We start from the raw sequence: 72089 nt of genomic DNA, 5'->3' as shown, positions 1-72089 counted from the left end.
TTGCAGGTGGGGATGAGCTGAGCACTGGGTGTTCTCTCTGGGGAACAAGCCAGCAGGGCAGGCTCTGTGGGCTGTTCCCCAGGCCACTTCCAGCACCCAACAATTCCAACTGATGGTGGCTCAGAGCCGGGCAAGGACCACCAACCAGGGTTCAAATTCTTGCTGTACCAACTCCGCTGCATCACTGGGACAAGTCCTTTCCAGTTTCTTCCTCTGTGAAACAAGGACTCCCATAGACCCACGTCCAGGGGTGTGGAGAGGACTAGACCAGAGAGGACACGTCAGTTACAGATGATACTGGGTGAGCAGGTGTCCACAGGGTGGGTCATTTCCCAGGGCTCTTCCTAGGCTGCGAGGTGGGACGGTAGGCTATCATCTTGGTGTGGACCCCCACGGAAGCATCGTGCCCCTCCATCCCCGGAGCAGAACCCCAGAATCCACTTTCACTGTTTGCTCCCTCTCCTAGGGTGTTGCCCTAATGACACTCTGTCATCATAAAGATAATGAATGTGCGTAAGACTCTCAATGAATCACTTCCACAGAAATGACCTTCTGCCATCGACATACCCTGTGACATCTATGTGATTGTAACCTTCGCTTTTCCAATTAGAAAACTGAGTCTTCTCAGTGACTTGCCAAGATCTCTTGGCAGATAATTGAAGGACACCAGTGATCATCATGTTTTTGGAGGCTGGGGGATTAAGAGGGGAGATGATGCTGGGGGTTGGGGGGAGAGAGCAGCTGTGTTTGCAGGTTCCTGCACATGCGGATCGGGGATCCAGGGCCAACAACCTACTGCTCTGCCTGGGTCCCCAGCCCAATCCTAAGTAAGTGCAAACTCTACAACCTCCCCCGGGGTCTGTGGGCTCCTGCTGGGGCACACCCACTGCTGGAAACAGGCTGTTGACACAAGAATGTTGGCGAGAGCCAGGACCTTGCTTGGCCAGTGTACCAGAGGGCACAGCATGTTTTCACGAGATAGCTTGGGGAACCCTTTGGGTCAGGAGATGCAGGATGGCCAACATCATCTTGGCATCTGTCTCCCCTGATGTCCTTGCTTTACAGCTCTAGAGTGCTCAGAGGCTGTAGGAGTTGTCCTCAAGCCTCATGATGGATATTACCCAGGGATCAGCCAGTTCTGCTCCTACTGGGATGTAGAGAAACTTGGGCCCCAGGTCAAGGAAAGGTTTTGCCTGAAGTCATGCAGAAGGTGAAGGGCAAAGCTGGGGGGTGGGCCCAGCCCTCCCAACTCTCATCCTGGATCCAATACTTCCCCACCCCACACCCCCAACATCCAGCCCCCAACCAACTGGCAAAGAAGAGTGGCAGTGATTTTAGGAGAGGCAGGCAGATGAGAAGCTCCTCCTTTGGGATCCAGAGTCCCTGCCCAGGATGCTTGCCTTCTTCATCATTATCTTTAACATAGATACAGTCATTCTGAGTCACAGATTCCACAGAACTAGGTGCCTCCCATCCAGGGGTTGAGGGAGCTGTGTGCATTCATGGGTAAAAGAGAAGGAGGTGAAAGATGATAAATTCCAGCCACGGAGCTGTGTTTTCCCTGTTTACCCTCCATGCCCCATTGACCGTAATCAGCAAACACACAAGGATTCACCTTGCTCTCTCTCCTCCATTGGGAACAAAATCAAGCAGAATTCAGAGCTGCCAGTAGCTCATGGTCCCAAGATATTTTTTTTTTTCGCCTTTCAACCATAGATTGAGACCTTTCCTGATTTGAAATCAGAGGTGACCCCCAAATCTTGAAAAGTCTGGATATCACAGCTTAGGGCAGGCCAGACCCCAGAGCACCAGCTCGACGTAGGGGCCAATCCCACATAAGCCAGCCTGGGAAGGTTCTATGGCTGCTGCATTCCTGCCTCTATGGCAGAGCTTCTTAACCTGCATCCTTGGTGACACTTTCAGGGGTTAATGTGCATTTGAGTGTGTGTGTGCATATTTCACGTCCTGAAACCTGAAAAGGGGCTAAGGGTCACTTTTCTGAAAGCAGCTTGTCCCCCAAAGACCATCACAAACAGGGAAATACCAACTACATTCTGGTAGCTGAGAGTGCTGGTGTTTGTGGTTTTGTGAGAACATGTCAAGGGCCACTTTTACTGGTGATACCCATAACAAGTTTCTCTGTGTCCAACTCAGTCACTCAGTCATGTCCGATTCTTTGTGACCCCATGGACGGCAGCACTCCAGGCTTCCATGTCCATCACCAACTGCTGGAGCTTGCTCAGACTCATGCCCATCAAGTCGGTGATGCCATCCAACCATCTCATCCTCTGCTGTCCCCTTCTCCTCCTGCCCTCAGTCTTTCCCAGCATCAAGGGCTTTTCCAATGTATCAGTTCTTCACATCAGGTGGCCAAAGTATTGGAGTTTTAGCTTCAGCATCAGTCCTTCCAATGAATATTCAGGACTGATCTCCTTTAGGATGGACTGGTTGGATCTCCTTGCAGTCCAAGGGCCTCTCAAGAGTTTTCTCCAGCACCACAGCTCAAAAGCCTCAGTTCTTCAGTGCTCATCTTTCTTTATCATCCAACTCTCACATCCATACACTACTACTCCACTGGGGTGGAAAAGAGCCAAGAGGGGACCCCTTCATCAAAGCCCTATTCTGCATCCCACACGGCTTCCTTTCCATTATGAACATTCTAATCACATCTTTAAATAAATTCCTGGAGAGCTGGCTTGGTACTCAGAAAGCAGCTGACCAATGGGAAAAGCAGTTGGTAGCAACAAAGACGTGATGGGACTGGCTGAACCTCAACACTCAGCTTGTGGGCAGCACACTCAAGCTAGAAAAGGGAGATATCTGTACTAAAAATACCCAATCATTCTGGAACAAATATGGGCTTAGATGACCAGTGGCCCAGGGAAGCGGAGACCTTCCATGGGGATTCTTTCCAGGTAGGGCAGGTAGGGGTCTGCAGGCTTGGGCAAGACACTGCTTTCATGGATCTCACTAGAGATGACAAGTAGCAAGGAGGTGCTGAATACATTTCTTTCCTTTAAGGAAGACCAAAACAGAATAATTGTTATTTAAATCCTATTTCTTTTTGTTATAATTGAAGTATAGTTTATTTACAATATGATGTTAGTTTTAGATGTACAACATAGTGATTCAGTATTTTTATGAGACTTCCAAGGTGGCACTAGTGCTAAAGAATCTGCCTGCCAATGCAGGGGACACAACAGATGTGGGTGATTACCAAAAAATGGCTGAATTTCCCTGTCCTGTTGCTTATTTCTTTCATACATAGTAGTCTGTGTCTCTTAATCCTATACCACTATCTTGCCACTCCCCTCTTCCCTCTCCCCACTGGTAAACACTACTCTTTTCTCTATATCTCTGAATCTGCTCATGTTTTGCCATACACATTTCTTTGTTCTACTTTTTAGATTCCACATGAAAGTGTTAACATAGAGTATTTGTCTTTCTCTATCTGACTTATTTCACTAAGCATAATACTAGGTCCATCCACATTTTTGCAAATGGCAGAATTTCATTCTTTTTTCTGGCTGAGTAATATTCCATTGTGTATATTTCTCACATCTTTTGTTTAATCCATTCATCTGCTGATGGATACTTAGATTGCTTCCATATCCTGGTTATTGTAAATAGTGCTTCTATGAACTTTGGGGTACATGTACTTTTTTGAATTACTGTTTTCATTTTCTTTGGATATATAGCCCACAGTGAAATTGTTAGATTGAGTGGTAGTTCTATTTTTAGTTTTTTAAGAAATAAACCCTATTTCCTATACATGTGAATAGATATGCAAATGAAAATTTGAGAATGAGAACATATAGAGGTTTGGTGACACGTGGTGGTAGGGATCTAGGGCTCTCCTGTGTTGCCAGGGTGAGTGTAGATCAATATAACCCTACAGAGGGCAGCTTGGTGATAGTGAACAGAAGTGTAAATTCACATACCCTTTTACCCAGCTTCATGTTTTCTGAGAATTTGTGCTGCAGAGACACTTCAGAGATGACATGTATCCAAGATGAATCACTGCTGCTTCATGGGTGATGGCAAACAACCAGAAACAAATCCAAAAGTCCATCAAGAAAGACTTAGCTAAATAAAGCATGGAACCTCAGAACAACAAACTATGCAACTACAAAAAGGAACAAGGAAGCTCTCTGTGAACTGATAGGGGCAAAGTTCCAGGACATTTCATTAAGTGACTAAAAAACAAGTTAGAGAATGTTGTGTATAGAGCAGTATCTTTTGTGTGATAAAGGGTAGGGATAAAATACCGGCTTGTCTAGGGATATGCACTTTCTAGAAGGATACTTAAAAATCTACAAAAAGGGGCAGGGAGACAAGAGCTCCTGGGGCCCAAGACACAGAGAAGGAAAGTATTTCAGACTTTTATAAAAATTTTTTTTATCAACAATTTCCCTGGTGGCTCAGTGGTAAAGAACCCACCTGCAATGCAGGAGACTTGAGTTTGACCTCCAGGTCAGCAGGATCCCTTGGAGGAGGACACGGCAACCCACTCCAGTATTCTTGCCTGGAAAATCCCACGGACAGAGGAATCTGGCAGGCTACCATCCATGGGGTCGAAAAGAGTTGGACACGACTGAGTGACTAAGCACCACACATCTGTCCTATATGAAAATATCCAAAATGGACAAAGACATAGAAATAGAAAGCAGGTTAGTGGTTTCCAGGGGCTAGGGGAGGGAAAAATGAATATGACTATTTACTGAGTACCAGGTCTCCTTTTGGGGTGGTGATGCTGTTCCAGAATAGAGGTGATCATTACACAATGTTGTGAATATTTCAATACATATTGTCATAGTAAATTTCGTGTTATGTCTATTTCATCACAATTTTAAAAAACCTATCTATCATTATAGCTACCTTTCCAGTTTCTAGTTTCACAGGCCTTCATTTGGTGATCTTTTCTTTGTGTAAAATGGAAGGCTTATTTTATTATTTTCTCCCAAACTTTTAACTTTTTATTTTGTATTGGAGTATAGCCTAGAAACAATGCTGTGGTAGTTCCAGATGAACAGCGTATGTATATATATCAATGTATATGACTCAGTGATACATATATATGTATGGGGGATCATTTTTAATTCAAGAAATATTTCCAAAGTCCCACTCATTCTCGAAAGCTAGAGTGCAAATGTTTGTTTCCGTTCTGGGCAGAGAGGTTTTTTTCATGAGTTCTTGAGAGACACAAGCTCATAAGAACCCTTGTTTCACTAATTCATCAAGAGCATCCAGTTAGTGAAGCTCAGCAGTGGGTGAGAGGGAGGTCCAGGGAATGGGGGGTAGGGGGTGGGGAAGGTTAATTAGCAGGTTCCTAAGGGCAAAGGAATGAAGGATGGATATAAAGGTCTACGTGCCACCCAGGGCCCTAAATCACCAGTCACAGGGGCTGCTGGGTGAAGCAAAGGAAAATGTGACTTACCCAGAGTGGAACAGTGCCTGGGCAACCAAACACACAGGCCCACAGACAAGACATCTTTATTTTTAGAGATGCCGCCATCCACGCCATCCATCTGTCAGAGCGCTGAGTGAGTCCAAGTCTGTGTCAGCATCGCTGACTCTCCAAAAAGCTCCGTGTGCAACCCATGGTTAATTGAAACTCCATCTCAGGTCACCTGGACAGATAGATGATGATGTAGATAGTGGACTGACAAGTTAGGGATGGAATCAGCCCATTTGACTTGGGATAAGGGAGTTGGATCAGGGGATCCTGAATGCATCCACGTCCATGACCAACCCCGGGAAACCTACTTTCTGGATGTGGTTGGCAAGTGAAAAGGGAGGTGGGGAGGCAGTTTATAGAGCAGAGTTTTTTCCATGTATTTTCTCATTTTTTTCCCTTGCAAACAATCTGTGAGGAAGGGATTCTTAATTGAAGTGTTATTGAATGGAAGATCCATACTCTAAGAGTTTGAAATGTGGCTACCCCTGGGGCTTCCCTGATGGCGTGGTGGTGAAGACTCCAGCTATCTTTTTATTTTTTAGTCTGGCTATTGATTGTGAAATCTGACTAACATCTTTCACCATTGTGATTAAGTAACTGTTACTTAATACCACTGCATCATGATTGGTCAACAGAAAAATAATAGAATTCTATATTCAGCAAAACTAAAAAAAAGACTTCATCTTCCAATACAAGGGCTGTAGGTTTGATATCGGATTGGTGTGGCCAATAAATAAATAAAGTGTCTTCCCCAAGGTCCTCCACCTGTTAGAACTCGATTACCAGATCTCAGCTTGATTTAAATCCTCACCACATTCCCAGATGGGAGACCTTCTTTCAGCAGGATTTGAGTGTCAAGGGGCAGGGGTGTGTGTGATAGAAACTTCACACATTGCCGCAGGATGTTGATGATTTTGTGTACTGTCTCTGTGACTTAGTTTGCTCACTTGTAAGCTAGAGAAAATAAAAATGCTTGCTGCATAAGATAATTGTGAGTATGAGGCCAAATAATGAATTTAAAGCAGCAATACAATGCTTCTGTGTGTGTGTGTGTGTGTGTGTGTGTGTGTGTCCGTGCATGCATGTGTGCTAAGCTGTGTCTGACTCTTTGCAGCCCCATGGAGCCTGTACTAAATTAATGCTAGCCAGTGTTATTTTGCAAGATATCAGTGGTTGTAACTGAAGCAAATAAATTTGGTTGATAACAAAATTTTTCTAATTAATAAAAGTTATAGTTATATGATAACTAGATTTATCATATAGACCACAAATGGATGATTATTCTTCAAAAATTAAAGCACAGGCTATTCTCTGGTGGTCCAGTGGTCAGGACTCTGTGCTTCCACTACAGGGGATGTGGGTTCAATCCCTGGTCAGGGAACTAAGATCCTACATGGCACGCAGCATGGCCAAAAAAAAAAAAAATGAAAGAACAATAATACATCCTGAAGCAACCAGATGTTTTCTCAGACATTTCTCAGATGTTTCTTCAGCAGGTCTTTGGGAATCTAGTGGCCTTGTTATGAATGTCAATTTTATTTTCACGCAGATGTGCAGGTATATCGAGTGATCCAGGGAAGAGAAATGGATCACAGAGAACTTCTAGTTACAATTTGAAAATGCAAACGATTGAAGAAGCCTGTTCCATGTCAGTGCTGCTTCATGCTCGGAAGAAAAGACAGGCCTTGATGAGGCATGAACTCATGACTCAACCTTTTGTGTCCACTTGCTGTTTGCTGGACTCTTCCAAGTTCAGAATCAGCCCAAGGCTCTTTAAAAACAAAAACGCAGCTCAGCCCAGGGAGACTGCTCGAGGGATATGTGAGGCTACAGTTGTTTCCCAACACCTGAGTGATGCCAAATTGCTTGAGGCCTGTACTGTGGTGGAGTTGGAAAATATTTCTTCTTGTCCTCCTGGACAGAAAATTTCAGAGTCCGTCCCTGAGCCATGGACCTAAGGCCAACCATCCACTGCCCTCTATCGTCAAGGCCAGAACCTGTAAGGTCCTCAAAGGAGTGGAGAAGTTCAGTCTAGAAATTTCCCAGCACAAGCTGTCTCCCCTAATCTGGCCAGCCTCCAGTTATGGTTGCTGTTTCTAGAACTCACCAGGCCCAATTCTGGGCTCCCCTGGTGGCTCAGATGGTAAAGAGTCTGCCTGCAACGCAGGAGACTCAAGTTCGATCTCTGAGTCAGGAAGATCCCCTGGAGAAGGGAATGGCCACCCATTCCAGTATTGTTACCTGGAAAATTCCACGGACAGAGAAGCCTGGCAGGCTACAGTCCATGGGGTCACAAAGAGTTGAACACAGCTGAGCAACTAACACTTTTCACTTTCAGGCCCAATCTGGCATCTGACTAATAATCTTCTCTTCCCACAGACATGTCCAACCTCACTTCGGCAACCCAAAGTGTTCCAAACTCACACTGCCTTTGACGTCTGTATCTTTCAAAGATTTAATCATATTCTTCCTTACATCTCAATGTAAAAATTTTGCCAATGCCATGTTCCCATCAGCTAATTGAAGGAAAGACCTTTATCCAATGTCTTTTCTGATTCACATGGTGCCTAATATGGGAATGGGTACTCAAGAATGAATATACGAGGACTTCCCTGGTGGTCCAGTGTTTAAGACTCTGGCTTCTAATGCAAGGGGCCCAGATTCCTGGTCAGGGAATGAAGATCCCATATGCAGAACAGTTCAGCCAAAAAAAAAGAATGTACAAATGAATAAAAGAAATTGTTATACAAATCAGTTTACCACAATTTTTCTACAGATAATAAAAAATATTGAATTGACCCCCTAAAGTTTACCTAACCATAGAATAGTGCTTCTCCAACTTTTTATTGTTCAGCCAGTAAGTTGTGTCCAACTCTGCGACCCCATGGACTGCAGCAAGCCAGGCATACCTGTCCTTCACTATTTCTTGGGGTGTGTTCAAACTCATGTCCATTGAGCCGGTGAGGCCATCCAACCATCTCATCCTCTGTCGCCCCCTTCTCCTCCTGCCTTCAATCTTTCCCAGCATTGGGGTCTTTTCCAATGATTCAGTTAGTCGCATCAAGTGGCCAAAATATTGGAGCTTCAGCTTCAACATTGGTCCTTCCAATGACTATTCAGGACTGGTTTCCTTTAGGATTGACTAGTTGGATCTCCTTGCAGTCCAAGGGACTCTCAAGAGTCTTCTCCAGCACCACAGTTCAAAAGCATCAGAATTACTTAGAGGGCTTATCAAAATATAGACCCCAGATCTTCTAATGCAGTAGGTCCAGAGTGGGACCCAAGAGCATGCATTCCCGGCAAGTTCCCAGTGATGCAGATGCTGCTGGCCTGAGGACCACCCTTGAGGAGCACCTTCTTGGTTCTTGGTCCTCAGCTATGAATCAAGAGGTTTGGATATTAGTTCCAGCTCTGCCCTAGGTGGCTGAAGGTATGTGGCAAGTAATTTAAACTATCTGGGATTCCTCACCTGAAATTTTCCCCTTTCAATTGTAATGTTACTTTCAGCTTTAATGTTATCTGAGTACAAAAGATATAAATTACCCTCCAACAATGCTATAATTTTCACAAAATTTTAGTCAATAAAGGCATTAGTCAGAAGAATGTTTATCAGATCTTGGACCCACAAGAGTTCAACCCCAAGTGATGTTAGTTCCACTGAGAATCCTTAAAGAAGGGGAAACTATGGCCAGCATCACAGAGACTTATGAATCTGACAGGGACATGAGCAAGCCCCACAATAGACAGAAAACCTTACCTGAGTTGGGTTGCTCTCCACAAGCTCCAGCATTGGCTTTCGGTAAATTGGTCTAAGGATGCTGGCTTTCCAAGTGGTAGGTTCCATGGAGCCCAACGTTAACTCAGGTGCCAGTGTCCAGAGAGAGGATGACCAGTTGTCACAGCCACCTGGCTCTTTCCTGCCTTTAGGATGGGTCAGAACTTTCCTAGATAGGTGGGATCTATTTCATTTTTTGTCATTAACAACTAGGAACTCTCTCTCAAAAATGGGACTTTCACCCATGACTATATGAAGAGGTATCAGTCCTTGGGTTTCCTCAAGGGGAGAGAATTACTGAAATTGGTTTCATATCCTCAAAGGGAAGGGCAAGTATAGAATATGGACCTGCAGAGATGTAGGTCAATTGATGAAAAGTCATGTCCCCTGTGGTTATCTTCAGGAGGTAATGATGTAAAAATTAGAACAATTTTGTGATTGACCCTGATATTCAATGCATTTCTTGCAAGATGCATTTTTCACTCTAGTGTTGAGTTAGCATCTCCAGAGTTTCAGTCACTGGCTGCCCTCCCATCCCCCTGTCTCAGACAGTGAAACTCAGCCATTCTGGGGACATTGGCCACTGAGGAGCTGGCCACTCTTGCTTCATAAGTAAAGTCAACTTCCGTCAGGCCTGGAACTCCTGCCACACTTTTGGAAAAGCGTATCTTTGAAAAGACCATCCCCGGGAGGTGAACATGGTATCATTCTCAACCAGCAAGTTAAAAGAAGAATGTTTGATCTTTGGCCTTCAACATCTTCTCTTAGACACTGTTCATCTTGTCTCTGGCTCTTTAAAAATTTTCTTAATTACAGTAATTAAGAAAGTTAGCAGTGGGACTTCCCTGGTAGTTGAGTGGTTAGGACTCTCTAGTCCAATGCAGGGGACTCAGGGTTGATCCCTGTTTGGGGAATCAAGAGTACATGCCACAGAGTACCACCAAAAAGTTAAAGAAAAAATTAAAGTTAGTAGTTATGCATGCATGCTAAGTGGCTTCAGCCGTGTCCGACTCTTTGCAACCCTATGAACCACAGCCCACCCGACTCCTCTGTCCATGGGATTCTCCAGACAAGGATACTGGTATGGGTTGCCATTTCCTTCTCTAGAGGATCTTTCCAGTCCAGGGATCAAACGTGTGTCTCTTGTGTCTCCTGCACTGGCAGGCAGATTCTTTACCACTCATGCCACCTGGGAAGCCCCAATGCAAAATAGGAACATCTAAAAGAAAAAGACAGAAATAGGGTCAATACTTTGCAAGGCCCTTCACCTGCCTCTTTGACCACAGGAAGTAATCAGACTGGATGAGGAAGCACTGGGTTTGTTATGGCTTCACAAGTACCCTGGACCCAGAGGGGACCGTACTCACGGATGCCAGATCAAGGGGTCTCTTGGAGGAGGTTCTTCAGGGACAATGGGCTCCTAGAACAGAGCTGGACAGTTCACATTCAACATGTTTTGGAGTGATATAGCTCTCCCACCAGGCTCAAATGGTAAAGAATCTGCCTACAGTGCAGGAGACCTGGGTTCAATCCCTGGGTTGAGAGGAGAAGCGCATGGCAACCCACTCCAGTATTCTTGCCTGAAGGACCCCATGGACGGAAGAGTCTGGCAGGCTACAGTCCGTGGGGTCCCAAAGAGTCAGACATGACTGAGGGACTAACACTAACATTGCCAAAATAATTTAATTTCGATTTCTTCTTGCAATCTCAAAAGGATGTGTGTGATCCCTATTGGCCTTAAAGAGAAAAAGTGGCTTGTTCAAGGCCTCCCGATCAGTGGGGTGACTTGACTCCCATTCCAGCTCCCTGCTGGTGAGGTCACTCTGCCTTGTGAGGCCTTGTCCATTAAAAGGTAAAAAAGCACGTTAATCTTTGCCTTTACCCAACTTTTCATATTTTTGTGACGTTTCCTATACTTTCTCATAACAGTTCCAAGAACTGGTTAGGAAATCTTTTCCAGATGAGCAAACTGTGATTCAGCAAAATTAAAATGACTTGCCCAGGGCCAGATCACCTTAGATAGCCTTTGCCCAGTTACTGTAAGACCAGTTAAAGAAGGCAGAGGGGCCAGCGTAGAAATTATAGACTGAGGATGTGCTGATCGGGAAATGAAAAAGGTATGAGACTTGTCTTCAGGGAACATCTACTGGGACTTCCCTGGTGGTCCAGTGGCTAAGACTCCAAGTTGCCGGTGCAGAGGGCCTGGGGTTCAATCCCTGTTCAGAAAACTAGATCCCACATGCTGCAACTAAAAGTTTGCATGCACAACTAGAAAAAAAAGATGCTGCTTGCCACAATTAAAGGATTCCATGTGCCACAACTGAAGATTTCACATGCAGAAACTAAAGATAGAAGATCCCGTGTGCCAAAACTAAGACTCAGTGCAGACAAATAAATAAATATATAAATAATTTTTTAAAAAAGAAACATCTACCATTGGTTGATGGTCTCAATACCTATTCTGGACACACTTATACTCCTCACCCAAGTAAACTGAGTCCCTTCTGAAAGCATTTTAGAAAGGGAGAATGCTATGCTCCTGCAATCTCAAAATTAAACTTCTTGCTCCTTGAAAGAAAAGCCCTGACAAAATTAGACAGCTTATTAAAAAGTAGAGACATCACTTTACTGACAAATGTTTGTATAGTCAAAGCTATGGCTTTTCCAGTAGTCCCATATGGATGTGAGAGCTGGACCATAAAGAAGGCTGAGCATTGAAGAATTTGATGCTTTCAAATTGTGGTGTTGGAGTAGACTTCTTGAGAGTCCCTTGGGCAGCAAGGAAATCAAACCAGTTCATCCTAAAGGAAATCAAGCCTGAATATTCATTTGAAGGACTGATGCTGAAGCTGTAGCTCCAATACTTTGGCCACCTGATGTGAAAAGCTGACTCATTGGAAAGATTTCCCTGAAGGTGGGAAAGATTGAGGGCAGGAAGAGAAAAGGGTGACAGAGGATGAGATGGTTGGATGGCATCACCAGCTTGATGGACATGAGTTTGAGCAAGCTCCAGGAGATGGTGAAGGACAGGGAAGTTGGTTTGCTGCAGTCCTTGAAGTACCAAAGACTTGAACACGACTGAGTGATTAAACAACACAGCAATGTCCCTGTATAATCTTTTGATTATTTTGAAAATTCAGTGAGATCGTTAAATATTTGGGCCTACTGACTGTCATAATTAGTGTTCAATCTAACCCAAAGCTTCCTGCATTGACTTCTGCAGCAACTTTATGATCCTGCCAGAGGAGACCAGCATTGACCATGACAGCAGAGTTCACCTCTGCAGAGCTAAAGCAGTCATTGAGACGAGGCTCTCCTGCAAGCGCCCTGTTGATCGCTATGTTTACTAAATCTCTACTGGCTTCTGTTTTGCATTTGTCTTTTCTGCACAACAAAGAATATATTGTTCTTTCCTAAGATCCCTTGATTAAGAACCCAAGTGTTGAGTAATCTTGCTGCTCCCATCCATTCTAAACCCTTTTCCTGGTCCTTGACTCTCATCTACTCCAACTACCCTTCCCATGCCACTTATGAAGATGGGAATCTGAAATCCTCATCTTTGTGATCTTGCGGTGCACGCATGGATCTATACCAATGTGTGCACGTGTGCTAAATCACTCCAGTGGTGTCTGACTCTTTGTGACCCCATGGATGGTAGCCTGCCAGGCCCCTCTGTCCATGGAATTCTCCAGGTGAGAGTACTGGAGTGGATTGCCATTTTCTCCTCCAGGGGTTCTTCCCAACCCAGGGATCGAACTTGGGTCTCTTACGTCTCCTGCATTGGCAGGCAGGTTCTTTACCACTAGTGCCACCTGGCAAGCCCAAAGCCCTCTACATCAGTGTTGTTAAGTTAGTGATCCCTGCAGGGTAGCACTTCAAATTTTACCTGTAAGTGTCATCACATTTCAAAAAATGTTCTCATTAAAAATGGAAATGGATCTTAAAACTTATCAGAAATACCAAGTAGGACCTCTCGAATAGGAAAGTTGTATCCCTGAAATTTGGGGTGACTTTGATAGGTGATCTAACCCATCTTCACTGCCAGACAGGGCCACCTAAGACACCTTTGAGAGATGAGACGTCTCCTTTGTCAAGATCACCTGGTTGAGCTCTCACACCCCCTCCATTGCCATCATTGCCATTTCTAGAGATTGTTATTCTTGGAAGTGCTTGACACAGTGGAGGCAAATCTCTGCTGTGTTCATGGAGAGTATTTCTGGAGTCTGATCCTGAGGACACAGTGGGAAGATGCTTCTCTTGAAAGACCACATTCTCAGGGAAGCCCAGAGCCCTCAAATGATGTGCTTATTAGTAAAGATAGAAATCATTTTGTCTATGCAGGCACATTGTGGTTGAAACTGTATATTCATCTCTTACCAGGGAAACTGCTTTTATCTCATTTGACACAACTGAAAACAGAATCAACATGCCTTGATGGTTTGTATTGAATCTTTCTCCAAAGGAGAAAAAAAGAAAATCATTCTGTTCCTAGAACACAAAAATACAAGAATGAATAGTTTAAAAAGCTTTTAAATTTGTTATTTTTTTAAAATTGTGATACTGTGTTATTTGACACCTCTCATGAGGAGGTGATCCCCCAGGGCGAACAAACAAACTAACCCAAACTTGGAAACTGTCACCTTCCAGCTCTTCCCACAGTGAGATAATCATGATTCAGTGGCTTCTTATGAATGTAGGAGACCCAAGTTTGATCCCTGGGTTGGGAAGACCCTCGGTAGAAGGCCATAACATCCCACTCCAGTGCTCTTGCCTGGAGAATCCAATGGACAGAGGAGACTGGTGGGCTACAGTCCATGGGGTCGAAAAGAGTCAGACACAACTGAGGGACTAACACTTTCATTTTTCTTTGTTATAAAAGTCGGAGAGTCGTATCATAGCTACAGAGGCCAAATGAAGATTGCATGCTGTAGAGAATCTGAGCATGTTACTGCTAAAAGCAGATGACAGAGGTGAGGTTCCTTTCTAGACCTGAGGACCAGGGTTCAGGCCCCATGAGCTCTGGTCCGTGACCTCCCAGTGGGCAAGGAGAACTCTAATTCTGTGTACACACAAGCCCAGAGTTACACTTTTACCTCACTGCCCAACTCAGCATTCCTATCTTGTCAGAGGTTTCACTTTCCTGGGACTTCAAGTCCGTGGGCCCATGACCTCCAAATATCTTACAAACCATGTGAGAGAAAGCAAACCATTTCCCCACATCTCTTGTGCCTGGAAAGTTAGCCTGTCTTGGAGAATCCCTGAGACACACAGACAATAACACCTGCATCAAGACGCAAAACCATCCAGCAGTCATTTGTGTCCAGCAAATGACACAGAATGAAACTCCAAGAGAGCAGAGAAGAATTGGCATCTTCTGTTCTGCTTTTCCAAACTCTGTTCAACTTCTCTCAGACCCTTCGCTTCTTTCTAAAGATAGCTTTTCCTACCACAGGAGAAACGGGGGGCCTTTTTCTCCCCCTTCCTTATTTTTCATCTTTACCACTGGCTTTTGGACTGACTTCAGGGTGGGGTGGGGAGGGAAGCTCTCTGCCTTGTACGTGCAACGCTTGGTCACCTGTACACCATGGAGCAAAACCATAACAAAGCCCTGCATTGACCAGCAGCAGAGGACTCTTTTCCTTCTGCTCCACCCCGTCTCCCCACCCTTTGGCGAGAGACTCAGTAAATAGGCACATTTGCTGCCAGGACTGAAAGTCAACAAACTCCTGCTTTGTCAGAGGAACCTGGGAATCAAGTCAGGGCACTTCACGGAAATGCCAAACCTCCTTGTTCCCTGGGTGCCGAAGACTAACAATCAGAAGTGAAAGTGTCTCAGGGCAGCCTGCCAAGAATACAGGCAGCAGACGCTTGGTGCTATGGGGTGACACCCACACCGAGCGTCTCTGCCGACCTCAACCCGTGGGTTTTACATGGTGAGGCAGACTTCCTATGGAATGGCCATTACAGATGGCCCCAAACTCATCTGGGACTGGAGAGTCCAAAGATGGCTCTGAGGATCCCCAGACCTTGGTGTTCCTGCCCAGTGTAACCCCCCTGGTCTCCAGGGCTGGACAGGACCTGTGATATGATGGACTATCACCCCTGCGGTTGGATTACATTAAGGCAATGACAAAGGGATTTTGTGTGTTTCATTGGAGCTTCTGGTCATTTTAACTAGGGACATATCCTCTGTGGGCCTGACCTCATCAGTTGATGTAATCCCAAAGGAGAGTATTCTGGGTGGGCCTGACCTAATCAGATGAGCCTTTTAAAAGAGGGACTGGAGGCCATGGATGGAAGACATCAGAGAGACGAGAAGCCACAGAGACATTCTTCTGTTGGCTGTGACGCAAGGTGGCACCTTAAAGAGAGGGCATTGTGACTGAAGGACTCACTCTTGTGACTGAAAGGAACCAAATTCTGCCAACGGCCAGTAGCTTAGACATGAACCCTGAGCCTCAGAGAAGAATCATAGCCCCAGCTGACACCTGGATTCCAACCTGTGAGACCCTGAGCCAAGAATTCAGCTATGCCTTGCCTGGATCCTTGATCCTTGGAACCAATGAGATGATAAATGTGTGCCGCGTTAAACCACTTGTGTGTGTGTGTTCTTAGTTGCTCAGTCATGTCTGATTCTTTACAACCCTTTTGGCTGTAGCCCACCAGACTCCTCTGTCCTTAGCATTTTTCAAGCAAGAATGCTGGAATGGGTTGCCATTTTCCTTCTCTAGGGGATCTTCCCAGTCCCAGGATTGAACCCACATCTCCTGTGTCTCCTGCCTTGCAGGCAAATTCTCTACATGCTGAGCCATCAGTTAAGCCCCTAAGACTGTGCTAAATTGTTAGCTTGCAAAAAGACTGATACAGCAGGCCCTCCACATGGTGGGTTCAATCCATGGTTGGTTGAATCTACTGATATGAAACCTTCAGATGTGGAGGGACAACTCTACAATGCCTTTTTATATAAGGAAATTGAACATCTGAGATTTCCATACCTGTGGGGGTTCTGGAACCCATCCCCTGCCCCACCTGTAGATACCAAAAGATAGGTATACATCATCCTAGGAATTGCAGAGAGAACATGTGCTCATGTTTTCACCATCATTTCTCTGTTTCCATGTTTCCTGTTCCTACTTTTCCCCTGTCAGGGTGAGTGTTCAAAGTCAGGACTTGTTTTACATGCGAGCGAAGAAGAGTGATACATGTTGGGGGCTGGGTGGGGAGCTGGAGAGTACTCCTTCAGGCTCTACACCTGGCTGTCTGGGTTATTGAAGGTCTGCTGGACCATGTATAAGGCATTCTGAGAAAAGGAAGCTTATCAGATTCCTTGTAGGGATTAATCTTTCCCTCATATTATAGGAGTATATGATTGCTAATAAAAAAAAAGTGAAGTCACTCAGTTGTGTCCAACTCTTTGTGACCGTATGGGCTGTTACCACCAGGTTCCTCTCTCCATGGGGATTCTCCAGGCAAGAATATTGGAGTGGGTTTCCATTTCCTTCTCCATGGGATCTTCCCGACCCAAGGATTGAACCCGGGTCTCCCACATTGCAGGCAGACTCTTTACCCTCTGAGCCACCAGGGAACCCTGATTGCTAATAGATACTTGCAATTGCTGTGTTCAGTCACTCAGTCCTGTCCAACTCTTTGTGACCCCATGAACTGTAGCCCACCAGGCTCCTCTGTCCATGGGATTTTCCAGGCAACAATACTGGAGCAGGTTACCATTTCCTCCTCTTGGGGATCTTCCTGATCCAGGAATCGAACCCGCATCTCCTGCACTGCAGGCAGATTCTTTACCAGCTGAGCTATTTGGGAAGCCAAATGCAATTGCTAAATATTGCTAATTCAGCCAGACCACACAGGTATCTTAGATTTGGGGAATGGCTCCACCAGAAAGCAACTGTTCACCAAAAATCCCTATAAAGCAAGAAGCTAAATGGATCTGAACTTGAAACCCAGATTTGAAGCAAGGGTTGTAGGGAGCATGGCACTGATCTGAGCTAGGGGCAGTTCCCAAGCATTATGACTGGTACTTAACCACCTTCCTGACTCAGGCCTTACAGGTCAATAGTTGGAAAAGACCTGGAAGATTATGTCATCCAATCCCTGCCTTTGACTGATGAGGAAATGGAAGTGCGGGGAGGTTAAATGCCTTTCTCAAGGCATTCTGGATGGTCCTGCATCCAGAAGCAGCAGGAGCAGGACCAAAACTCAGGACTTCCAACAACTTCCCATCTTGTCACCTCTGCTGTAGATCGAAATGACCATGATATTGCCTGTTGGTTAAATCACCATCTCTCTCAAAATAGACCCACTCTGTCTGCACAAAGGTCCATCTAGTCAAAGCTGTGGTTTTCCCAGTAGTCATGTATGGATGTGAGAGTTGGACCGTAAAGAAAGCTGAGCGCTGAAGAAGTGATGCTTTTAAACTGCGGTGTTGGAGAAGACTCTTGAGAGTCCCTCGGACTTCAAGGATATCAAACCAGCCCATCCTAAAGGAAATCAGTCCTGAATATTTATTGGAAGGACTGATGCTGAAGCTGAAGCTCCAATACTTTGGCCACCTGATGTGAAGAGCTGACTCATTGGAAAAGACCCTGGGAAAACATTGAAGGCAGGAGGAGAAGGGGACAACAGATGATGAGATGGTTGTGTGGCATCACGGACTATGGACATGAGTTTGAGCAAGCTCTGGGAGTTGGCAATGGACAGAGAAGCCTGGCGTGCTGCAATCCATGGGGTCACAAAGGGTTGGTCATGACTGAGCGACTGAACTGCACTGCGCTGTCTGCACCTGGCTCTCTTCCTCAGCTGGGAGGGTGACATCAGCTCTCCTGAGTAGCCCAGCTGCCTCTCTGCTTAGCCGTGCCATCAGCTCTAGAGTTGCTAGGCCATGACAACATGGCTCAGCCATTCTGAGATCCAAAACTCACCAGGTGGATAGTTTTCCTGTCGCTGCAGTCAGAGTACTGCCAAGTGGGTGACCTAGAAGAGCAGATGGAAATTTACTCTTACTGCTCTGGAGGCTGAAAATCTGAGATCAAGGTGTGGGCAGAGCCATGCTCCCTCTGAAAGTTTTACGGGGAGACCCCTCCTTGCCTCTTCTGGCTTCTGGGGGTTTCCAATCTTTCCAATCTGGCATCTTGTAAACCCTCTACAGCATCTTCCTCCATCTTCACATGGCCTCTTCCCTCTGTGTATGTCTCTGCATCTTCTTCTCCTCTTAAAATAACATTAGCCACTTTGGATGCAGGGCCATTCCTAGTCCAGTATGACCTCATCATAATGTAGTTACATCCACAAATAATCTATTTCCAGGTAAGTTCAAGTGAGATTGGTCCTGAGTGGACCAGTTTGGAGAGGTCGCCATTCAACCACTGGGTGAAGAGTACACCAGACTTCCCTTGTGGCTCAGCTGGTAAAGAATCCACCTGCAATGCAGGAGACCTGGGCTTGATCCCTGGGCTGGGAAGATTCCCCTGGAGAAGGGAAAGGCTACCCACAACTTAGCCATGTCTAAGCTACTGGCTGATGGCACTTATAAAGATCAAGTCTACTTAGTTGATTCTAATATGCCATCAAGGTCTAAAGCCACCAATCAAGCCCACCGCTTAGTTTTCAGATTGAGGCAGACAAACCTTAGCCACTCCCCACCACTTCCCATTCCCATCCATTCATTGCTACCGCCCAGCTGCTGATTCTCTGACTGGAACGTCTCACTTTATCTAGATGGCACAAGGCCCCCAGAGTTGACAGAACAACGTCCCCAAGGTGGTCACATGCCCCACTCATAAGAGTGCTTGTGTGCATGCTAAGTCTCTTCAGTCATGTCAGACTCTTTGTGACCCTATGGACTATAGTCCACCAGACTCCTCTGTCCATGGAATTCTCCAGGCAAGAATATTGGAGTGGGTTGCCATACCCTCCTCCAAGGGATCTTCCGGACCCAGGAATCGAACTCAGGTCTCTTATGTCTCCTGCGTTGGCAGGTGGGTTCTTTACCACTAGCACCACCTGGAGGAGAAGCCAGTAAAGGCCCTCAAGGACCATGAGGCAAGATGGAAGCCATCTCGCTGGGTCACCATATCCTCCTCAATTTCTGATGCACACCCATGACCTATGGAGCCACAAATTGCCCAAGCTTTGTAAAGCACTACCCAAATGCATCAGGTCATTCTATTACATCATTCGTGGTGGCATCGCCTCAGGAACCTGGTAAAAGTGTGCACTTGGCCCATTCACCCATTTGGTTCCTATTACACGTGTTCTTAGGCTGTTCTATTTTGTCATTATTACTGCACTGTTTATAAAAGCAAGACACATTTTTTCTTACTTCTTTTTAATTTTTGTGTATTCTGGTATCACACCCAATACAACAAATTCTTTTTTCCCTAGTTTTAGTCGGAAAAAAAAGCCAAAATATGCACCAAAATGGCTTGCTCAACATCTGAACCACCACCAAATAACCCTAAGATTTTCTTTCAAACAGCACTCTCTTCTGGGACCAGTGAGCTGCAAACAAATAAAAGTTGAACAATCATGATGGAGGCAAGACAGTTCCTGCTGCTCTGTCTCACCTAGAAGTCTATTTCTATTTCTATCCATTTCTCCTGCCTCTTGGCTCCAATCTTGAGGGAGCCCAAGATCAGTAGGAAAAGGAACCCCACAAACAGGCCTCTACACCTCTGCCTTGTCAAAGGTTTAAAAAACAAGAAGCAAATAACCTTGGTAGAATAACCTGTGTGATTCTTTTGCTTCTTTTAAGTGTAGTTCACACTGTAGGGAAATTACGGGCAAGTGTTTCAGAGACTCCTATGTACTTTTCAAATATTTTGGCATATGGCATGACCAGAAACAGGACTTCCCAGTGGTAAAGAACCTGCCTGCCAACGCAGGAGACATAAGAGACACAGGTTTGATCCCAGGGTTGGGAAGATTCCCTGGAGGAGAGCATGGCAACCCATTCCAGTATCCTTGCTTGGAGAATTCCATGGACAGAGGAGCCTGGCAAGCTGCAGTCTTCCAGTCGCACAGAGTTGGACACAACTGAATCGACTTAGCAGACATGCACACGACCAGAAACAGCTGGATCGGACAACACTGCCCAGGGCTCAGTGGCAGTTCTGAACTCTGGGCCTCTCCCCAAGGTCACAAACCTCAACCCTGGGCATTTTGTGTGTGTGAAATTCACTCAGTCATGTCCGACTCTTTGTGACCCCATGGATTGTAGCCTGCCAGGCTCCTCTGTCCATAGAATTATCCAGGCCAGAATATTAGAGTGGGTAGTCATTTCCCTCTCCAGGGGATCTTTCCAACCCAGGGATCGAACCCAGGTTTCCTGCACTGCAGGCAGATTCTTTACTGTCTGAACTACCGGGGAAGCACTAGCTGCAGCTAAACTCAGTTTTTGTGTCAGTTTCGTGGGCTCCCAGAAAGAATTCAGAACAATAAGGTGAACAAACATCCTCTAACTGATCCACCTTAAGTAGCCAGAGTTTTGTGAATTACATGTTCTTAGGACGATGCACACCTCGGTTCTCGTAACTGTAAAAGAAATATTGGGGTTTTTTTTCTCCCAAAGCCTAATAGTGAACCACTGGAGGTGGGGAAGGAGACATGGGTGGAATGTTGCCAAGAGTATGTTTCTGGTCAGTGATTGAAGGAGAAGAGGAAGAAGCCTGGACCTCACCTTACAGGTTATGTGTGTGTGTGTGTGTGCGCGCGCGCGCACGCACGTGCATACACATATGTGGGTACATGAGTGGGTGTGTGTGACTGTATTGCATGAGAATGCTTGTGTGTCTCTATAGGGATGTGTGTGAATGTGTTTGTGTTGGAGGAAGGAGGATCCCTTCCAGGGCCCGAGAGTGGGTTCTCGTTTGCATTTCTGAGTCTAACACTCAGAAATGAATTGTCCAAAGAGAACAAATGTGCTGACTAAGCATTTTACTGGGAAGGGATGCTCCAGTGGAGAGCAGCTGGCTAAGGGGACCCAGGAAAACTGTTCTGCCATGTGGCTCGCAGTCTTGGATTTTATGGTGATGGGATAAGTTTCTGGGTTGTCTTTGGCCAATCATTCTGACTCAGAGTCCTTCCTGGTGGCCCACACATTGCTCTGCCAAGATGGATGCCAGTGAAAAGGATTCTGGGAGGTGGTCAGACATGTGGCATCTCCTTTTGATCTTGCCTGAATTCTTGATGGTGGCTTGTTAGTTCTGTGTTCCTCACCAGGACCTCCTATGATAAAATATCTCAAGCAGATGGTTACTGTGGTACCTGGCCAAGGTGGGCGGTTTCAGTCAGTGTTTCTCCTAACATTTGAACGTGTGTGAAAGAGTTCTGTGACCATGTTGTCAGTGTGTGTGTGTGAATGTATGTGAGTGTGTATGTACATGAGTGTGCACATATGTAGTATGTGCGCTTGTGTCTGTCTGTTGGGGCTTGGGCATGCACTAACCTGTTGAGACCTCTGGTCTCAGAAGGTTCATTCCTGGGCTAAATCCTATCGTTGCATCCCTGTTTGCTGGACCATGCTCAAAAAGTACACCTTTGTGGCACTCATATTCTTTTTCAGCCTACACTTGGAGATTCTGTGTTCAGAAATAAAGCTAATTTTTTCTGAATCATACAGCCTCTTGGGCAACTAAAAGCAAGAACAGAATCTCCTTAGCCCAAGAACCTTCCCAGGATCGGCCTCAAAGGAGGGCTGCTCTAATGATTTATATTTGCACCCCTGGGGACTCAGGTGGTAGAGTCTGCCTACAATTCAGGAGACCTGTGTTTGACCCCTGGGTGGGGAAGATCTCCTGGAGAAGGGAATTGCAACCCACTCCAGTATTCTTTTCTTTTTCTTTTAATTCTTGAGAGTCCTACCTAGAGAATTCCATGTACAGAGGAGCCTGGCAGCCTATAGTCCATGGGGTCACAGAGTTGGACATGACTGAGCAACTCACACACACATATGGTATGTTTGGAAGAACAAATGCATTTTGTTTCAAAAAACCATGCCTGGAGAAGACTTTAAGGCAGGTGAACAACCCTGGAATATTTCTCACCTGCCTGTACATGAACAGCTTTTGAAGGGCCTGTGAAGGGGGTGTGGGGGTGGGGTCCCTGAGAGGGGAGAGTGCCAGGAGCCAGATTTCCTACAACTACACTTAAAAATGGAGCCATCTGCAAGGCCTAGATTTCAGCCACTGGGAAAGGACAGGTCATTTGTGTTTTTTCAGATCTCTTTAAGTCTCTGTTAAAATGTCTTTGTGGTTCACAATTCTAATAAGATAATTTCTAATTTAACTACTGATAACCAGTTAGTCCTAAAGGAAGTCAACCCTGAACATTCATTGGAAGGATTGATACTGAAGCCCCAGTATTTTGGCTACCTGATTTGAAGAGCTGACTCATTGGGAAAGACCCTGATGCTGGGAAAGACTGAAGGCAGGAGAAGGAGGGGATGACAGAGGATGAGATGGTTGGATGGCATCATCAACTCAATGGACATGAACTTGAGCAAGCTCTGGGAGTTGGTGGACAGGGGAGCCTGGTGTGCTGCAGTCAGTGGGGTCATAGATTCAGACATGACTTAGTAACTGAACAAGAGCAACAATACTTTCTAGTTCAAAATTGCTCTTGCAATTTTACTATTATTTCTTTGACTGTACTGCATGAGAGATGCCAGTTCCCCAACCAGGGATGGAATCTGCACACCCTGCAGTGAAAGCACAGAGTGTTAACCACTGGACCACCAGGGAAGTCACACTCTCATCCTTTTAAAGGAAACCCATTTCCATTCACTTTCTCAGTGGGAGTCCCTCTTCTAAAGTTCTTTAAGTATTAACTCCTATTCCATCTGATTATTATTACTTTGGCTGTGCTGTCTTTGTTGAGGTGCATGGGCTTCTCCCGTTGTGGCACTCAGGCTCAGCAGTCGTGGTGCATGGGTCTAGTTGCCTGGCAACTTGTGGGATCTTAGCTTCCCAACCAGGGATCTAACCCGTGTCCCCTCTGTTGGAAGGCAGATTTTTAACCACTGGACCACCAGGGAAATCCCATCATACCTTTTTATTTTAAAGAGACGTGTAATGTAGGGTCATCCCTAGGATGATGTGTGTCAGGGTCATTTTGTCATGGTGTATGTCCTAGGGCAAATCACATCCTGTGAGTTACTCCCCATCTTTTCCCATTAGGCAAAAGATCCAGTGAAGCAATACACACACACACACACACACACCCCATCTCAGTGGAGGATACAAAGTAAAATAAAGCAAAATTAAAGGTATTGGTTCCAGATAAATATTTTCATAACTTGTTTAATTTGTAAGGCACAAACTGTTTAGGTAGATCGCTTTAACCTCTAAAAATGCAAACTTGACACTAGTAACTTAGGTAGTCAATTCATTTACTAAGTTTAAATATAACATGGTAAAACTCATCTTCAGAACCTCACCCTTAAACAGATGTGAAACAGGAATCACTGCGACACATGCCAGATACAACTTCCTAAAATAAATGGCTAAGCAAGTGGAGGACTGGGGTTTGGCTGCCTCTGGTTAAACCATAGCATCCAATAAGAGGAAAGAGAAAGTGGCCACCCTTTGAAGGGCTTTGTTCCTCTCAGTAGACATCTTTTCCTAAATCCCAGCAATCTCAGAATGTTAATGCATCTTCCTTTTTTTCCAAATGAATAGCCCGATGAGCAGGTGTATACTTTTTTCCTAACGAGTTTTTAACATCAATCACAAGCTGCCTCCCATTCCACAAGCGAGTTTTCTGGAAGGTGTGTGCCAATGTCAAAAGGACACCGCCTGGCTGATGACGCTGGAACCCTGGGAATCTAGATGAGCGTGGAAGGAGTCTTCCATTTTGTCCTCCAAGCCTTGAGTAGGAACCCAGCCACCCTCCCCCCGCCCCCCAGCCGCCACTGTAAGGCTGGCTCAGGGGTGGGGGAGGGGACGTCACAGATGAACCAGAACACTCTTTTGACTCAGTACTTTCCACTTCCTCCCCAGCTTGCCTATTTACCGGAACTGCCCAAGAGGAGTCACCAAGAATTTAATCTCCCTGGATTTTCCCTGCCCGACCTCGAAATGACGCTAGACAGAGCAGAGAAACAGCAGGATCCAGGCTAGCCCAACATGGCATCATGGCTGAAGACGTGCGGTGTGATGCCATCTGAAGGATCGAGATATGCTTGGTCCACGTTGCAACAGGGGGAAGGGAGATAATGTGACACAGGTGATGTTAAGAGTCCTCCTGCAGGCATGGTGTCTAAGAGGGAGGGAGCAAAAGAAGGCCCCCAAAAGGAAGCCAGAAGGAGAAACACAGAGAGGCATCGCCTCCGTGCCTTCCCTGGACCCAGGGGCAGAGGTGTCACGGGGGCAGGAACACAGCTTCCGGTCGTGCTGGGGTCCTCCCACAGCTTCCGGTCCTGCTGGTCTTCGCAGGTCCATGCGTCTCTGTGGACCTTGAGGTTCTCAATCCCTCTGAAACTTGGCTACAAGCATCCTCTTGAGCTCTGTGGTGCCAAACTTTTCTGTTTTAGGTTCCCTAGGGCTGACCAACAAGGTATTACCAAGGGAGGTGGTGTGGGGGAGTGGTCCCTTCACCAGTCCTTGAAAATAAACTAACAGAATACCACAGAGGCAGGAAATTCTATGTGGTGTGAATGCGTATGTGTGAAAGAGTCTGAAGATTTGGAAGATACTCACCAATACATTATCAGTAGTAATCTAAGTGTAGTGAAATTCTAGGTGACTTTTGTCTTTCTTTTTTATACCTTCTGACTTTGTTTCAAATATTAAAATAAATGAGTATCACTTTGTCATTATTTTGTTTTTAAAAAGTTAAACTACCAATTTAGAGCAGAAAAATAGGCTATGCATGATTATGAAAACTGTCACAGAAAAACACATTTTTTAAAAAATAAAGGAGGTTAATAATAGATAAGGCTTGAATCCAAGCCGTATTTGCTTTGAAACTTAAACTGCAAAACTCATGCCCTAAATATCATGGATTACAAGGTCCCAGAATGCCAATGATATAAATGAACATAAACTAGACAATTGGAGTGTATAACAACAGATACTGGTATTATTCAGATACAGAAGTGAGCTGACAAATTACAAGGCTAGGAATCATTTCCTATTGAGTGGATCATGCTATGGTATCCACATTGCTAAAGTATGGGCATTATTTTGCTAAGGATGGTTACTGGGAGGGAAGGCAAAGGAGACGTTCTTTCCATAGTCTAGCTCACACAGCTGAGAAAGGAGACAGAAAACAGTCCGGCTTCACTTCATTCTTTTGGTAACATCTGAATATGCGTGTTCAGTCTGCTGGTCAGCGAGATATGTGTTTGTGAACTCATCCCGAGCATACGCATTGTTCAAGTACCTCCAGATGCCAGTCATTTCAGAAGGAAATTCAAAATCTCTGTATCTCTTGGCCACAATCTGAAAATGAAGAGGAAACAGTCAGAAAGGGAAAACCCACAAACGTAAGCAGTTACATCAGACAGTCCATTCTTCTGAGGCGTGTAATATATTCTTTCTCAAGTTCCCATGTCGTCCTACAGCCGTTCAAGCTGCCAAAGTTGTGATATGAGTTTGCAGGGAAGCACACTGAGCGTGGGACTCAAAACAGAGGTGCTACACAACCATGCCCACCCATTCATCACAGATAGTCTTCATGACACGCTGCCATGAATTTGCTCTATTGTCTAGCTGCTCAGTCATGTCCAACTCTTTTGTGACCCCATGGACTGTAGCCCACCAGGCTCCTCTGTCCATGAGATTTCCCTGGCAGGAATACTGGAGTGGGTCACTATTTCCTTCTCCAGGAGATCTTTCTGACCCAAGGATTGAACCCAAATCTCCTGTGTTAGTGGGCAGATTCTTTACCATCTGAGCCACTGGGAAGCCCTGAGCTTGCTCTGTAATCGGGTGGATTTCTCTTTGTGTTTTAGCAGTTTTCTCTCCCTGTGTTCTGCTGCTGGGTTATTTGGTGCCTAAAGATTCAGATGGCTTAGGTGGTTAAGTGTCTGCTTGCAATTCAGGAGACCTGGGTTCGATCCCTGAGTCAGGAAGATCCCCTGGAGAAGGACGTGGCAACTCACTCCAGTATTCTCGCCTAGAGAATCCCATGAACAGAGGAGACAATCCATGGGATCACATAGATTTGGACACGACCAAGCGACTAACTTTCACTTTCAAAGGTTCAGGGTGGATCTTAGCTTAGATTGTACCAGGATCACTTTGAAGTGCCCTCTCTTTTTTTCTACTTGCTGAGCCTCACCTCCTAAAAACCCAACTACCTGGATATGTTACACCTGTGGATTGCCATCATTCTGCCCCCAAGAGGATCATTTCACTGTGGGTCTACCATGTGCAGAGGGCAGATTCATGAACTGAAAAATCCTTATTCTCAAGGAAACAGTGGATGTAAGGATGGAGTAGCTAAGAATAGATATCATGAAAACACAGCAGTGTGAGATGTCTCCGCTGGCTGGAGGGTGTCACTAGGAATTCATCACAAAGGAGGGTGTATCCTCTTGCGGATGGTATGAGTTCCCTGGGGTTGCCTTAACAAAGCACTACAACCGTGGGTGGCTTGAAACAATAGAAATGTCTTCTCCCACACTCCTGGAGGCCCAGAGTCCAAGATCACAGTGTCAGCAGGGCCGGGCTCCCTCTGAAGCCTCCGGGGAAGGATCTGTTCCAGGTTTCTCCCTGTCTCTGGCTCATGAGAGCACAGTTCCAGTCTCCACCTGGCACTTTCCCTCTGTTGGTGTCTCTGGATCCAAATTCCCTTTTATAAGAACATCTGTCATGTTGGATTAGGGACCCATTATACTGCTCCTAATCAATTAACATGAGCTCATCTTAACTAATTACATCTGCAAAAACTCTATTTCTAAATAAGATCAGTTTTGAGATTTGAGGAGTTAGGACTTGGGTCTAACTTAGATACGAATTTGGGAGGTCAAATACTTGGAAAGCAATGACAAACCTAGACAGCTTATTAAAAAGCAGAGACATTACTTTGCCAACAAAGTTCTGTCTAGTCAAGGCTATGGTTTTTCCAGTGGTCATGTATGGATGTGAGAGTTGGACCATAAAGAAGGCTGAGTGCCAAAGAACTGATGCTTTTGAACTGTGGTGCTGGAGAAGACTCTTGAGAGACCCTTGGACTGCAAGGAGATCCAACCAGGCAATCCTAAAGGAAATCAACCCTGAATATTCATTGGGAGGACTAATGCTAAAGTTCCAAAACTTTGGCCATGTGATGTGAAGAGCCAACTCACTGGACAAGACCCTGATGCTGGGAAAGATTGAAAGTAGGAGGAGAAGGGGACGATAGAGGATGAGATGGTTGGATGGCATCACCTACTCAATGAACATGAGTTTGAGCAAACTCCAGGAGATAGTGAAGGACAGGGAAGCCTGGCGTGCTGCAGTCCATGGGGTCCCAGAGTTGGGCATGACTGAGCAACTGAACAACAATACTTGGAAGGACAATATTTCCCATTATATTGGCTCCTAGGATGTTTGGATGACAAGAGTGTGGAATCTGTCACCAATTAGAAGATCTTCAGGACTTATTTCTCGGATTCTGAAAGCTGGGAGCTAGTGATGCACCAAGACAGGACCACATAACTTTTCAAAGAGCCGTCTAAATAATTATCTTTTACTTGAATTCACTCTTACTAGAGATTAATGTCAAAACTGCTTTTCTTTTGTTTGCATTTTCCTGCTTTTGCTTTACCCAAACATTCTGAGTAAATTTATTACATATGTGCCTGTCATAAATGTAAGCTTGTTTTATGTTATATCTTATTAATATAACACTTTGTTTTCCAATTTCCTGTAAATATTTTTGCATTTGTGTATGTGTGTGTTTCCCTCTCTGGTGGTTTGGAAGGTTTATGGTCTGTTTTGACTCTTCCAGTGGTGGTTGTTGCTTAGTTGCTAAGTTGTGTCTGACTCTTTGTGACTGCATGGACTATAACCTGCCAGGCTCCTCTGTTCATGGGATTTCCCAGGCAAGAATACTGGAGTGGGTCCAGTGGTTTCCTATATAACTTTAAATAATAGGAATTCTTTATTTCTTGATTTATCAACTATTTCTTTGATTGACCTCTACTTACTCCTGATAATAAGTAAGGAAATTAGTATACTTACACTTCTTTTCATTTCTGATCTATTATCCTCCTTCCAATGGTGTGAAAATCAAAGTTTACTATATCTGATTCAGTCCTGTAGCTATAACTCCCACTGCTGTTGAATCTTAGTTTTGGTTTCAGATCTACCACCAATCCTTTTATACCACATACTTTTTCCTGGATTCTTATTTTATTATCCTTTTTTTATTATGTCATCATATAGAAATTTTATTTTTACAAAATGGCTCAGGAGTGCTTATTCCATCAAGACCAGAAGTCTAGGTAAAAGCAACAATTTACTTGGATATAAAATTCTTACATCACACATCCTTTCATTTAAACCTTTAACTGTTGGCTGTGCTGGGTCCTCGCTGTAGCACGCAGGTTTCTCTAGTTGCGGTGCATGGGCTTAGCTGCCCCAAAGCATGTGGGCTCTGAGTTCCCCGACCAGGCATCAAACCCCTGCATTGGAAGGTGGATTCTTAACCACTGGGCCACCAGGGAAGTCCTCAATCCTTTAACTGTTAAAACACTGTTTTCTGGCTTTTAATGTGACCCTAGAATCCTGCAGAGAAGGGAATGGCAATCCACTCCAGTAGTTTTTTTTAATTGAAGGTTAATTGCCTTACAGAATTTTGTTGTTTTATGTCAAACCTCAACATGAACCAGCCATAGGTATACATATATTCCCTCCTTTTTGAACCTCCCTCCCATGTCCCTCCCCATTCCACCCCTCTCGGTTGATACAGAGCCCCTCTTTGAGTTTCCTGAGCCACACAGCAAATTCCCGATGGTTATCTATTTTACATACAATAATGTAAGTTTCCATGTTACTCTTTCCATACATCTCACCCTCTCCTCCCCTCTCCCATGTCCATAAGTCTATTCACTATGTCTATTTCTCCATTGCTGCCCTGTAAATAAATTCTTCAGTACCATTTTTCTAGATTCTGTATATATGCATTAGAATATGATATTTATCTCTCTTCCTGACTTACTTCACTCTGTATAATAGGTTCATCTACCTCACCAGAACTGACTCAAATGCATTCCTTTAGATAGCTTAGTAATATTCTAATGTGTATATGTACCACAAGTTATTTATCCATTAATCTGTCGATAGACATCTAGGTTGCTTCCATGTTCTAGCTATTGTAAACTGCTGCAATGAACAATGGGATACATGTGCCTTTTTCAATTTTGCTTTCCTCAGGGTATATGTCTAGGAGTGGGATTGATGGATCATATGGTGGTTTTATTCCAAATTTTTTAAGGAATCTCCATACCATCTTCCATAGTGGCTGGATCAATTTACACTCCCACCAACAGTGCAAGAGCGTTCCCTTTTCTCCACACCCTCTCCAGCATTTATTGTCTGTAAGTTTTTTGATGATGGCCATTCTGACCCGTGTGAGGTGATATCTCATTGTGGTTTTGACTTGCATTTCTCTAATAATGAATGGTATTGAGCATCTTTTCATGTGTTTATTAGACATCTGTATGCCTTCTTTGGAGAAATGTCTGTTTAGGTCTTTTCCCCATTTTTTGATTGGGTTGTTTGTTTTTCTAGCATTGAGTTGTATGAGCTGCTTGTATATTTTGGAAATTAATCCCTTGTCAGTTGTTTCATTTGTTATTATTTTCTCCCATTCTGAGGGTTGTCTTTTCACCTTGCTTATACTTTCCTTTGCTGTGCAAAAGCTTTTAGGTTTAATCAGGTCCCACTTGTTTACTTTTGTTTTTATTTCCATTACTCTAGGAGGTGGATCATAGAAATTCTTGCTTTGATTTATGTCATCACCACTCCAGTGTTCCTGCCTGGAGAATTCCATGGACAGAGGAGCCTGGCGGGCTCCAGGGGGTTGCAAAGAGTTAAACTCAACTGAACAACTGACACTTTCACCTCACGTTAGAGAAATATGAGGATAGTCTGAATGGCTCCTTTGTGTAGGTGGCCTTACCTTTTATTATTGTTACTATTATCATTATCATCTGGACACCCAAAGGGTTCTTTTTTATTGTCAAAGTTCAGTAACTTAACCAGTTATATCATAGCTTGTTGACTATCCAGGACAATATTTTTCTAATCATGGATTGCTATTTAAAGTACATGTTCAGATCATACTTTAGTTCAAAACACTTTACCTTTGAGTCTTCTTTTTCCTCTTTCTTTCTTTAATGTTCTCTTCTTCCTGATTATGTGCATCTGGATTCTTTCTAATCACCTTTACCTCTTTTCCTTTTGATTTGAGATCATTTCCTCAGGCTGTATTCCAAATCCTTGATGAATTTCTGCAATGTCATTTTCCACCTCCTCCTACTCCTAATACAACTTCTAAACAATTTCTGAAATTGTTTTGTCTTTAAGGCTTTTTTCAGTTCTGCCAGTTTCATTTCCATCCTCTTTGTGAGATTATATTTTCTGACACTTTCTGACTTGTCTTTGAGCATTTTCTCCAAAGGTTCATGTGCTATGCTGAGTAGTTCAGTCATGTCCAACTCTTTTGAGACCCCATGGACTGTAGTCCACCAGGCTCCTCTGGGAGTAAGGCCATGGGACTTTTCACACAAGAATACCAGAATGGGTTGCTATTTCCTACTCCAGGACATCTTCCCAACTCAGGGATCAAACCCACATCTCCTGTGTCTTCTGCATTGCAGGTGGGTTTTTTACCTACTAAGCCTCAGGGAAGGGTTCATGTTCTCTTTCATTTCTTTGAGGTTGTGGAAGTATCTATCTGAAAAGTTTTTTGGTTTACTGGGCCAATCTTAACCAGATAGGTGTTTCTCATCTGCCTTTTACTCTTTTGTTCTGTTTAACCCTTCCCGCTCTTCTTTGTGATCATCTCTATCCACACAGAGGTCCCACTTGGATTCCTTTTGGTTACTAACCATCCTTTAGTGGCCAGACCCGTTGGGCCTACTATTTGCTTAAAAACAAGGTGGAGAGCAATGGGAGTAAGGCCAGACAGCAGGCAGACCAATTGGGTATTTATCCTCAAACACCCACTCATCAAGGGGCTTCCGTGGTGGCTCAAATGGTAAAGAATCTTCCTGCCGTGCAGAAGACCCAGGTTCAACCCCTGGTCAGGAAGAGCCCTTGGAGAAGGAAATGACAGCCCACTCCAGTATTCTTGCCTGGAGAATTCCATGGACAGAGGAGCATGGCGGGCTACAGTTCATGGGTCGCAGAGTCAGACACAACTGAGCAACTAACACTCTAACTTTTTCCACCTGCTCATCAACCCCTGCTCTATACTCTGCCCAGGGGCACATGAGGGTCAAGATCAAAGTCAGGGTTAGTGCCTCCTCCACTCTGAGGCTCACGGATTAGGAGGAGGTCGCCATGGCTAAAAGTGATGCTGAGGTCATCTACAGTCTCTCTTCTGAGTGATTCCAAGCTTATTTCTTTTCTCTGCTCAGCAGTCACAAAGCAGAATGCCACTTTCCTTCTCTCCTCCCCTCCATCTCCCTTCCTTGTTCCTTTGGGTCAGGGGGCAGTGGCAGAACACACAGGTGGCACCTCTGAACAGTTTCACCTTCAGCTTTGCCTCCACAGAGATCTCATCTCCATAGGGCTGGTCCCTGCCTCTCTTGGCCCACTCGGTGCTCTGTTCTCAAAGAAGCTTGGGTTGGGCACTTCAAGGCTGAATTATTTACTTTTACAGACATCTGAACCTTGCTGAAGATCTAGAGAAGCTAGTGTCTAAGTCTTTGAGTTGGTGGTCCATCCTTTTCTAATTTTACAAAAGGTGGAGAGGGACTTCCCTGGTGGTCTAGTGGCTAAGACTCTGAGCTTCCAATGCAGGGGGTGCAGGTTCAATCCTTGGATGGGGAAGGTCCCAGGTGCTATGCGATACAGCCAAAAAGAAATTAAAGGTGGAGATAATGCTTTATATTTTCAGAATGTTTTTGCTGGGTTTCAGGACAGGAATAGATTACGAAGTCCTCTTTTCTCTCATTGTCTTACCATAAGTTCCTGTAGATTGATTCTCATTGCCTTTCAGAAATGCTCCATCCTGGAAGATTATTAAGCTGCTGGGTATTTTGAGTGCTAAGTGGCTTTGAAGATTTTGCAGTCAAGTCTTCTATTGGAGCCGTGGACTGCTTTATTTTACTCTGAAATTTATCCCCTCTACTGACATTTTATTTTATTTTTCATTTATTTTTATTAGTTGAAGGCTAATTACTTTACAACATTGTAGTGGTTTTTGTCATACATTGACATGAATCAGCCATGGATTTACATGTATTCCCCATCCCGATCCCCCCTCCCACCTCCCTCTCCACCGGATTCCTCTGGGTCTTCCCAGTGCATTTTACATTTTAAACAGTGTCTTTTTATAGGAGCTAAACAAGTGGCAACTGATCTGTGTATGTATGTATGTGTGTGTGTACATACATGTCTTTCTCTTGCCTTCCCTAAACTCCATGAGCTTCTGTGATGTTACACTAGTCATAGCAATGATGAGAATATATTTAATAAAGGGACTAAACCAGACACAATAACATAAATAACCTGTTGGAAAATGGCTCTCAAATGTCCAGTTTGGATAATCACCAGTGTGGCAGGTTTGAGGGATTGAGATGCCATCATGAAATTTTACACGTCAGAGTACTGGCAGAGTTATTAAAAAGAACATTCACTTGGAAGATCAGCAGCATCTTCAAGACTTAGCTTTCAGGTTGGTGCCCCATGAACACATCAGGGAAGAGAGAAGAAAGAGGATGAATGGGACAAGGCTGGGAATGGAGTGGGGAAGGAAGAGAAAGGCAAAGAATGACTAGAGTAACAGGCTGGCCAGTCACCTACAGGACAGCCGTGCCACAGACTGTGGGAACCTAATTTGTAAATTTCTAAATGCCAAATTAGTCATGTATGGATGTGAGAGTTGTACTTAAAGAAAGCTGAACGCCAAAAAATTGATGCTTTTAGCTGTGGTGTTGGAGAAGACTCTTGAGAGTCCCTTGGACTGCAAGGAGATCCAACCAGTCCATTGTAAAGGAAATCAGTCCTGAATATTCATCAGAAGGACTGATGCTGAAGCTGAAACTCCAACACTTTTGACCACCTGATGCGAAGAACTGACTCATTGGAAAAGACCCTGATGCTGGGAATGGTTGAAGGTGGGAGGAGAAGGGGATGATAGAGGATGAGATGGTTGGATGGCATCATTGACTCAATGGACACAAGTTTGAGTAAGCTCTAGGAGTTGGTGAAGGACAGGAAGCCTGGCATGCTGCAGTTCATGGGGTTGCAAAGAGTCAGACACAACCGAGTGACTGAACTGAACTAAAATGCCAAATAAATGCATTATTAAAACACAAGTTCCTTGATTTGTATTTCCCTATGTCTTCTCTCCCATGTCCCTATCCTTATACCAAGGACCTAGTTCTGGACCTGGTATGATCTGAATAATAAGGATGCCTCTGAACAAGGATTGGACTTCTTCTTGGGGAATCTAGGGACACTGAGGACCAAGGGCATACCAACAGTGATAATGATACAACTAACAGCTGTGAGTGACAGCCAGACTGGGGTACTTCAGAGAACAGCCATAAGTAAGGAGTCCAAGGGTGGGGTCATCTGCTTCTGAATTTCAGAGTCACCCCCAGAAGTTCTGATTTTAGTAAGTCAGGGACTGAATTGAGGGGTTTACATTTCTAAAAGGGCTTCCCTGGTGGCTCAGCAGTAAAGAATCCAGCTGCAATGCAGGAGATGTGGGTTCAGTCCCCAGGTCAGGAAATCCCCTGGAGGAGGGCACGGTAACCCACTCCAGTAAACTTGCTGGGAAAATCCCATGGACAGGGGAGTGTGAGGGGCTATAGTCCACGGGGTCGCAAAGAGTCGGAGATGACTGGAGGCCCTGAGCAAGCACATTTCTAAATTAGTAGGCACAATTCTTATGCCTACTAATGTTGGAGAACCACTGATCTAGGGAACCTTTAAACCCTAATTATACATGACAAGAGACTCTTATTTATGTTAGATCACCTGGGAAAACAGGTTGCCGCATGTGGTCCAGTCAACGAGCTGTCAGCTGCTCACTAGCTGTAAGGGGTCTCTGTTAAGAGCCAACCTCCTCCCTTGTCTCAGGGTTAGTCTTACTCTTCCCATCACCAACAATTGACTGAGTTCATTTTTTTTTTCAAGGTTAGCTCAGTTTTTTGGTTGTTGTTTTTGTTTTCGGACTGCACTGCTCAGCTTGCAGGATCTTGGTTCCACATCCAGGGATTGAACCCAGGCCACCCCAGCAAAAGTGCTGAGTCCCAACCACTGGACTACCACCAGGGAATTTCCTGAGTTCACATTTTAATCCTCGCAGATTCCACACACCACCTCCAAGCCTGGAGTGTGAAACACCGGTTATAATCAATGTATTCCCTCAAGTTGCTTTCACGTAGCTTGTCTTTAGGTTGTGAGGGTTAAGTCTGGAAAACAGAAGCTGTGAGGATGGAGGGATGAGAGCCAAGCTCTCAGATGCTTTATGAGAACCCCCAAGGAACACCTGAGAACAGCATTCACAGATCTCAGACTTGGGGCTTGGCTGCCACAAACAGCAACGAGCTAGACTTTAAATTCAAGAGCCCGTTTTAGATTGTCTTGGCAAAACACACACACACACACACACACACACACACACACACACACAAGTCAAAACAAAATGAAACAAAGCCCCATTCACGTATTCAGCACCCGAGGTACGAGGAAGGACAAACCTTAATAACGTGGAGCTTGGGTAAGAGGTTGCAGTCAGCCAGTGTGAGCTCATCGCCATCCAGGAACTTCCTTCCAGAAATAGCAGCTTCCTCGGAGCTGTAGGCATCTATCTCATCAGGCAGGGGGCTGCTCAGATAACTATCCAGCTTCTTCAGGGCCTTCAATAGGTTCCTTTCATAAACTAACATAGGAAGGCAGAAAACAACCAAGATGAGCTATGGAAGTCCGTGTCTCCTCTGTCTTCGTTGTTGTTCAGTCACCCAGTCGTGTCTGACTCTTTACGATCCCATGCACTGCAGCACGCCAGGCTTCCCTGTCCTTCACCGACTCCCAGAGCTTGCTCAAGCTCATGTCCATCAAGCTAGTGATGCCATCCACCCATCTCATCCTCTGTCATCCCTTTCTGCTCCTGCCCTCCTCTCTCTAGATATCAAAAAAAAATAAAAAGGAGTTTGTCCCTTCCCTCCTGAGACATGGCCAGTGAGTGTTAGAGAGTCAGGAAGGAGACAGGTGGGTTTATGAGATCTAAATAAAAAATTCCTTCTTCTTGGAAAATAATTCTTCTCTCTACACAACACTGCTGCTTCTATAACTCATTCATTTATTCAAGAATGTATGTGGAGAAACTTTCATGGTGGGCGTCACTGACTCAATGGACATGAGTTTGGGTAAACTCCAGGAGTCGGTGATGGACAGGAAGGCCTGGCGTGCTGCGGTCCATGGGATCACAAAGAGTCGGACATGACTGAGTGACTGAACTGAACTGAATGGTTAAGACTCTGTGCTTTCCAGGTGGGATGGGGTGGGAGCTGGGAGGGAAGCTCAAGAGGGAGGGGATGGGTGTATACCTATGGCTGATTCATGTTGATGTATGTCAGAAACCAACACAATATGGTAAAGCAATTATATTCCAGTTAAAAATAAATAAACTAAAAAAGACTCCACATTTCCAGTGCAGTGTCAGGGAACTAAGATCCCACACGCCACACCATGTGACCAAAACATTTTTTAAAAAATTAAAAATTAAAAAAAAAATCTTCATGGAAATCATATAGTGAAGGAAGCACCAATAGAAGGTTCATTCACCCTGAATTCCACGGGAGAGCAAGGAATCACTGGTGGTGATGATTTTCTCCTAAAAATGTCCTTTCCTGGACAATCTCTAGAAAATCTCTGAAACCCATGTGCAGGCTCACAGTGGGAGGTACTCTTTCTTTATTTCTATACCCAGGTCCCTCCCCACTGTGCAGTGAGTCAGAATTCCCCAGATCTTATAAGAAGCCACACCAGAGGTAGAATGGAAGTCCATGCAGAAAACAGAAAACAGGAAGATTCGAGGGACTCACTCTTGTTTGCATCCTTCTTGGTGTTTTTTATAAGTGCTGAGAACTTGGCAAACACGTCATTTCCAGCAGAGTTAGATTCAGGGTGTTGGGTCCCCAGCTTAGGGTACCTTGAAAAGTTCAAAGCGGGAATATCACAGATCAGCAATGTTTGAGTCGGGAGAATACAAAGCAGGAGGGGAAGAAATGCCTTTCTCTGAGCAGATATAAAAATGAAAACTGCTCCTTAAATGTTTTCCTAATCTTTCCATCTTCAAAGTTGGGAGCAACACTGTCCAGGAGGAAAGCACTGGACGGACTGTCCTCATCCTGGGACAGAGGGCCCCCTGGCCTTGCTGGTCTGGGTTCTCTCCCTCCTGAAATAAAGATGATGCACTAGAGGGTTCCCTTGCAGGCCCAACCTGCTGCGATGCTGCATGTAACACACGCTCCCAACGGGCCAGCAGAAACGGGCCACCCACGTGGCCCACTTCCTCCCCACTTCCTGCCATCAAACCCTAATTGCCAAATGGCAGGTGCAGAGTAGAGAAATCCCAGCCACCTAGACTCAGGGCACACCAAGGTACAGCTCAGGAGGTAAGCGCCACGGCCACAGAAAGCCAACACCCAGCACCAAGAGCTTTAGAACTGTCTGTGAACGGGGAAAAGTGACAACCGAGTCGCCAACACTGGTTTTGACGAGGCCCACCTTGCGGGAGCCAGTTTCTCCTCTAAGAACTCCTCGATCTTATTCACATCTGTCGACCTCACCGTCAAAAAAGTCATGAAAGGTGGGTTGGTGCTGGGAGCCAAGTTCTGCAGGTCCACAGGCTTCCTGGGCAGAGGGGAAGGGAAGTGCCAGGGTTGGGATTATTGCCAAGGCTTAACCATGCCCCCCGCCCACCCCCAACACACACACCAGTGGAAGAGAAACCACCCTTGAGCATTTCAAAGGCAACTGGGAGTTTACATGCTGTCCTACTGGCAAGGAAAGGGTGGCCTTTTATCTGGAGACGGGGCTGAAAAGTTAACCCTTCCCAGTGTTATCAGCCAGGAGGGGGGCTCAGGCAGGCTCCAGAGAGGGTCATGGCTGACCAGTCACTGGGCGGGCGGGCTCCTCCCGGTTCCCCTCCTCCTATTCCTTCCGGGTTACTTCTGACCCCATCCTGTAATGACTTCGTGGCCCACGTACGCCCGCTCCAATCTAGGGTCCTGACCCATGGTGGACATGCCCAGGACAGGGCCCATGGGTCCTAGGAGGGTGCATGCGTGTGCCTGTGTTTCTGTCTGTGTGTCCCCATCCGTGTGTGCGTCTGTGTGTGTGCACAGGCCTGTATGTCTGTGTCTCTGTGTGCCTCGGTGTGTGTCTGTCTGTGTGTCTCTGTCTGAGTGTGTCTATGTGTGTGTCTGTGTGTCTGTGTCGGTATTTGGGTCTGTGTATGCGCCTGTGTTTATATGTCTGTGTGTGTGGGTCTCCATCTGTGTGTGTGTGGGTCTCCATCTCTGTGTGTGTATGCACCGACCTGTGTGTCTGTGTCTCTGGGTGTGTCTGTCTCTGTGTGTCTCCATCTGTGTGTGTGTGTGTCTATGTATGGGCCTGTGTCTGTATGTCTGTGTGTCTGTGTGTCTCCATCTGTGTGTCTGTGTCTCTGTGCACCTCTGTGTGTGTCTGTCTCTGTGTGTCTGTGTGTGTGTCTGTGTTTGGCTCTGTGTATTTGCTGTGTCTGTGTGTATGCATGTCTCCATCTCCATGTGTATGCCTGTGCCTGTGTGTCTGTCTGAGTATCTCTCTGTGTGCCTGTGTGCACAGGGAACTGGGGACAGTTATTTCAATACTGCAGAAACCTGGTCTTACCTTTTCAAGTCCACTGTTGTCACATTAAATAGAACACCCTTTAGCCAGAGAATCATAAAGAGACACTGAGAAAATGGGCAATTTCCAATACTCTCACCATCACAGCCAGCCTGCAAATGGACGAGATCTTTATCAGAGCCAGACTCACAATTACAAAAGCCAGACTCTGCTCTGCATGCACACAAAATCATGGTGAATATATGTTAAGAGTAACGATGCTGTAAGTAGCCTTGTGAGGTCCCTTCCCCCAGCCTCCGAGTGGGAGGTGTGGGCGGGGAGGACACACACACTTAGCTTTCTACCTTCTTCCATCTCCTCACCACTTCCTGCCATTTGGGGCCTCTGAATAGCGCTTCTCAGAGGGAAAGAGCAGCCAGAGGGAACCCCCTTTATTACTAAAGGCAAAAAAGGAAAGACATACTCATCCCCTCCCTCCATCTCTTGATCCTCTTTAGAAGAGACACACCTCTCTTGCCAGGATGATCATTTGCAAAAAAGACCAGCAGGCTCTCCTGCCAGGAAAGGATTCCCAGCATTCTCTCCTGTTTCCATCTCTGGAATGAGGGCTGGTTGCTATGAGCTCTAGGACCCTGGAACACTATAAAGTGTTTAGGTCTCCCCCTCCACTGGGAGCATTTGTGCTTAGATGGCAGATCGCTCACAGTTGATATGGAAGGTAGGAAGACAGGCGGAAACAATGTCTCCCTGATGACCCGGGCAGGTCACTTCCACACACACGTGCCCGGGCGCAGGCACAGAACATTGAGCAGACATCCTCCCTTCCAGGGCTTCCAGGAGAAAAGAAAGGAAGATGTTAGAGAGGGGAGCCATAGACTTCATCCTCCTGGGGCAGCTCCCAAACTCTTCTTTCTCCTCCCATCTTTCTCCACCCAACAAGGTTATACTGCTAACAAAATGCTGCCGGAAAGACCAGGAGATTTTCAGCTGGGCTCTGAAGACAGAAATGGCCATATTTAGCCCAGGAAGTCCATTTATGCCATCTGCAGTTCAAAGGGAGTTGAGAGGAAAGCACTGAATCTATAACCTGAATAACAGAAAGGGAGAGAGTCAACTGCTGGTTTGAGAATTGAAGAAAGGAGAAAAGATGCCTCAAGAGAATTGGACATCTTAAGAAATTCTTCAGAGGTGGTTCTCTGGCGTGAAGTTCTTAAGTCACTTGGAGAGGCTGTTCATAACAAGCTGTTCTTACAAATGAAGATTTGATAAGAGACCCCAAACTCAGTTTTAAAAAAGACTTGATCAGCCTCTTCACAAAGACAAAGACCAACAAGCACATGAAAAGGTTCTTAACATCATTAGCCAACAGGGCAATGCAAGTTACAACCACAAACAGATTCGACTACACACCTACAAGAATGGCTAAAATGAAAAGCTCAGACAATATCAAGTGTGGATGGGAATGTGGAGTAGTGGACTCCCCAACCACTGCTGGTGAGAGTGCAAATTGGTACAACTACTTCAGAAAACTGTTTGGCAATTATTTACCCAAAATAAACATGCATTTATGCTATGACATAGCAATTCTACTCCCAACAGAAATGAGTGTTAGGGGCACAAAAAGCACTTAAATGAATATTCTTAGCGGTTTTAGTATCATAGCTAAAACCTGGAAACAACTCAGACACCACCAAGAGTAGAATGGATGCATAAATGGTAGTATACTCATATACAGGCTTCCCAGGTGGCACTAGTGGTAAAGAACCTGCCTGCCAATGCAGGAGACGTAAGAGACGTGGGTTCGATCCCTGGGTTGGGAAGATCCCCTGGAGAAGGGCACAGCAACCCACTCCAGTCTTCTTGCCTGGAGAATCCCATGGACAGAAGAGACTGGCGGGCTACAGTCCATGGGATCACAAAGGGTCAGACACAACTGAAGCAACTTAGCACACATACTCATATACTACTCCACACTACACCACATACACTACACCATACACTCACACACTACACCATACACTCATACCATAGTAGAAAAAGAAATAGCTATTACTACAAACCACAATGTGGATGAATCTCACACACGTAATGTGGAGGGAAAGAAACCAGACTCAAAAGAGTCCTTTAGGAGAGTCCAACGTAGGTGAAGTTCAAACACAGGAAAACTGTGTGATGGGAATCAGAAGAACAGTTGCCTTTGGAAGCTGGGTATTGTCTGGAAAGGATGGGAGGAGCTCTTAGGGTGGTGGAGATATTCTATAGCTTGAGTTGGGTGGTGGCTATGTGGTGGGTATACTCACTTTGACAGTCTTAATTAAAGTTTGTTTCCTTTACTGCATGTTTTACTCCAATAAAAAAAAAAGAAGAAGCAAAATGATTAATTTAAAAAATAGAGTCAGATTCAGTGGGTCTTGTATGAGGTCCAGAAATCTGAATTTTTAACAAGTTTCCCAAGGTACTATAATGCTGGCAGTCCAGGGCTTCAGCCCCACCTTGGACAAGAAATAAGACTGGCCCAGTGTTATGGTCAATGCATAAGACAGAATGGTTTGAACCACACCCCAGTGAACGATCTGTTGATAAGAAGGTTCTTGCAAGAACTTCTAGCTGAAAAAAGAAAAAAGAACTTCTAGCTGATAAATCCAGTTGCAAAAGTGTCAAGATAATGAGTGAACTTAATATACAGGAGGAGGCACCAATAGACTCAGATAAGTGACTTCAGAGTCCCCTAAGCTCAGGGCACTGGCTTCACCCCCTCCAACTCCTCCAGTTCTCTCTTCCCCCCTCTAGCATTTATGAGCAGGTCCACCTGGTGTTTCCAATAGTCATGCACGGATGTGAGAGTTGGACCATAAAGAAGGCTGAGCACCGAACTGATGCTTTCAAACTGTAGTGCTAGAGAAGATGCTTGAGAGTCCCTTGGACAGCAAGGAGATCCAATCAATCCATCCTAAAGGAAATCAACCCTGAATAGTCACTAGAAGGACTGATACTGAAGCTGAAGCTGCAATACTTTGGTCACCTGATGCAAAGAACTGATTCATTGGGAAAGACCCTGATGCCGGGAAAGATTGAAGGTGGGAGGAGAAGAGGACGACAGAGTACGAGATGGTTGGATGGCATCACTGACTCCCTGGACTTGAGTTTGAGCAGACTCTGGGAGATGATGAAGGACAGGGAAGCCTGGCATGCTGCAGTCCTTGGAGTGGCAAAGAGTCGGACATGACTGAGCGACTGAACAGCTTGGTGTCTGTGACAGATTAGGGGTGTGACAGTTAGGACCCCTGCAGATGGCCCTCTGGCTGCCTGAGGCCATACCCTGCCTGAGGGACCCATAGACTCATGGCCATTTTGAAGGCTGCCTAGTCTCCTCTTGGCTATGTCCTGGAACAAACATCAGCGCAGAGCTCAGTTACATAAAACTCTGAGCAGCTTGTTGCTGGGAATCCCTCCTAAATCATGGTGCTGTCTTAACCACTGCAGGTTTGGGCAGAGTCTCGCCAGAAAAGGGGGCGAAGGAGGAGATGAAAGTTCAGGGACACAAAGGCACGTATTTTGGCCAGTCCTGACTTGTTCCACAGCTTCTAAACCTCTTATTTTTATAGTGGTTACACTAAGCTCAGTCAAGCCTGAGATACATTCTGCAGAGTCAGGCCATTGTGTTTTTCCTTCTCTCTTGTGTCTCTAACCTCGGGAATCCTCTTATAACTCTATGTTGAACAGGGCAAGAGCCCCGAGGAGCCGGAGCATCTTGGTGAAATGCACTTTGACCAAAAGCCCCATGGCTGGGACCCACCGCTTTCTACCTTGGCGTCTGGAGAACGGCTACCCTGCACAGGTCTCTCTGCTTCTCTGTTCTGTCTCTTTCATGGTCTCAAACTCAAGCCAGTGTTTTCCCTTGAAATTGCTCTCAGCTTTTCCTGAACCCTGGCAGCTCCTTCTTAAAGAGAAACAAAAAGGGAGGGAGGAGCAACTCATCTTTTAAAACCTAAAAACGGCTTGTGTCATCCAGCCAGGTTAAAAACTTCACCTTCTTAACAGGCTCCTTCCCAGAACTAGAACTGGGGCTTAACACAAGACCTGGAAAGTGGAATGATGGTCTGCAAGGCACAACGCCCACAGCCCAGAAGGTAGTGATGAAAGCTGCCTTCGTACATTTCCCACCCATGTGACCATCAAACATAATTGTTCCGACCCAGCTCGGGCGCTGCTCTGAAGGCGGTCAGGCATTTTAGAAGAAAAATCAGCCAGCTGCCATGACTGCCCATAAAAGAGGATTTACATATCCAGTGTTGCCTCATCTTAAATTGCTCTAAAAAAAATTTTTTTTTTTCCTGTCTCAGTCTGTTGTAAATGAGGGGCTTATGGGAACATGGTGGGAGTGACTAGGATGCCTTGCTGCCTGATTTTATTACTTTAATGTGCTTCAATGCCAGGATGTGCCAGCAAAAATAAAGGCAAAGATACACCATCTCCACCACCCATTATTGGGCAACACCGAGGGAGTATCGCCCTGGTCACGATCATTACCAGATGAGATGATGGGATAAACACACAGGCATTAGGGGTGAATAACTGACACCGTTGCCATAATTAGGACGTTTTATCATATGCAGTTTTATTTTCCGATGCTGATAATTCTCTCAGGCTAATTACACTCTGGGCTAAGTTTTCTCAGCAGAGTTCTCAGCCTACGGGGAAATTTTTGTATGTATAAATTTCTGATAAAATCAAATTAGGCAGTTTGAGAGATCAGAGTGTCTTTCATTTCCAGTGAAGACCCAAGCACTTGGATAACCCAGATTCGTAGGTCTGCCTTTCGAAATGCAACATTTCTGAGCACCTATGACGATGGTCCTTCTCAAAGAACAGCATCGGTGCCTCTGACATGTTCTGAGAAATTTCATCTGCCCCGACGCCCGTGTGTGGCATTGGAGGACGTTGGTAATTCTGCTGAGTCCTGGCCTGGGCCCACCTCCCACCTCACAGCCAGAGGTGTAAGGTTCAAATGTCGCTACAAAGGTCAGCAGGTCTTCAGACCGGAACCTACTCCCACCTACTCTTTGCACACTTAACTCCATTTAGAAAATTTGCGGAGGAGCATTTTGTTAAATTTCCTTTCAGTGCCTTTTTCTTCCGGCCAATGACCTTTCCAAGGCTGGGGTGGAGGGACACGTAAGGAGCACCACCCACCCCCACCTGCCACTAAAGTCACTCCTACTCCCCACGGCCTTTGAAGGACTGCCCCCCCCAGCCCCACCTGAAAAACGGATGATGACCCACCCACCAGAACAGGTCATGCACCCACCACCTGAATCCCCACCTTCAGGGTCACTACCCTCTTTCTAGAAAATTCCATGAGGGCCTAAAGGGTAAACACATGTCCTTACTCCGTGTAAAGGTCATGAAGAAATAATTGGGGGGGGGGGACTTCCCTGGTGGGACAATGGAAGAGAATCCACATGCCAATGCTGGGAAACATGGGTTCAATCCCTGATCCAGGAAGATCCCACATGCTTCAGAGCAACTAAGCGCGTGTGCTACAACTATTGAGCCCAGGGGCTGCAACTACTGAAGGCCGTGCACCTAGGACCGTGCTCCACAACAAAGAGTAGCCCCCACTGTCGCAGCTACAGAAAGCCTGCCCACAGCAAGGAAGACCTAGTGCAGCCAAAATAAATTAATTATTAAAAAAAAAACAACAGTTCGAGGGTGGAGGGAAGAAAAAGGAAGAGGCAATAAACTGGAAGTACTCTGTCCCCTTTCTGACAACTGGCTTTCCACCAAGGAGATGAGAGTGAAAAGTGTTAGTTGCTCGATCATGTCCGACTCTCTGTGACTCCATGGACGGTAAAGCCTGCCTGGTTCCTCTCTCCATGGAGTTCTCCAGGCAAGAATAGAATTTTTATCTCGTCTGCAGGAAAAGTGTTCCTGTCCCTGGAGAAACGTGGGAGGGATCCAGGGGGCAAACAGCTAATGTGGTTGACTCCATCCCAGGGATCCAGAGAAAATCAGTGCGTAATGATGGACATGAAGTGAAGTGAAGTCCCATCACTTCATGGCAAATAGATGAGGAAACAGTGGAAACAGTGGCTGACTTTATTTTGGGGGGCTCCAAAATCACTGCAGATTGTGATTGCAGCCATGAAATTAAAAGATGCTTACTCCTTGGAAGGAAAGTTATGACCAACCTAGACAGCATATTAAAAAGAAGAGACATTACTTTGTCAACAAAGGTCTGTCTAGTCAAGGCTATGGTTTTTCCAGTAGTCATGTATGGATGTCAGAGTTGGAATATAAAGAGAGCTGAGTGCAGAAGAATTGATGCTTTTGAACCATGGTGTTGGAGAAGACTCTTTTGAGAGTCCCTTGGACTGCAAGGAGATCCAACAAGTCCATCCTGAAGGAAATCAGTCCTAAATAGTGTTTGGAAGGACTGATGCTGAAGCTGAAACTCCAATACTTTGGCCACCTCATGCGAAGAGTTGACTCATTGGAAAAGACCCGGATGCTGGGAGGGATTGAGGGCAGCAGGAGAAGGGGACGACAGAGGATGAGATGGCTGGATGGCATCACCAATTCGATGGACATGAGTTTGAGTAAACTCCGGGAGTTGGTGATGGACAGGGAGGCCTGGGGTGCTGCGGTTCATGGGGTCACAAAGAGTTGGACATGACTGAGCGACTGAACTGAACTGACTGAATTATGGACGGTGTTCCCAACATTCTGGGCAGGACTTGCTGCTGTTTAGTTGCTCAGTTGTGCCCAACTCTTTGCGACCCCAGGGACTATAACCCGCCAGGCTGAATAAAATGAGTAGCTGCTCTGAAGTGGCGAGAGTCAGAACACTGTTTGATGTGAGAGGCCATGGGCAGCCTCTAAAAACAGTGCTTCCCCGAGAAGAATGATGTGGTCAAAGGGCTGGTCAGGACTCTCCTCTGTTGGCAGCTGGCCCAGCGGAAGGCTGGAGACAACACAGCCAGAGAGAAACAGCTGCAGCAACCGGATGGGAGCCGGCTCTCCACTCTAAGACCCGCCTGCACACTCCCATGAACTCCTCCAGAGTCCTCTGCAGGAAGCCCGGTGGCCTCACGTGCTTTGGGGCCTGGCGATCGAACCTGCCTTGCATGGCCAAGGGCAGAGATCCTGCCTCGGAGCTGGACAGGCAGCCCTCCCGTGACCTTGGTTCCCACACACACACCATCTTATGACTGATGCCAGGCATGGATGGACACCCCTCCTGACAGGTGGGAGCTATAAACTCAACCCCAGGAGGGTGGGAGGCTGACTACCATGAGCTCGGGGTGCTGGTAAAGAGAAACATGGGTGGAGCATCTGCACGTGCACCACTAGACCTCAGCCTAAACCCACCATGTCCACCTGCCATTAGGAGTGACAGCTGGGAGACGCTCCTCATAGATCTTTTCTTGCTCCCAAGGAAGCAGGCGGGAGGGCCAGGATCTCCCTAACCATCCACACAGCCAGTGTCTGGAGTTAGACACCCGTCTTCCTTCAGCTGAGGGTCCCACAGGACATGGCGGAGTTCCAGGCCCACAGTAAACACTCCATGCATGAAACACTAAGGGCCTGAATCCCATGGCTCCAGGCACAATCAGTTGATGACCCTCTGAAATGGAAGACCTTGAGTACTCAAGTATCTTCATAGCTTCCTAAGGGACATATTTTCTTCTTAGGAATGGAGGAAATTTCTCCCAATTTTGAGCCATTCTTTTACAGCAATTCTACAAAATTGTATGTAACTTTATATATTTACAAGACACAGTTTTGTAAATATTTATATATTTACATATATTACAAATATTCCACTTGTTTGATTTGAAATTGTAGATGTCAAGTATTCTGGTGTTTTTTTTGGGGGGGTTATGTTTTATTATACTTTGTTAAAAAAGGAAAAATTGTATATTTTTGGAATACTTGTATGAGTAAATTTAATGTACTGAAAATAAAAATTGAAAAAAGGAAAAGAAGCTCACAGTGTCTCATGACTAAGAGATCACCCAAGGAGAGTGGCGGCACGCAACAGGAGTAGAAGAGAAAAGGTGAGGTGGGAGGGGGAGGGGTGGGGGAGAAAGAAGGAAGAGGGGAGGGGAGGGGGGTGGGAGGGGATCAGAACACGAAGCACTCTGGTCATGGGCAGCAAAGTCTTCCCAAAGCCTCTTGGACGTGAGGTTTGACTTAAAAGGCAAAATTTAAATCAATCTGAAACTTCCTGGTTTTGAATAATCTGTACGTTTGAAAAAATGTATATACAATTCTTCCTGTTTGTCAGACACCTTAAAGTTTCCGTTTTGAGCAACATGCCTCTCTCGGAGGCAACATGGTCCAGGAGGATGGGTGTGGGGCCGGGAGAGCCGGTATGAACTTGGGTCCCACTCCTTACTAATCCAGTGGCCTCGGGCAAACCATTTGTTCTCCCCAAGCCTCATTTTCTCCATTTAAAAGCCAGGGATGAGAATCCCTATGCCTCGGAGGATCTCTGGGTGATACACACTGGAGTCTCCTGGGCACCAATAAAGGCAGCTATTATTGTCATTAGCATCATCATTCCTCTTCTAAATCTGCACGGCCCAGAACAGACAGTTAGGGAATTTAGGATACTTTTTAACAGGCTCAATTAGTGTGATTTTCATGCCAAACTGTATAGGCAAACTGATTTTTTTTTTGTGCCCCCAAAACCTAACGCCTCCTATATCTATTCCAAGTGAAAATTAACAACTGAAGTCGTTTTCTTAATTGCAAAAGCAAACAGATCCTCAGCCAGGAGGCAAAACGGCAGAGCCCCGGCCTGGCATTCGTGTCTGGGAGTTAGCCCAGCCTGTTGGGGAAAAGTCCACAGGAAAGGGCATCTGGAGAGCTGGGGGCACTGGACCGATGGCAGGGCAGATGAGCCCAGGGAAACTGCTTCCTTCTCAAGAAACAACGCCGCAGGCCTCTGTCTTTTGTCTACCATCATCTGTGCTTCCGTTGTGGCTCAGAGGGTAAAGAATCGGCCTACCATGCAGGAGACCTGGGTTCGATTCCCTGGGTCTGGAAGATTCGCAGGAGAAGGAAATGGCAATCCACTCCAATATTCTTGCCTGGAGAATTCCATGGACAGAGGAACCATGGTGGGCTACAGTCCACCGGGTCGCAAAGAGTTGGACATGACTGAGCAACTAACACTTTCAACGGAGGGAGGGTGAGTTTCAGGTAACAAGGGAAGACGGCAATCCCTCCCCCCATCAGGACTTGGTGTTCAACACACTGCAACTGCAGATCTATGTGGAGAAAGGCTATTTTAACCATGCAGAAGAGAAACAAGGAAGCCCACCTCTTCCTTGTCAAACTAGAATGTTTTGGAAGCAAAAAGTAAGTAAGTAAGTAAGTAAGTAAGTAAAGTCACTCAGTCGTGTCTGATTCTTTGAGACCCCATGGACTGTAGCCTACCAGGTTCCTCTGTCCATGGGATTTTCCAGGCAAGAATACTGGAGTGGGTTGCCTTTCCCTTCTCCAGTAGATCTTCCCAACACAGGGATCGAACCCAGGTCTCCAGCATTGCAGGCAGACACTTTACCATCTGAGCCACCAGGGAAGCCCTTTGGAAGCAAATGTCCCCCCAATCAGCAATTTTGAAGTTGATCTTTAAAAAGTAACACTTCTTAAAGCCCTGTTCTGATTTTAAGTCCTTGCAAACTATTTATAGACATGGGCTTCAATCCTCTCAATGGAAACAGTGACAGATTTTATTTTCTTGGGCTCTAAAATCACTGTGGATGGTGACTGCAGCCATGAAATTAGAAGATGCTTGCTTCTTGGAAGAAAAGCTATGACAAACCTAGACAAGTGTATTAAAAAGCAGAGATGTCACTCTGAAGACAAAGGTCCATCTAGTCAAAGCTATGGTTTTTCCAGTAGTCATGTACGGATGTACGTGTTGGACCATAAAGAAGGCTGAGCACCGAAAAACTGATGCTTTCAAACTGTGGTACTGGAGAAGACTCTTGAGAGTTCCTTGAACTGCAAGATCAAATCAGTCAGTGCTAAAGGAAATCTATTCATTGGAAGGACTGATGCTGAAGCTGAAGCTCCAATACTTTGGCCACCTGATACTAAGGGCTGACTCCTTAGAAAAGATCCTGATGCTGGGAAAGATTGAGGGCAAGAGGAGAAGAGGGTGACAGAGGATGAGATGCTTGGATGGCATCACCGACTCGATGGACATGAGTTTGAGCAAATTCCAAGAGATGGTGAAGGACAGGGAAGCCTGGCGTGCTACAGTCCATGGGGTCACAAAGAGTCAGACACAACTGAGTGACTGAACAACAACAGATCCTCTCAAAGTCCTGTATCTGTGCCGCCCTTCTTGCTTCTACTTGAGCTTAGTCTCCGGCATTGCCGTGCAGACTAACTCATGTAGAAGCAAGAAAGGAAACCTTACACCACCAGACAATTTTTAGAGGTCTTGTGAGATTAAGCAAGACAAAAAAAAAACAAAAAAAAAAAAACAAAAAAAAAACCAAACAAACAAACAAAAAAAAAGATGTCCTATTTCTACTCCCATTTCACAGATGAAGAAACTGTGGCACAGTGGGGACTAATAAACAACCTGCCCAAAGACCCAAACACAATTAGGTAAATAAAGATCACTCACGTTCTTGTAAACTGGATCCAGTTAATGATCCCAACTCCTCTCCAAGCCCTCGAGATGGAAACCAGACCCCCCACCACCACCCTTTTCCTGAATATCACTCGGACCCCAGCACAGCTTTCTCCTTTGAAATCCTTTTCACCCAGGTCTCCTAGCCCTCCCACCCAGATTCCTGCAGCAGTCTCCAGCTGAGTCTCTCCTTCCCGGGATTTCTAGCCCCTCTGATCTTTCCTGTATCCTGGACAAGACGAACCCAGATAAAATGCCACTGTCCTGAGCTCATTCTGCCGGAATGTTCCCCAAGTGCAGATTCCAATTATGTTGCTTTCAGTAGTGTGTGATTTGGGCAAAGTACCTGACCTCCCAGGGCAGCTCTTTGCTCATTTACAATGTAAGGTTAATTGCGCCTGCTCCTGCGTGTCGGGTGAGAATGAATGAGATGTTATACAGAACACACAGGACGCTGCCGGACATGAGGAAACACTCGATAATCTGTTACGTCTTCCCTCCTTTCCTCCTTGGCCTTCATCTCCTCTTCCCTCCTCCTCTCCACTGTCTAATAGATGCCGGCCAGCAGAGCCAATCACTCCCCTTAAATGCTGTCTTTCAATATCCCACATCACCTTCCTATCCACCCCGCTACCACCTCACTCCCACTCAAGTCAAGTCAGTAAGTTCTCCCAAGCTCTGGGCCCTTTTCTGTGACTCTCTGGTCAGCATTTCTTTTGCCTTTTCTGAAGTCTGCTGACCATACAGTCCTCGGCTCTGCCTGCTGTTGCACCCAACTCTTTCTTGATTATTTCCTATCGGTTCCATTTCTTTCAGGGAAAATCATGCCAGTCTCTGCAGAACCATGATTAACAACAGTGCCTGGGACAGGTTCTTCCCGCCCCCCACTGACAGCATTCGCCACACACAGCCAGGCTACGGAACCATTCCAGGAAAACTCACGTTGAGGAGCCAGTGATCACTGTGCTCAGTTCTAGGAAGCTCCTTATCACGAGGAGTTCCTTGAAATACAGGGGAACCAGTCTCACCCCCGGAAATGGTTATCAGCAAGTCCAGTCTCATTGCCCCCAGTTTTCTCCCCAGGTCGTCGGTCCCAGGGCTCCTGTCTCCTCCCACCCAAAAGGACAAGGGCTGGGTGATCTGGTTTGTTTGGGACTGTGATGATTTTAAAGTTGGAAATCCCTCATCAGCCCCCTCATTAAGTCTCAGGTGTGCTAGGGTGGCTGGTCCCCATATTGACCACTCAGATAACAGCTTTTTTTTTTTTGAGAGGGTCAAAAAAAAGCATTATTAACAACTTCCGAGTAACCTAGAAGAAGGAAAAGGAGGAGACAGGGATGGCAGAGGATGAGATGGTTGGATGGTATCACTGACTCAATGGATATGACTTTGAGCAGGCTCTGGGAGTTGGTGATGGATGGGAAAGCCTGGTGTGCTGGCCCACGGGGTCACAAAGAGTCAGATACAACTGAACTGAGTAACCTAGAAGTGGGGCTTTGCTCCTTCCAAACCAGAAAAACATCAGCACAGGTGAACGTAACCCACTGATCAGACTAGGTAGCTGATCCTTGAAAGCTGAGGAGCCAGGACTATAGGTCCCCGGAAGGAAGAACACATGAACTGAGGTTGAGGGGCGGGGAAAGGAGCTGGGATTTAAGACAACCCTGGCAAGCGCCTCAGCAGCTCAGGCTCAGCTATTACAGAAACGGCCTTCTTCCTCCTGGCTGTCAGACCACCTTCGGGAAAGAGAAACAGTTCAAAATCAGTAGTGCAGTGCAGGTAACAAATGTTCCCAGAACTGCCCATCTCTGAATGTGATCAGTGCAGAAACACTAACCAGAAAAAGATATATGCACCCCCATGTTCATAACCAAGAGATGGAGACAACCAAGCGCCCATTGGCGGACGAATGGATAAAGAAAATGTGGTGTGTATATATTGTGCTCAGTCATGTGACCAACTCTTTGCAACCCCATGGACTCCAGCCCACCAGTCTCCTTGTTCATGGGGTTTTCCAGGCAAGAATACTGGAGTGGGTTGCCATTTCCTTCTCTAGGCATAAGTACCTAAAGATAGATAGATAGATATATACACACACCTGAAGATATATGTATCTGGAGAAGGGAATGGCAACCCACTCCAGTATTCTTGCCTGAAAAATCCCATGGACAGAGGAGCCTGGTGGGCTACATACAATCCATGGGGTCACAAGAGTCGGAAATGACTGAGCAACTGAACCACTATATATATATAGTATATATATATATATATATATATATATATATATACAATTGAATATTACTAATCTATAAAAAAGATTGAAATCTTGCCATTAGAGACAAAGGAGAGACCTTGAGGGCATTTTAGGACACAAGAGGACAAACACCGTCAGATCTCATTCCTACGTGGGATCTAAAAAAGAAAAACTTCACAGATACAGAGAACAGACTGGTGGTTGCCAGAGATGGGGAGGAAGGGAGGTGAAAATGGGTGAAGGAGGTTGAAAGGTGCAAACTCCCATGTATTAAATAAGTCATGGGAATGTAATGAACAGCATGGCAATTATGGTTAATGATACTGTATCGATATTTGAAAGTTGTTAAAAGAGTAGATCTTGAAAGTTCTCGCCACAAGAAAGAAAAAGAATGTTGCAACTCTGTGTGATGATTTATGTTAACTACACTTATTGGGGTGATCACTTCAAAACATACACAAATATCATATCATGATGTTGTACACCTGAAGCTATATAATGTATGTCAATTATATCTCAATTTTTAAAAATTTAATAAATAAAGCTAAAAAGTAATTAAATCAACAGATCATTGGAAAAACTGCCCTCCATCACGGACACCCTGGATACCGAGTTAAACCACAGCCCCTGGAAGACTCGTTCGTTCAGCGTTTCAGTCAAAATCTTCCAGACATGCAGGTTTAGCCTCTGAAGTTCCAAGTAATTGAGGATAAGCAGACTGAAATGCAATCAGAGCACACCCACATGAGGATGCTAAGACTCACGTTTCCACCACGTGACATATTACTATGCGTCAACCTCCCTTCCCTCTAATGGCGCTTGGTTCAGAAAATGGAGGGGACCTTCCCTGGCAGTCCAGTGGTTAAGACTCAGTGCTTCAGCTTCAGGGGGCGTGGGTTCGACCCCTGGCTGAGAGAGGAAGACCCTGCATGCCACTCGATGGGGCCAAAAAATAATAAAAAAAATTATTAAAAAAAAAAAGTGCCAGCAAGTCTTGGACCTAGTGAAGTACTTTTAAAAAAAGAAGAAGAAAACTGAGGGGAGTCTGAGAGACTGGACACCAGCAAAAGGTGCTGTCTCTTCCTCTTAAATTAGTGGATGAAAACCCTGAATTATTTTCAATATTCTTGCTTGAGGGCTTATTTCTTTTCTTTTTTTTCCTTACAAGATGACATACCTTATTTGAATATTGTCAGTAAAGAGTTGAGATTTTTTTAAAACTGCAGTGCAGATATACGTATATTTGCATAGTGGTTTCTTAAGATTAACAATCATAACCACCAGGTGCAGAAAGAGAGGGAAGCGGGTGGAGTATCACCGAGATCTAAGAAATAAAATAATGGAAACCATTTTAAACAGGCAGCACAGTTTAGGGGCAAACCCACCCCAGAATAGCCCATCTCTGGGTGTGACAGACGCTCCAGGCTAAAGGACACCACACAGAGGGGCCAGACACCATCACCCGCTCATCCTTAAATCCTTAACCTGAGCTCAGCACAGGCCACGATTTCACTTTGATCCTCCGTATGACCCTTTGGGTCAAAAAGAACAGCAAAAACTTGTGTCCCAAGCAGGAAAGTTTTCCAGGTACCCGCCAAGTCAGCAGCTGGAAGACACCCTGGCAAACCTGAGTGTCCACCTCCCCTGCGGAATTTGGGGCTGAAGTGTTTGTCACTCAGTCATGTCTGACTCTTTGTGACCCCTTGGTCTGTCCAGGGGATTCTGCAGGCAAGATACCAGAGTGGGTTGGTATTTCCTTCTCCAGGGGATCTTCCCCACCCAGGGATCACACCCAGGTCTCTTGCACTACAGGCAGATTCTTCACCTTCTGAGTTACCAGGGAAGCCCCTGGGGCTGAAAAGATCAGTGTAATTAGTAAGTGGCAGCTTGGAATTCAGCTCCCATCTCTCATTGTAAAAAAGAAGACATATAAGTAGAGGCATCTTCTCAAAATAGTTCATCCAAGACCCTAAGAGATTCGCAGATTCCCAATCTGTCTTTTAGCAATGTCATTACAAACAAAATAGCTATGATGATGTTGATGGTGATGATGGTGGTGTGATAAGACAGTGGTGATGGTGACTGCGATGATGACAGCAGCTAACAGAGAGCCTTTATTCTGTGCAAGTCCTAGTTCTAAACTCTCTACTGATATTAACTCAATACATACTGATAACAACTCTATTAGATGCATACACTATTTCTATCTCCATTTGCTGGTGTGAAAACTGAGATACAGAGAGGTTAGCGTAACCTGTCCAAGGTCACACCGCAGGCCTTGAACCCAAGAGTCATCTACAGTCCATCCTCTTCATCCCATTCTGGCTCATGTCCAAATGGAGAGGCTCTAGCTCCCTGTGTCGGCAAGATCCCCTGGAGAAGGAAATGAAAACCCACTCCAGTATTCCTGCCTGGAGAATCCCATGGACAGAGGAGACTGGTGGGCTACAGTCCATGGGGTCGTAAAGAGTCAGACACAGCTGAGCAACTAACACTTTCACTGTCTTTCCAGCGCCAGCAGGGCCCCTCCTCAGTATGAATACCTAGGGCCCTGGCTGGGTTATCTGCCTGTTTATCTTACCCCACGGCCTTTCAGTTAGGTGATTTGCAGGAACCCATTAGAAAATACACAGCAGAGGGCTTCCCTGGCGGTTCTTGGCACCTGCCTGCCAATGCAGGAATTCGATCCCTGGTCCGGGAAGATTCCCCATGCTTTAGGGCAACTGAGCCCATGTACCACAACTAGTGAGCCCAAGCTTAGAGCCCAGGAGGGGACCCCAACTACTGAGCTCGGGGGTCACAATCACTGAAGCCTTCACACCCTAGAGCCCGTGCTCCACACCAAGAGAAGTCACCGCAATGAGAAGCCCAGGGATCACAACCAGAGAAAAAGCCCACGTGACAACAAAGACCCAGCACAGCCAAAGATTAAATAAACACATAAAATCTTAAAAACACACAGCAGAAGCAAGTGGAAAGTGCAAACGGCAAACAGTGCTGGGACACTGGACAGTCCTAGGGGGACAACTTGGGTGGCCAGGTGGGCTGGGGTGTTGGAGAAACCTCTGGCTGTGTGCTACATATACTGTTCCCTCTCCAGGAAACTTCTGCAAGAAGTCAACATGACATTGGGTTTGACACTGCATGCTCCAGCCCCACACGTGGAGCGCAAACCATCTTTCTGCCCGATGAACAACAGAAGTCTCCCTCTTTGGACACACACAGCCATGCAGGGCTGGCATCGACCCGCGAAAATTGAGGAGTCACGTCCTGCAAAGCTGTGTTGCAAAGCCCTTCTTCCAGCAGGGCAGGCAGAGCCAAGGTGTTCCTTGAAAGACCCTTGTTGAATCAACTCTAATCCAGCTAATTACGGTTCCTGTAGCATGTTTCATATCAGGTGGCCAAAAGAGTTTGGGTCTGGGATTTTTAAGGCAAGTAAAACCAAATGCCTATTCTTGGTCATAAATAGCTTTCAGTAAACACACCAGTCCATCCTAAAGGAGATCAGTCCTGAGTGTTCATTGGAAGGACTGATCCTGAAGCTGAAACTCCAATACTTTGGCCACCTGATGCATAGAACTGACTCATGGGAAAAGACCCTGATGCTGGGAAAGATTGAAGGTGGGAGAAGGGGACGACAGAAGATGAGATGGTTGGATGGCATCACCGACTCAATGGACATGAGTTTGGGTGGACTCTAGGAGTTGGCGATGGATAGGGAGGCCTAGTGTGCAGTCTATAGGGTCACAAATATTCAGACACAGCAGAGAGACTGAACTGAACTGAAACACACCAAAAAGTGTTGAATACAAAGCATGACCGCTGCCTACTATAGAGAAAGGATTTTTTAGACTTGCCTTTCTCATGTCAGAGTCCAAGAAGGCACTCATTAAGGACCAGTGTGCAGTCACAGGAAAAGGCAGGAAAATAACCACCAATTGACTTTCCAAGTAGGTCTTTGCTGTTGTCACTGTTACTGTTGTTTAGTCACAAAGTCGTGACTCTTTTGCAGTCCCACGGACTGTAGTCTGCTAGTCTCCTCCATCCACGGGATTGCGCAGGCAAGAATACAAGTGGGTTGCCATTTCCTTCTCCAGGGGATCTTCCCAGTTCAGAGATTGAGCCTGTGTCTCCTCCATTGGCAGGCGGATTCTTTATCACTGAGCCACAAGGGAAGCCTGAGTAGGTCCACACTTGACCACAAGTCATCCCAGCCATGGCCTGTGGTGACAATGACAGAATGTGAAAGAACAAACTTAAAGACTATTTGCTGCTCCAGTAAGCTGGATAATGATCCCTCAAAGATGTCCACACCCTAACACTCAGAACCGGTGAATGGCAACAATGAATTTGAGACGGGGAGGTTACCCTGAGTTGTCAGGAAGGTAGGCAGGCCCACTCTGATCACATCCATCCTTAAAAGTGAGAACCTTTTCCAGCTGCCGTCAGGGAAGACTTGACCAGAAAACAGTGGTCAGAGAGATGAACCTTGCTGACTTTGAAGACAGAGGAAGGGGGCCCTAAGTCGAGGAAGACAGGTGACCTGCAGAAACTGGTAAAAGCAGATGTGGATTCTCCCCCGAGCCTCCAGAAAGGCCCAGAAGGCACCACCGGTGCCTTAGTTTTAGCCCAGGGAGATGTGTGTCACACTTTTGACCAATGGAACTCTCAAATAATGCATCTGAGTTGTTTAAAGTCACTGAGTGTGTGGTCATTTGTTACAGCAGCAATAGGAATCTAACACAGCTGATGATGATTCCGTGTGGGAATCCTGAACCTTTTCCTAAGACGATTCGGTGGACCAACCACACGCCAGTCACGCAGAAGGACCCTGAAGCAAGCAGCACGTGGCCTGTTTCTGGAAGCTTCTGCATGAGCCTCTCCTCAATGCCAGGGACTTGCAAGGTTGTCACCTGAAGAAGCTCTGTAGTGAGCCCCCAAACAGCCAAGCTAAGACCACAGCCCTTCTGCGTGGGCTTGCGGATACAATGACCTCTTTGACCTGAAATATGGGGAGGCTTGCTCACTCCTTCACACCACCCTTTAGGGCCACAAGGTCTAGCAGACCAGCTCCTCACACAGCTTTCTCCTTGACTCAGCAGGGCTATATACTTTGCTCTACTTTCTTAATCTGATGAAACCGATTTGAGGATCCATCTGGCCAAAACCTAACAAGGCACAGTCTCAGATCATCCTCTCAAGAGGATGAGGAGGTCTGCTGTGATATTCTGCACTTTTTATTCTTGTTTCCTCCCAGTGGTTTTTCCAGAATCTGCCTTCTCAAAAGAACTTTATGACTTCAAGCCGTGGAACGTGTTCAAGAGAGTTGGCGCCCCCTAGTGGTCCTGAGATGCACTTTCTGGCTCATCACCTTCCCTTTAAACACACCCATACAGTCCATCCTAAAGGAAATCAGTCTTGAATATTCATTGGCAAGACTGATGCTGAAGCTAAAACTCCAATCCTTTGGCCACCTGATGCGAAGAACTGACTCACTGAAAAAGACCCTGATGCTGGGAAAGATTGAAGGCAGGAGGAGAAGGGGACGACTGAACTGAACTGAATTGACTGAAACACAGTTGTGACCTGAACAGTAGAGGCTTTACTGATGCATCTCAAGTTGAGATCAGCAGCTGACTACACACTTTGCTTGTGATAGGAAAATAGCAACTGAAGATTTGTAAACTACTTAGGAGAGAGGAAGTGTGAAGAGTGGAAGAGTAGACTCACCCGATGTGCTAGGCAGAACCAATCATGAAAAATAAATTCTGATTTTCTCTAAAAGTATTCAGATTTGATTTGCTCAGAAGTCTCTAGCTCTTTTGCATAATTATTTAGAAACAAGGGCTTCCCCGGTGGCTCAGTGGTGAAGAATCCACCTGCCAGTGTAGGAGACATGAGTTCAATCTCTGGGTCGAAGATCCCCTGGAGGAGGAAATGGCAACCCAATCCAATATTCGTGCCTGGGAAATCCCATGGACAGAGGAGCCTGGTAGGCTACATACCGTTGTGTGGGATTGCAAGAGTTGGACAGAACTTGGCCACCACACAGCAACAACTTAGAAACACGCAACCTCCTGAAAAAAAAAAAAAAACAACTCCCTCTCTATTTTTCTTTGTAATGTCTGTAAGTTTTAAAGAGGCCAAATGTCTGAAACTACCTATTTACAAAGATGAAAGTCTATTGCCTTAAAAACACATTAGTTTCGATGACCAACTTATGAAAGTTGTTTGGATCAGAGTCAGGAAGGGAGGGGACTAGCAATTTCATATTTTTCGTTCTAACTGAAACCAGTCAGTTAATCAGAAACATCTTAAAGGTTACTGAGAGAATTCTTGTGACCAATGCTTTGTGACCTAGATTTTAGAATGTGTTCCTTTTAATGCTTAAAGATGGCTGAAATCAGAGACTTTATGATTAATCTTTTCAGGTAGAGAGGAGGAATCACTTGTGTGGTATATGTGAGTTCTGGAAGAATCCAGATGTCTAAAAATGCCCACGCCAGCCTTCTGTGAAAGCCTGAATCTCAGAGAATTGTCTAGAAAAAGCCACTCTGTTGAGAAGTGGCAGTGGTTAGTCTTATCTTCCCCAGGACTAACCCGGGAAAAGACATCAGTCCCAGAAACCTCCAACCTTTCCACAAGCTGACACTTTTTGTCCATTTGCTTATACGCAGCATGAAAGGGTCCATTCTGGTGATATTTTCTACACCTTCTTACAGGTGTTTGATGAAGTGGCAAAGCCATTAAATTCCTTTTGTAAAGGTATGCTTGTCAGATCTCATTCTAAAAGATTCAAGGCACTTTTGAGAAGCCACGTTAATTACTACAGCTGGTCACTATAGCGATGAAAGATATTCAAAATATAAAACTAATCCCAAAGACTTTGAATAGCCAAAGCAATCTTGACAAAGAAGATCAACATTGGATGCTCACGCTCCCTGATTTCAAACTACATTACAAAGATAAAGTAATCAAATAGTATGGTATTGGCATAAAAATAGACACATAGATCAATGGAACAAAATAGAGGGCCCAGAAATAAACCAGGCATGTATTTATAGTCAATTAACTCACAACAGAGGAGCCAAGAATATACAGTTGGGGAAAGGACAGTTTCTTCAATAAATAGTGTTTCTTAAACTGGACAGCAACATACAAAAAGATGAAACCATACCACTATCACATTATACAAAAAATTTATTCAAAATGGTTTAAAGACTTGAATGCAAGACCTGAAACCACAAAACTCCCAGAAGAAAACATATGCAGTAAGCTCCTTGACATCAGTCTTGGTGACAGCTTTTTTCTACTTGACACCAAAAGGCAACAAATACAAAAATAAACAAGTAGGATTACATCAAACTGAATAGCTTCTGCCCAGCAAAGGAAACCATCACCAAAATAAAGAAACAATTTACTGAATGGCATAAAATATTTGTTAATCGTATATCTGATAATATCCAAAATGCATTAAAAAAAACTTGTACAAACTAACAGCAAAAACTCAACAATATAATTTTCAAATGAGCAGAGGGTCTGAACAGACCTTTTTCCAAAGAAGGCATATAGATGGCCAACGGGCATATGAAAAGATGGCCAACGGGCATATGAAAAGATGCTCAACATCCCTTATCAGAGACACACGAGATCAAAATGAGGTATCACCTCACACCTGTTTTAGAACAGCTATTATCAAAAAGGGCTTCCCAGGTGGCACGGTGGTAAAGGATCCACCTGGCAATGCATGAGACGTAAGAGATATAGGTTCAATCCCTGAACGGGGAAGATCCCCTGGAGTAGGAAATAGCAACCCACTCCAGTATTCTTGCCTGGAAAAGTTCATGGACAGAGGAGCCTGGCAGGCTACAGTCCAAGGGGTCGCCAAGAGTTGGACACCACTGAGCAACTAAGCCCATACATCACATTATCAAAAAGATGAAAATATAGCAAGGGTTGTAGAGGAGGTGGAGAAAAGGGAACCCTAGTGTATTGTGGGTGAGAATGTAAGATGGAGCAGCCCTATGGAAAACAGTACTAAAGTTCCTCAAAAAATTAAAAATAGAACTACCGTTAGATCCAGCAATTCCATTCCTGGTTATTTATCCAAAGAAAATGAAAAAACTGTCTGCTGCTCACAGGTCAAAGACCAGTGGTTCCAGTTGTACCATACAGGTCCTCTTCTCTTTAACTTTTCTGCAGGGCAGAGGGAGTGCTAATAAGACAGGAAACCACCCCGCTGGCCCCCTGGACGTTGGTCCCTTCTCGTCCCTTTTCTGCCCTCTAGTGGAGCAATAGAACCGAACTGTGAGGACAGCAACAACCAACAAATCACCTAGTGCCAGAAACAAGTTTTTTCTTTAAAGAAATAAACGCCTGCACAGTTCATAGCACTTTTTAGACGACTTTGTCTGTACACCCAACCAGTGGCTCAAATCATCTGTCCCCAGTGGAGGGGAAGGCTTTGCTCATGGTCTGACTGCACGTTATCAGCAAAATGTGTTCATCAGGGTCCTTGATCCACATCATCAAGGGAATGGTGCTCTAATTTAAAACATGGTCCTCCCTCCTCCATAATCCTAGAACATGGGGAAGGTTTCATTTCTCTCCACACCTAGATTCTAAGGAATACAGTTTAGATTCTAAGACTTGAAAAGAGATCTGAACCCTAAATGCATCCCCAAGTATCAGTTCAGGATTTTCCCTGAGGCAACAGAGACGTTCCCTGAGGTCCCTGTCGCCACTCGAGAGGAACCCCAAGCTTCCCACCGCAACTCGAGAAAAACCATGAGATTCCACTCAACCCGAGATGAGGCCCGATTCCCCTGCAGTGACTCGAGACAAATCCTGTATTCCACCTCACAACTTGAAAGGAGGCTTATCTTCTTTTATGCAACTCCAGAGGATACCCGAGATACCCATCACAACTCAAGAGGAACCCCTAGTTTCCCATCGCAACTCGAGAGAGCCTTGTGTTCCTTACCTCATCTCAAGATGAGGGCCGATTCCCCTGCTTCCACTCGAGAGGAATCCCGACTTTCCCCTCGGTTCTCGAAAGGAGGCTTGTCTCACCTACTGCAGCTCAAAAGGAACCCTGAGATTCCCACCACAAGTCCAAAGGACGTAGAGTTTCCCCTCAACTTGAGATAAGGCCTGAATCCCCTGCAGCGACTCGAATGGAACCTTGAGTTTCCCCTCACAACACGAAGGGAGATCTGATTCCCCTGTTGCACCTCTAGAAAAAGCCCAAGCTCCCTGTCTCAACTCAACAGGAGGCCTAACACCCCTTTTACAACTCAAGAGGAAAGTGGAGTTCCATGCCTCAAGACAAGGCAAGGCCTGACTCTCCTGTTGAAACTCGACAGGAACCCCCAGATCCCTGTCACAACTGGAGAGGTACCCTGAGTTTCCTGCCTCAACTCAAGATGAGAACTTATTCCACTGCAGCGACTCGAGAGGAATCCCGAGTTTCCCGCCACAACTCGAGAAGTGCCCCATGTTCCCCACCTCATTTCGAGATGAGGGCCGATTCCCCTGCTTCAACTCGAGAGGAATCCTGACACTCCCCAAACACCTCAAGAGGAGGCCTCTCTCACCTATTGCAACTCAAGAGGATCCCCAAGGTTCCTGCCTGAAGTCAAAAGGACAATGAGTTCTCCCTCAACTCGAGATAAAGCCTGATTCCCTGCAGTGACTCAAATGGAGCCCCGAGTTTCCCCTCACAACATGAAGGGAAGTCTTATTCCCTTGTTGCACCTCTAGAAAAGCCTGAGTTCCCTGCCTCAACTTGACAGGACGTCTGACACCCCTTTTACAACTTGAGAGGAAAGTGGAGTTCCATGCCTAACACTAGACAAGGCCTGACTCCCCTGTTGAGGGTCAAATGGAACTCCGAGATCCCTGTCACAACTGGAGAGGAACCCCGAATTTCCCGCCTCAACTCTAGATGAGGCCCTATTCCCCTGCAGTGACGCGAGAGAAATCCCGAGGTGCTCTGGCTACTCAAAAGGAGGCCTAATTTCCCTGAGGCAACACGAGAGGTTCTCTGAGGTCCCTGTCGCAACTCGAGAGGAAACTCGAGCTTCCAGTCACAACTCGAGAATAACCACAAGATTCCCCCCTGAACGCGAGATGAGGCTTGATTCCCCTGCAGTGCCTTGAGATCAATCTCGATTCTCTCTCCCAACTTGGAAGGAGGCTTGACTCCCTTTATGCAATGTCAGTGGTTCCCCATGATACCCGTCGCAACTCAAGAAGAGCCTCGTGTACCCCACCTCATCTCGAGATGAGGGTTGATCCCCTTGCTTCAACTCAAGAGGAATCCTGACTGTCCCCTCCCACCTCAAGAGGAGACCTTTCTCACCTATTGCAATTCCAAAGGAACCCCAAGTTTCCTGCTGCAAATCAAAAGGACATTGAGTTCCCCTTCAACTTGAGATAAGGCCTGATTCCCCTGCAGCGACTCAAATGGAACCCCGAGTTTACCCTCACAACATGAAGGGAGGTCTGACTCCCCTGTTTCACCTCTAGAAAAAGCCCGAGTTTCCCACTTCAACGCAACATGAGGCCTGCCACCCCTTTTAAAACTCAAGAGGAAAGTGGAGTTTCATGCCTCAACATGAAGCAAGGCCTACTTCCCTGTTGAAACTCAATAGGAACCCTGAGATCTCTGTCCCAACTGGAGAGGAACACCGAGTTTCCCGCCTCAACTCAAGATGAGGCCCTATTTCCCCTGCAGCGACTTGATAGGAATCAAGGGGTGCCTTCTTGCAACTTGAAAGGAGGTCTGACTCCGCTGTGGCAACGCAAGAGGTTCCCTGAGGTCCCTGATGCAGCTTGAGAGGAACCCCGAGCTTCTGGCAGCAGCTCAAGAAAAACCAAGAGATTCCCCCCTCAGCGAAAGATGAGGCTCGATTCCCCTGTAGTGACCCAAGAGCAGTCCCGTGTTTCCCCTCATAACTCGAAAGGAGGCTTGACTGCCTCCTTCAGATTCTCTGAAATACCTGTCGCAACTCGAGAGGAATCCCGAGTTTCCCGCCGCAACTCAAGAAGAGTCCTGTGTTCCCCACCTCATTTCGAGATGAGTGCCTATTCCCCTGCTTCGACTCAAGAGGAATCCTGACTGTTCCCTTGCACCTCAAGAGGAGGCCTGTCTCACCTATTGCAACTCCAGAGGAACTCCAGTTTCCTGCCGCAAGTCAAAAGGACACCAAGTTCCCCCTCAACTCGAGATAAGGCCTGATTCCCCTGCAGCGATATGAGATGAATCCAGAGTTCCCTATCACAACTCAAGAGGAATTCCGAGTTCCCCATCACAATTCAAGAGAAACACCAAGTTTCCCACCGCAGCTTGAAAGAAACCCCATTTCCCACCGCATCATGAGAGAAACCTCGAGTTCCACACTGCAACTCGAGATGAGGCTCAATTCCCCTGTAGCGTCTTGGGAGGACCCCTGAGTTCCCTCTCGCAACTCGAGAGGAGACCCAACTCCCCTGTTTCATCTCAAAAGGAACTCCAATATCCCCGTTGCATTCAAGAGGAACCCCAACTTTTCTGCCACTACACAATAGAAGGCCTGACTCACCTGTTTCAACTCGAGAGGAACCCTGAGATCCCCATAGTAACTCGAGAGGAACCCCGAGTTGCCTGCTGCAAGTTGAGAGGAGATATGACTCATCAGCTGCAACTCAAGAAGCACTCCAAGTTCCCCCTCGCACCATCAGAGGAGGCCCTACTACACTGTGGCAACTCAAGAGGAACCCCAAGTTTCCCACTGCAACTTCAGAATAAACCCAGTTTTCCTGCCTCAACTCGAGATGAGGCCCGATTCGCATGCATCGACTCGAGAGGACCCTTGAGTTCCCTGTCACAACTCGACAGGAACCCTGAGTTTCCCACTGCAACTCGAGAGAAACACGGAGTTCTCTGCCTCAGCTCAAGATGAGGCCCATTTCCCCTGAAGCCAGTTGAGAGGAGCCCTGAGGTTCCACTCGCAACATGAGAGGAGGACCGACTCCCCTGTTGCAGCTAGAGAGGAACCACGAGTCTCCCACCGAAGCTCTAGAAGTACCCCCAGGTTCCCTGCCTCAACTGGGCATGAGGTCTGATTCACATGCAGTGACTCAAGAGGAACCCCATTAAAAGTCAAAAAGAGCCCCAAGACCCCTGATGCAATTCCAAAGGATTCCCAAGAGGAGCATACCTCACCATAATTCAAGAGGAGAACTCTACCACAACAAGAGTGGAAGCCCCATACCACAACAAAAGAGGAGGCCCCACCTTCCACAACTAGAGAGTATTCTCCTGCATGTCACAACTAGAAAAAGTGTGCATCCTCATCAAAACCAGAGGGGCATCACGCCCATCACAATTTGAGAAGAGCAATCTACCACAACTAAAGAGGAGCCCATGAGCACAAGTAAAGAGGAGCCCCACTGCCACAGCTAGAGAGGAGTCTGCAAATGACAACTAGCTGGGAGCAGACCCACGGCAAATAAAGAGTGGTCCCTCAGTGCAATTAGAGTGGAGCCCCATGCTGCAAAAGAGAGAAGGCTCCTGCACATTGCAACAAGACAGGGTCAGCCTGCAGATCACTACTATAGAGGGTCTGCCCCACTGCAGCTAGAGAAGAGGCTCCACAACAGTTCTAAAGAAACCCCAACTCACCTGCTGCAACTCAAGAGGCACCGCAAGTTTGCCACTACAATTTGACAGGAGCGCCAGGTTGTAACAAGAAAAGGCGCCAATGGACAAAATGTCGGAGAGGTTCCTCGGCCAAAACTGAAGTGGATTCCCCAGGCACAATGAGAGTGGAGGCCCCCAGGATATCACACCTAGAGAGAAGCCCTTCTTCCACAAATAGAGATGAGCTCCCTGAAGTAAGTCATGTGGAGGCCCTCACAACTAGAGAGAAGCAATCCCTCTTAGTGAGGAACTCTTAGTGCCAAAAGTAGAGAGGACCTCTGCCATAGAACCACCCACACCCCAACCTGAGAGGACACAGCCCCGCACTTCAAGAAGAGTCTTCCACCACAACTCGAGAGGACCCCGCTGGACATCACACATAGAGAGGAGATGCTCTGCTGCTAACAGAGATGAACCTCACATCACAAGGAGAGATGAGATCGCACACCACCACTAGAGAGAATCAAACCCACCACAACTACAGAGTTGAATCTGACCACAAAGATAGAGAAGTCCCATGCCAAAAGAAGTGAGTAGCCTCACAACACTGCAACAAGACAGGAGCCACCCTGCACATCCCTGCTAGAGACGAGTTTCCCCAAGACAACTCAAGATGAGGCCCCACCACAGGTCCAGAAGAACACTGGGTACCACCCCAACTTGAGAGGAACCCCAAGATCCCCATGGCAACTAGCGTGGAAGCTCGAGTTTCCAGCCACAACTTGGAAAGAATCCCGAGTTCCCCGCTGCAACTCAAGAGGAGGCCCAACTTACCTGCTGCAACTCGAGAAGAACCCCGAGTTCCCACCTGTATCTTGAGAGGAGGCCTGAATCCCCTGTTGCAAATCTAGAGGAAACCCAAGTTCCCCACCTCAAATCAATAAGAGACCTGACTACCCTGTTGCAACTCGAGAGGAAACCCTAGATCCCCATTGCAACTTGAGAGGAACACTAAGTTTCCCATCACAACTCAAGAAGAACCCCGAGTTTCCCACTTCAACTCTAGATGAGGCCCGATTCCCCTTGAGTGACATGAGATGAATCCCGAGTTCCAAGTCACAACTCGAGAGGAATCCTGAGTTTCCCTCCCCAATTTGAGAAAAACACCATGTCTCCACCTCATCTTGAGATGAGGCCCAATCCCCCTGCAGCCACGCAAGAGAAACATCGAGGTCCCCCTCGCAACTTGAGAGGAGGCCTGACTCACCTGTTGCAACTCAATCGGAGACCCAAGATACCCATCACCTCTTGAGAGGAAGGCCAAGTTTCCTGCCGCAACTCTAGAGGAGGCCTGACTCTCCTGTTGAGAGAAACACAGATATCCCCATAGCAACTCAAGAGGATCCCAGAGTTTCCTGCCCCAACTCTAGAGGAACTCCGGCCTCCCTGCTGCAACTCGAGAGGAGGCCTGATTCCCCTGCTGCTACTCAAAAGGAACCCCAATTTACCCCCTGCAACTAAAACGAGGCCCGACTCCTCTGTGGCAAGTCGAGAGGAAACCCAAGTTCCCTACCTCAACTCGAGAGGAGGCCTGACGACCCTGTTGCAATTTGAGAGGAACACCTAGGTCCCCATCACAACTAGAGAGAAACTCTGAGTTTCCCGCCACAATTCAAGAATAACCCCGATTTTCCCACCTCCATTTGGATGAGGCCTGAATCCCCTGCAGCAACATGAGATGAATTCTGAGTTCCCTGTTGCAACTCAAGAGGAACCCAGAGGTTCCCACCACAGCTTGAAAGAAACTCTGTGTTTCCCGCTGCATCACGAGAGAGACACTGAGCTCCACTCTGCAACTCGAGATGAGACACAATTCCCCTGTAGCGTCTCGAGAGGACCCCCAAGTTTCCCAATGCAACTTGAGAGGAGGCCTGACTCCCCTGTTTTAACTCAAGAGGAACACTAAGTTTCCCACTGCAATTTGAGAAGAACTCCAAGCTCCCCACTGAAACAGGAGATGAGCCACAAGCCCTCTGATGCAACTAAAGAAGATTCCCAAGAGGAGACTCCCCCACCACAATTCGAGAGGAGAACTCTACCACAACAAAAGAGGAAACCCCATACCACAACTAAAGAGGAGGCCCCCATTCCACAACTAGAGAGTGTCCTCCTGCACATCACCACTAGAAAAAGCACCCCTTTTCATCACAACGAGACAGGAGTCACACCATCACAATTTGAGAAGAGCACTCTAACCCAACTAAAGAGGAACCCATCTACCACAAGTAAAGAGGAGCACCATTGCCACAGCTAGAGAGGAGTCTGAAAATGACAACTAGAGGGGAGACAATGCACAAAAAATAAAGAGTGGACCCTCACTGCAATTAGAGTGGAGCCCCATGCCACAACTAGAGAGTAGCCTCCTGCACATTGCAACTAGACAGGGGCAGCCTGCAGATCGCCGCTACAGAGGATCTGCCCAGCTGCAGCTCAAGAAGAGGCTCCATAACAACTCTAAAGAAACCCTGAGTCACCTGCTGCTACTTAGTAGGCACCCTGAGCTCACCACTTCAATGTGACAGGAGCAGGAGCCCTAGGCTGTAAGAAGAAAAGGCACCACTGGCCTAAATGACAGAGGGGCATCCCGGCCAAAACTGAAGCAGATTCCCCAGGCACAGCTAGAGTGGAGGTCCCTAGGATATCACAACTAGAGAGAATCCCTTCTGCCTCACATAGAGACAGGCTCCCTGCAGTAAGTAGAGTGGAGTCCCTCGCTGCTAGAGAGAAGCAATACCACAAATCTTAGTGAGGAACTGCTAGCACCAAAAGTAGAAAGGACCTCCCCCATAGAGCCACTCACACCCCAACCAGAGAGGATGCAGCCCCACACTTCGAAGTAGCCCTCCACCTCAACTCCAGAGGAGCCCACCAGACATCACACATTGAGAGGAGCCCCTCCGCTGCTATCCAAGACGAACCTCACACGACAAGTAGAAAGGAGATTGCATACCACCACTAGAGAGAATCGAACACCCCACAACTACAGTGTTGAATCTGACCACAGAGTTAGAGAAGTCTCATGCCAAAGCTAGTAAGTAGACTCCAGACATTACAAGAAGACAGGAGATACACTGCACATCCCTGCTAGAGATGAGTCACTCCAAGAAAACTCTAGAGGAGGCTCAACACCCATGTTGCAACTTGAGAGGATCCACTAGATCCCCATTGCTTCTGGAGATGAAGCCTGAGGTTCCTGCCACAACTCAAGAGGAGGCCAGACTGCCCTGTTGCAATGCCAGGGGAACCCCGAGTTCCCACCTGCAACTTCAGAGAAGGCCCTACTCCCCTGTGGCAACTCAAGAAGAAACCCGAGTTCCATGTTGCAACTGGAGAAGAACACCAAGTTTCCCTCTGCAACTCAAGAAGAATACCACATTCTCTGCCTCAACTTGAAAGGAGGCCCAACTCCCCTCTTGCAACTCTAGAGGAAACCCAAGATCCCTGTCACCTCTTGAGAGGAAGACCGAGTTCCCCTTCTCTACTCGATATGAGGCCCAATTCCCCTGCAGTCACTCTAGAGAAACCCCGAGGTCCCCCTCACAACTCGAGAGGAACCTCAAGTTTCCTGCCTCAATGCAAGAGGAACCCTGAGTTCCCCACCACATCTAGAGTCAAACCCTGAGTCCTGCCCTACAACTCAAGGGGAATACTGAGATCCCACTGAAATTCAAGAGGAGCTCTGAGTCCCCTCTTGAAACTCGAGATGAACCCTGAGTTTCCCACCACAACTGGAGAGGAACCCTGAGTTCCCCCACTGCAACTCGAGCGGAGGCCAGACTCTCCTGTAGCAACTCGAGAGGAATATCAGGTTCAGTCTTGAAACTCGAGAGAAGGCCCTTCTCCACTGTTGCAACGCGTGAGAAAGCCCAAGATCCCCATCTCAACTCGAGTGGAAGACTGATTTCCCACCACAATTCGAGAGGAATCCCGAGTTCCCTGCTGCAACTTGAGAAGGGGCCTGACTCCCCCACTGCAACTCGAGAAGTAGGCCAAGTTCCCACCTGTAACTTGAGGGGAAGCCTGACTCCCCTGAGAGGAGGCCTGACTCCCCCCCTGTGGCAACTCTAGAGGAAACCTGAGTTGCCAACTCAACTAGAGAGACCTGACTAACCTGTTGCAACTCGAGAGGAAAGCCTAGATCCCCATCACACTTCGAGAGGAACACAGAATTTCCCACCACAACACAAGAACACAGAACCCTGAGTTACCTGCCTCCACTCTAGATAAGGCCCGGTTCCCCTGCAGCGACATTAGATGAAGAGCAAGTTTCCCATCACAACTCAAGAGGAATGCCGAGTCTCCTCTCGCAACTCTAGAGGAACACATAGTTCCCCACTGCAACTCAAGAGGGCAAAATTCCCCTGATGCAACTCCACAGGATTCCCAAGGAGAGCATACCCCACCACAATTCAAGAGGAGCCCTCTACCAGAATAAGAGAGGAAGTCCCATATGACAACTAAATTCCAGAGTCAGGGCCGTGTGTTTCCCTGCACTTTCTGAGACTTGCAAACACATTCCTAGGTAATACAGGCTGTGGGAGTGTGTCTGAGAGTGCTGGGTGTAATGCTGTGGTCACCTCATCAAGGTGACATTCCACTGCAAATGGGCCCAAGGTGAGGAATTGTGAGCCAGCCACTTGCTTCAGAAATCCCAAAGGGTGCAGCAAAGCTAGCTCTGGCAGAAGTAAGAAAACAACAATTGGATGGATTTTCAAGCAGTTGCAAGGCAGAGCTGTGCTAAGGCACCCCGACAGAAAAATGAGAATTTCTCCCCCTTGGTCTGGTATCCAGGTTCATACAAAGGTGTGTCCCCGCAGGATCCAAGAATGCTCCAGACAGACCTAACGTCACTAGAACTCTCCTACAGAGAAAACGTGATGGAACAGACATTTGGAGGTTGCTTTGACTTTCCCTGTGAGTGTGGGACCTCCCTATGGTCATGGACTCAGGGGACCTTGCCAATGACAAATGACCTCCAAGTAAGTGCTTCCAACGGGTGTGTGGCTCTCAGCATGCAGAATGCTGGGAAAGCTATCTTCCTTTGTGGAAGCAAAGGCATCAACAGAGAGTGTGTTTTAAAGCCTTTATCTTGTAGGAACTGTTTTGCTTCAAAGACATGAGACATCCAGTCCTGCTCTGAGGACCTAAACTCCAGAGTCATGGCCGTGTGTCTCCCTGCAATTTCCGAGCCTTGTTAACACATTCCTAGGTCATACCACTACTGCCCTTGAGGAAGAAGGCTGCAGAAGTGTGTCTGAGAGTGCTGGGTGCAATACTGTGGTCACCTCATCAAGGTGACATTCCACTGCAAATGAGCCCAGTGGCGAGGAGTTGTGAGCCGCCTGCTTGCTTCAGAAATCCCAAAGCGTGGAGCAAAACTAGCTCTGGCAGAAGTAAGAAAACAGCAGTTGGATGGATTTTCAAGCAGTTTCTAGGCCACACCATGTTAGGGGCCCCTGAGAGAAAAATGTAAATTTTGCCTGCTAGGTTCGGTAACCAGGTTCACACACAAGGTGTGTCCCCATAGGATCCAAGATAACTCCAGACAGACCTAGGCTCACTAATCTCTCCTATGAGAAAACATGATGGAACAGACCTTTGGATGTTGCTTTGACTTTCCCTCTGAGTGTGGGACCCCTGCCTATGGTCACAGCCTCAGGGGAACTTGCCTTGAAAAATGACCTCCAAACAAGTGTTTCCAAGCAATCTGTGACTCTCAGCACACAGAATATTGAGAAAGCTATTTTCCTTCGAGGAAGAAAAGGCATCAACCCAGAGTGTGTTTTCAAGCCTCTATCTTGCAGGAACTGTTTTGCATCTAAGACATGAGACCTCCAGGCCTGCTCCAAGGACCTAAATTTCAGAGTCAGGGCCGTGTGTCCACCAGCAATTTCTGAGCCTTGCAAACACAGTCCTGTGTCACACTGGTACAGCCCATAATGAAGCATGCAGTGGGATTGTGTCTGAGAGTGCTGGGTGCCATACTGTGGTCACCTCATTGAGGTTACATTCCATAGAAAATGGGCCTGAGGTGAGGAGTTGTGAGCCACCGCTTGCTTCAAAAATCCCAAAGGGTGGATCAAATCTAGCTCTGTCAGAAGAAAGAAAACAGCAACTGGATGGATTTTCAAGCAGTTGCTAGGCTGCATTGTGCTTGGTTCCCAGAGTAAAAATTCGATTTTTGCCCCCTAGTCCTGGTATCCAGGTTGACACAGAGTGTGTGTCCCCGCAGGATCCAAGAATGTTCCAGACAGACCTAGGATCACTAGATCTCTCCTACAGAGAAAACGTGATGGAACAAATGTTTGGATGCTGCTTTGAATTTGCCTGTGAGTGGGAATCCTCCCGATGGTCAGAGACTCATGGGAACTTGCCACAGGAAAATGACCTACAAGCAAACACTTTCAAGCAGTGTGTGACTCTAAGCATGCAGGACGCCTGGAAAGCTATCTTCCATCGTGGAAGGAAAGGCATCCAGTGAGAGTATGTTTTTAGGCCTCTATCTTGCAGGAACTGTATCGCTTAAAAGATGTGAAATTTCCAGGCCTGCTCCAAGGGCCTAAATTCCAGAGTCAGGTTCATGTGACTCCCTGCACTTTCTGAGACTTCCAAACACATTCCTTGTTCATACCAGTGCTGCCCAAGAGGAAGCAGGCTGTGGGAGTGTGTCTGAGAGTGCTGGGTGCCATACTGTGGTCACCTCGTCAATGTGACATTTCAATGCAAATGGGCCCAAGAGGAGGAGTTGTAAGCCACCTGCTTACTTCAGAACTCCCAAAGGGTGGAGCAAAGCTAGCTGTGTCAGAAGCAAGAAAACAGCAATTGGATAGATTTTCAAGCAGTGTGTGACGATCATCATGCAGGATGCTGGGAAAGCTAACTTCCTCTAAGAAAGGAAAGGCATAAACTCGGAGTGTGTTTTCAAGCCTCTATCTTGAAGGAAATGTTTTGCTTCTAAGATGTGAGATCTCCGGGTCTGTTCTGAGGGCCTAATCACCAGAATCATTGTTGTGTGTCTCCCTGCACTTTCCGAGCCTTGCAAACACATTCCTAGGTCATACTGGGACTACCCATGATGAAGCAGGCTGCGGGAGTGTGTCTGAGAGTGTTGGGTGCCATATTGTGGTCAGCACTTCGAGGTGACATTCCACTGCAAATGGGCCCAAGGCAAGGAGTTGCAAGCCGACCGTTTGCCTCAAAAATCACAAAGGATGGAGCAAAGCTAGCTCTGTCACAAGTAAGAAAACAGAGATTGGATGGATTTTCAAGCAGTTGCTTGCCAAATAGCTTTAGGGACCCCTGAGAGAAAATTATGAATTTTGCCCCTTGGGCCCAGTATCCAGGTTAATACACAGGGTTTGTCCCCACAGGATCCAAGAATACTCCAGACAGACTTAGGCTCACTTGATCTCTCCTACAGAGGAAACGTGATGGAACAGACATTTGGATGCTGCTTTTAATTTCCCTGTGAGTGTGGGAAACCTGACGATGGTCACAGCCTCAGGGGAACTTGCCACTGAAAAATGACCTCCAAGGAATAGCTTTCAAGCAGCGTGTGACTCTCAGTGTGCAGGGTGTGGGGTAAGTTATCTTCATCCTAGGGAGGAAAGGCATCCACATAGAGTGTGTTTTCAAGACTCTATTTTGCAGGAAATGTTTCGTTTCTAAGACATGAAAACACCAGGCCAGTTCTGAGGGCCTAAATTCCAGAGTCAAGGCTGTGTTTCTCCCTGCACTTGATGAGCCCTGCAAACACATTCCTAGGTCATACAGCACTGCCTATTAGGAAGCAGGATGGGAGAGTGTCAGAGAGTTCTGAGTGCCGTACTGTGGTCACCTCGTCTAAGTGATCTTTCACTGCAAGTGATCCCAAGGGGAGGAGTTGCGAGGTGCCCACTTACTTCAGTAATATCAAAGAGTGGAGAAAAGCTATTTCTGTCAGAAGCAAGAAAAGAATAATTGGATGGGTTTTCAAACACTTCCTAGGCTGTACCACGTTTGGGCACTCCAACAGAAAATTTTGAATTTTGGACCTAGGATCGTTGTCCAGGTTAACACACAGGTTGTGTCCCCACAGGATCCAGGAATGTTTCAGACAGACCTAGGCTCACTAATCTCTCCTACAGAGAAAACATGATGGAACAAGCTTTTGGATGTTGCTTTGACTTTCTCTGTGAGTGTGAGGCCCTTCCCGAAGTCCATGGTCTCAGGTAATTTTACAACTGAAAAATTATATCCAAGG

At 46.3% G+C, this 72089-nt stretch overlaps 1 protein-coding gene across 1 annotated transcript; it reads right to left on the bottom strand.

The window, feature by feature from the left end:
- Positions 1 to 25518: 25518 nt before the first annotated feature.
- LOC110134868 (chloride intracellular channel protein 6-like) lies at positions 25519 to 38401 on the bottom strand. The gene is made up of 5 exons (XM_070465907.1): positions 38294 to 38401; positions 37148 to 37273; positions 36463 to 36569; positions 35116 to 35297; positions 25519 to 25687 (listed from the first exon to the last, which is right to left on the bottom strand). The coding sequence occupies exons 1-5, from the start codon at positions 38347 to 38349 to the stop codon at positions 25526 to 25528; spliced, it is 633 nt and encodes a 210-aa protein (XP_070322008.1). The 5' UTR covers positions 38350 to 38401; the 3' UTR covers positions 25519 to 25525.
- Positions 38402 to 72089: the final 33688 nt, after the last annotated feature.

Source organism: Odocoileus virginianus, chromosome 4, assembly GCF_023699985.2.
Source record: "Odocoileus virginianus isolate 20LAN1187 ecotype Illinois chromosome 4, Ovbor_1.2, whole genome shotgun sequence".
Taxonomy (NCBI): domain Eukaryota; kingdom Metazoa; phylum Chordata; class Mammalia; order Artiodactyla; family Cervidae; genus Odocoileus; species Odocoileus virginianus.
This window is presented reverse-complemented; position numbering and strand designations above follow the sequence as displayed.

Bases quoted from the DNA above. Each gene is read 5' to 3' on its own strand.
- LOC110134868 (XM_070465907.1), bottom strand. From the start codon at position 38,349: ATGATTCTCTGGCTAAAGGGTGTTCTATTTAATGTGACAACAGTGGAC. The intron at 36,570-37,147 runs GTGGGCCTCGTC...GAACTTTTCAAG, and splicing joins GAGAAACTGGCTCCCGCAAG to GTACCCTAAGCTGGGGACCC. The intron at 35,298-36,462 runs GTGAGTCCCTCG...TTCCTATGTTAG, and splicing joins CAAGAAGGATGCAAACAAGA to TTTATGAAAGGAACCTATTG.